At 41.7% G+C, this 66,167-nt stretch overlaps 2 protein-coding genes across 4 annotated transcripts; both read right to left on the reverse strand.

The window, feature by feature from the left end:
* Positions 1-15,153: 15,153 nt before the first annotated feature.
* cspg4ba (chondroitin sulfate proteoglycan 4ba) lies at positions 15,154-49,662 on the reverse strand. Its single transcript, XM_080765015.1, has 10 exons — positions 49,469-49,662; positions 45,240-45,403; positions 32,835-36,407; positions 32,270-32,743; positions 31,347-31,523; positions 26,851-27,049; positions 25,210-25,341; positions 21,005-21,177; positions 19,840-20,023; positions 15,154-19,502 (listed from the first exon to the last, which is right to left on the reverse strand). The coding sequence occupies exons 1-10, from the start codon at positions 49,548-49,550 to the stop codon at positions 17,437-17,439; spliced, it is 7,224 nt and encodes a 2,407-aa protein (XP_080621141.1). The 5' UTR covers positions 49,551-49,662; the 3' UTR covers positions 15,154-17,436.
* Positions 49,663-51,800: 2,138 nt separating this feature from the next.
* Positions 51,801-57,650, reverse strand: LOC308317746 (uncharacterized protein). Of its 3 annotated transcripts, none has more exons than XM_080767025.1 (10): positions 57,478-57,650; positions 57,179-57,261; positions 56,769-56,811; positions 56,500-56,649; positions 56,032-56,152; positions 55,619-55,831; positions 55,237-55,320; positions 53,124-53,265; positions 52,738-52,900; positions 51,801-52,595 (listed from the first exon to the last, which is right to left on the reverse strand). In XM_080767025.1, coding segments are annotated over exons 3-10 (1,110 nt in total). In that variant the 5' UTR covers positions 56,771-56,811; positions 57,179-57,261; positions 57,478-57,650; the 3' UTR covers positions 51,801-52,360. The 3 variants fall into 3 exon arrangements, with proteins under 3 accessions (XP_080623151.1, XP_080623150.1, XP_080623152.1); XM_080767024.1 differs by having other exon boundaries at positions 57,179-57,270; XM_080767026.1 differs by having other exon boundaries at positions 57,179-57,285.
* Between the last annotated feature and the right edge of the window lie 8,517 nt (positions 57,651-66,167).

The raw sequence follows: 66,167 nt of genomic DNA on the forward strand, positions 1-66,167 counted from the left end.
GCCTCAGGAAATGGGTGCCCCTGTTCTTACACTGTTGCACTTCCAGGCCTCACAGCTTGGTCCTTTTAAATGAATAAAATGGATACATGTGGCGCAACGGCTTGACATCCGGTGCCATTGGTGGAGAATTCTTGTGCACACACATACACACCGGGAACTCCAGGTCATTTACATGTAGTCTTATAATGCAGTGGTTCTCAAACTTTGTATGTCAAGGACCCCCAAATTAATATAGCTCTGCTGTCGGGAAGAACAGAACCTCTAGTGTTGTGGCTGTGAGAGTTGCTCACCTTTGTGAGGTAATCGGTTAAGTAAATGGGGACTGAGGGCACAGAGGGCAGGGCTGAATTTACAATTTTGAAAGTCAGCCCCATTTTTAACTGCTTGACTCTGTCTTCTACCCGGAGCCATCCTATGCCATCAAAATGTGTTGCATAAAGGTGGGTCATGGGCTCTAGGCCTAGGAGGAGTCGAATTAGTTTGTTCTGGGAGGTTTGAAGCTTAATTTTTTGTGACCTTGACATGACCTTGAGGCAGACAGGAAACACTAGGAACAATACTATATATTTTTTGTTATAGTTCTTCTAGTCTATTCATAGGAATAGACTATGTGACAACCTGAACCAGGTATAGTTTGGTGACCACCAGAGAGACGGGTGACAGCCGGAATGTAGACGGCACCCGTGTGAGCAGTATGGCGCCCCAGCTTGTGTCCTCCGTGAGTAGGAAGCCCACAAACCCTCAGTGAGGCCTTTAGGAGGGCCATTCAAGCAGCAAGCGGAGCCCGCAGCACCACCTTCTCGCTCGGGTGTAGTCTGTGGATCTCCTGAATGAAGTGTCTGGTGCTGGGAGTCTGGTGCAATGCACAGGTCCTGGGCCTGGTGAGAGCAGGAGTGGACCTGGTGAGACGTAGGAGGGCCCCGGACAGGAGTCAACCCACAGAGCCTAGTCCTTCCATGCGCCAGAAGCGTACCTCTCAGACCTGGCAGAGTAGTTCCAACGGATTGTCTGGCCCTGGTTTTGCCCTAGTGGGACTGATTGAGGGTAGCTACTGGGACGCCTGAGTGAGGGGTATAATGTTCGAGAGACCCGAAACCCCGATGACCTTGGGATACATCACTGAGGATACGTCCCAGGTGCATCCATGTGATGTTTTTGTTATAAGATAAAATAAAAAAAAAGAGGCAACAACAGAGTAACAGAAAACCAAACAGAACAGGAACACATGACAAATACAGAACATGAAATGAGAGAAACATATCTTAATACGTCCAAAACCACCTGGAACTGCCCCAAGGGCCCCTGGGGGACAGTGGGGACACCGTACCATACCGCATTTTAATGTATGTAAACATGCAAGCAAGATCACGGTACTCATAATGGAGTGACACATGGGAAATCATTTCTATTGATCCGGGCTTGAATATTTTGGAGTGATAGGGAAGAAACACTCCAAAGGGATAGATGTCAAGTCTGTCAGACGGAAGACCTACTGTACGAGTGCGTTATGAGTCTGACAGTAATTCTTTCCCGATGTGGCCAGTGAGCAAGATGACAGCAAGGGGCAGGAGAGAGAACCGCCTCTGTATTTTAGGCATTACAGACTCTAGGGTAGGCCCTGCACCGTAGGCCCTGCACCGTAGGCCCTGCACCGTAGGCCTGGTCCTCCTTGTGCCAAAAATACAACCCTCCTCCCTCCTCAACAGCTGTTACTTTCATTAACTGATCTGGCAGTTTGCGGGGTCACCATGCCAAATCTGACAAAAGCACATTTCTTTTCACTCCATGGGCTGTATTTTGCGTGTCTTAAGGACCAGGTCTTAAGACCTGGTACTTAAGACACGCAAAATACAGCCCCATGTCTTTGCCCTTCCGGTGCGTTTTCTCTTGTAGTTCTTCTTTTCCATTATCAAAGCTTATCTGTTCATCACTGTCATTTATTGCTGATGGCTCAGGCAAAATGTTGTGGTTGTTGTTGTGAGAATGATTTGCTTTGCAACCTGGCTTAAGCCTGAATACTTAGTCATACGATTAGGTTGCGTGCCCAAAATTGCCGATCTACAGGCTCACAACGCGTTGCATCCACAACACATTGTGAGCTTGTAGATCAGCTACAGTATTCCCTGAGCATGAGACCACCGTATGACAGAGCATAAATGAGGCATTACATTGACACTGAGAATTCATTGTACTCCATAACTTCCATAATGGCTGAATCAATGTCTCGAGATCCTTCTAGATTAAGCAAAAATCTGCTCCACCCTCCAACATCCCACAGTGGTTCCTCTGTGAATAACATTCGAGGGGGGAAAAACTACATGTGGGACTCTGACTGACTCCTCTTCGCGTACGTAAATGTGACTTTTTGTATCTCACTGTGTTAGGAGGTCATTATTCATCTTGATAACTCCTGCCTGACACACAAGGCGCAAGCTTGTCGCTCACAGCAGGAACGCTCGAAGTAACCTGTTTTTCTCCATTTACAATCTCTCAACCTTTTGTTGTGTTTACTGCGTGACATCTGTATACGTGTAAATATATAAGTGCTGCTGCAATCATTTTGCCCACAAAATAAACCAGTAACCATAAATCAGTATCATTTCCCTGTCAAGAGGTCTTGCACTTGCATGACTTTGCACAGAACTGCCATTGTGATAGCTCGACCCCGTTTCCTGTTATTGACCTCCAGTCGATTAAGGCCTCCCAAATCTCACGTTATAATGGCAGGAAATGTCCTCGGGGAGCACACAAAAGATTTCATCCCTCATATTTCTTCATGTATTATTCCTATATTGAAAAGGGAAGTGTAAAGCCAAACACAGGATTTCTGTTGAAAGGAAGTGGTTTGTTTTAAATGGCAATACCCTATAGCAGACTGAGGTGTTAAACCAAGTGCAGTCAACCACATGGCATGTCAGTGCTGTAACATGTCCGTTCCCACATCTTGAGAAGCAAGATGTGCCAAATAATTATGGTACTGGTACAATATAAAATATGAAATTTAAGCTGATAAATGGGTTCTCCTCATTGGATGAAATTATTTTCTGTTTAGGCCTACTAAAGAGCTGGCGAGACAATATCAGAATATAGAGATTTAACCTTTTAACAAGAAAACGTGTTTGAAATAAGAAAATCAAACCCATGTGAAGTGAGGGCCGGGTGCTCTTATCAGCCAATCCGAATTTCTGTCCTCACCTTCATCTTCAATGTTTGTGTCACGCAATGTTTGTGTTTACACAAAAACAAAATCTCATTTATACTACCTTTAAGGGAGGGGGATCAAACTGTCTCACAAGTTCATGCTCATGGAATGCAAGGTGTTTGCCTATACTCAGCATATTGATCCCAGAGAGGAATTTCAGTTAGATCAGCTGTTACCAATTACAGCCGGGCCACTGCTGGCCTTTGATCGTGGACATTAACAAAGTACATTTACTTGAGCACTGTATTTGAGTAAGCTATCTGACTGTACTTCCACTCTGCTCCATTTCAAAGACAAATTTGTACTTTTGACACCCCTACTTTTAGGAAGGGACCCAAAATGACAAAAAATACACTATGAATTAATAAACCACAGCCTATTTCAAGAATAGTCCAAATAGCCAATCTTGAAATTCACAATGTGTGAGCTTGTAGATTTTCTATTTTCACTATTTTAGAGAATGTGTGAACATTTCTGGGGTTTTGGTGGAAAATGTCAATTGAGCAAAACTACACAGCTACTGTAGAGCTACACAGGTACAGCTAAAGAGCTACGTATAGAGGTATAGAGCTACACAGGTATACAGAGCTACACAGCTAAAGAGCTACGATATGTATGAGCTACAGAGGTAGAGCTACAGAGAGCTGGTTACACAGGTGCAAAGCTACACAGCTAAAGAGCTACATATAGGTATAGAGCTACAGAGGTAGAGCTACAGAGAGCTGGTTACACAGGTACAGCTACACAGCTAAAGAGCTGATACAGAGGTACATAGAGCTACATAGAGCTATGAGCTACAGAGGCTTCCGGGTGAATGAACTTTCATTCTTTGGGGGAAAATCCCAGAACCACACCCCCGGGATTCACATTACAGTTCAAGTGGCACGAGGGTATACAAATCCCTTTGTTTGTTTGTGTGTGTGTGTGTGTGTGTGTGTGTGTGTGTGTGTGTGTGTGTTGTGCTGTGTTGTGTTGTGGGTGTCTGTGTGACATGTCTGTCTGTCTGTCTGTCTGTCTATGTGTATGTATACATTTCCTGTTTTTTCAGTAGCTAACTACTAGCTATGTGATTTTTCTTTTTTTAGGTTGATTTCATTTTTATATCGCAATGTTGACTCTCAAACTGAAAATACCTTGCTGTTCTTTGTTCATCCTGCACAAGGCCGCAGACAGCCCCCACCCTCCATCCTCAATTCCGGCATTTAAATCCATGTACTGTGTAATGGGAACCACCCTCCTCACCCTTGCCACAAAGGACTCTTCCCATTACTGCTACCACTGTTCCACTTGTTAGCAATGTGGAACTGTCTGTGCCACTGCCTATCAGGCCCCTTTTCCACCAAAATAACTGGTTCCGTTCTTCTCTTTGGTTCCCACTTCAGGGCAAGAAGAAGTATTTTTTTAGTTCCAGTTTCCAAATCAACTTTTTAGGGATTTTGGGATTCATTTGGTTCAAAATTAGGCTGGGTTTTTTCCCAGCCTAATTTTGAACCAAAAACAGAACAGGTTCAAGCCCGGTGGAAAAGTGGCCTCAACGACTTTGCCATGAGGCTTGACAAAATTAAACAGAAACCTCATTAAAATAAAGCAATAAAGAGACAGTGGATATCCTGGCACAAGCTCCCATCCGATTCACTGAGGAAATTTACACCAAGGTGTAAATAAAGTGACTAATCATGACGTGAGCTTGCAGACCGCCTATTCTCTGCATTTGACTCCGTTGTATAACAAAGTTGTATCAATCACAGCAGCCAGAACCAGTGCTCGTGGAACAGGTAGATGATGTGATAACGTGTCACCTAACCACCAGATTGCCTTACCAACCCAGCCCAGTGTTTAACTGGCCTAAACACTATTCCGCCAGCCTCTTCCCTCACATTTAATGTACGTCCAATCCTTGTTCCATTGTATGAATTTGTTCTCCCAAACCTACTGTTCTCACAAACAGTTCTTGGAAGCTTGACAAGTGCCACGGTCCACAAGCCAAAACAAGTGGGTCGGCGGCAGCTCCCATGAGGTCATCTGTTGACCCAAGCAGAGTGGTTCGAAATGATGGAAGCGGCAGTATTGCCCACCGCCCATTCCCAGAGTGCCACCACCCAGAACAAGACGCGGAAGAGTTTAACGCCACACCCCAGGTTATAAAACAAGTGCTTGGTATAATCACCAAGTGAGTCTATTAGCTAACACACATTTGACTTGGGTTTAATTGAAGAAATTACGTGGGAGTTTGTTAGTTTATTAGTAAGAGTTGAAATAGCAGAGTTGCATGCTGCGAGGATATTGTCATTGGGTTTGAACGGTATGGGTGGGTTGAGAGCAACATCCTGCTACACCCCAGAGTCAGTGTTTTTGGAATCATAATAGAATGATCTACCCTGTTCGTCCCGCTACGCTTACTTATAAATGTTTTATTTTTTAAATATCAACTGGATTGGGGGAACAACCTATTGATGATTTTACCCCTAATGTAACTAATGCGTCATCCTGTGAGAGGGTTATCTAATAGTCCAATAAACAGGCTGTACACTTAAAATCATGGATTCACACGATCTGGCATTTATTGATTGCCCATAATTATCTCAAATTGAATGGTAATGTGATATACATATGAACAGCAAATACACATATGAAAGCAGATACGACCTGTATACATCACGAATCAGATTCGATCATATCAGTCCGCAGATCGAAGGGCCCCTCGAAGCACAGTGCCGACGCGTGTCGTTCCTGGAGAATTCTGACGTGTCACACTTTTTCCCAACACTATATAGAAAATCTTTCTTGTCACCCTGTGACCTTGCTTGGGCACAGCTCAGCTGCACACTCTCTTAAAGTAATAGTAACTGCTTAAGGGTCTACTTTCTCCCATCATAACTAATGGATTAACGTTTGTGTGTGGTGCTGTCAAAAGGACAAATAAAGATGATGCACTCTTCCTGGAAGCACCTCACTCAAAAGCCAATTTCTGTTCTCTTTCTTGATTATACGGTACATACATTAAAGGTCCAGATCCAGATCATTGATTATGAACAGACCAATGGTCATGTTCTTCTAATCCCTTTGTACACAATCATCGGTTTGTAAAGTTAGATTGTTTTGTTAGTCTTTTATTTACAAAAAGTAAACCTTCCAGACTTCCAGTGATGCTGTGGTTTTTATTCAACCAGTTAATTCTATAGGGACTTGTGTGTATTCTCCCTCTCTGGTAGTGTGGGGCGGTGGGTATAGGGGGGTCAGCGTCTGTGGCTGTACCTGGCAGCAGGTTCTGCTTCTGGAATGTGGGAGCAACATGTACGAAGCATTCTGTAGCCTGGGTTTTTGTTTTTATAGCCCTCACACAGGAAACTCTCTCTGGCAGGGCCTCATTCATGTTGCCTGAAAAATGCTGACTGCCCCCCTCCCCTCCGCGTCCACTGGCTGCTTTCCAAGACACACATACCCACACACAAACACACGTTTTTTTTTGTCTTTGTATTCGGGAGCGTGTGTGGGTTCTCCCATCCCCCCTACCAGCTTTGGGACAGTTTTGTGTACAGCTCTGATTACAATAAACAACCAGGAACAACCAGGGAAGAAGAGGCCACTTCCATCTTTGTAACATAATGATATTCTCAGAGTGGGGTTCTACCTCATGACATTCCCTTAATGACATTAGTCATAATAGTTATGTCCATTTGGTGACCGTTTCTTGTTTTAGAAATAAACTTTGTGTGGTCAGAAGGTAAAGAACGGCTAAACTATCAAACTCATCTAAACTGGCAAGTTGTATTTTCTAGCCACTTTGAAAGATATTTCACAATATGTGGAGATTATGGACTGGATAAAATCTCTTCAAGAGAGTCAGGTGCATACTTGTCATTAACTTGAAATGAACATTCATGATACATGTCTACTTAGGATTTAGGGCTTAAACTCATAAAACAGAAATGAAACGGGTCAAAACAACATAACTGTCTTGCATATGAAATGTGTTTGTTTGTCATTTCTTTATAGAAATACTGTGGCCAGATACAGGAGCCTAAACATCTGCTTCACCGACTCAGTCACATGACTTGCAGATCTCTGGAGTTTTTTTTTTAACATTGCAAAGAGCTGACTGTAAACTCATGTGAACCTGCTGTCATTTCCTCAGCAGTGAGTCAAGCGCTCATGGACTGGGCACTTGTCCAGGCCTTGTTGGTCGCCGTGGCTCAGGTGCTGCTGTATAGCCCATTACTGTATGTTTGTGCACTTGTGTAAAGCTCACATAAGACCCTAGCTCTGGTCAATGGGTCATTGAGACCACCCTGAGCAAACCCAACGCACGCACGCACGCACAGAAAAGTCAGACTTGCTTGTATTGGGGGTCTGGGGGTTTGTCCCGTCTCTGGGTAGAAGACTGCTGGCTACACTACACAATACCATCATAAACATCTTCACGTGTATGTCAGTTTTGCTGTACCAGCAATGCATGGCAGGCTTTATTTTGCTGTTGCATATAGTCTTTGTGGCAGAGAATGCACTTTGAATGACCTGAATGATTCAAAACGGGTAACACTTTACTTGAGAGGGCCTTAACCAATAATATATTATAAATAAAAGGACATTCACAGTTCTTCTATGCCTAGGATGAGTGCTCATAGCAGGTAGCAAGGAGGGTTGATCTCTGGTGGTCGTTTTGAAGCTGGCCCAATTAGCAGCTGGAAAACAATATAGGCATGGTATGGTACAACAACCAAAAGGTGTGTTTATTCACCAAAGCACCATAGAAGACAGGGAAGGACCATAGAACAACCCAGTCTGATATTCACTGGAAGACTTTTATACTAGATGGAGGCAATTAGTCTTCTGGACCCCATCATGTGATTTGGTATATCAAAAACATGCAAATACATAACACCCATGAACTTCACAGGTAAGTAATGGTTCCTTCTTTACAATGATTCCTTATCCACTCTACACCATAAATAAATATCCTCCCAAAAGCACATCAAAACCCCGCTCTGCCATTCTATACTATGGTCCAGTCCAATCACACAAATTACAACAACAGATGAATGTTAACTTAAGCATTCAATCAATCAAACATAACATTATATATATTGCACTTTACCTCTAGCTATTCACCAATCATGTGTTGGGCTGAGAGACCAATTCAGCTAGACATGAAACAAATTGAAATGTTCTGTAAAGTCTCAATAAATACTTATATTTGTTAGAGCTTATTTGTTATTATTATGTTGTGCAAAAGTGCAAATATGCGGTGCAAATATCAATCAATTGAGGGTACAATATAGATGTGGTACCGGAGGACTGACCCTCCTCGCTACTCATATGATATGAACACTCATCAGGGGCAGAGAAGTTGTAATTATGTTATTGTAAGCCTTTGAGATATTTCTGTACGTTATGCTAAATACAGCAGGAATGTCTCAAAAGGAGAAAGAAGATGGCTTGGCACTGATGTTATATCTACTGTAGTTCAGCTTTGCAATCACGCTGAAAAGGCCGTATGTGGGTCAAAACGCCCGTGTTTGAATGGCTGCTGGGAAGAAGAGCTCCCAAAAGGACCAGAGGGCAGGTCATCTTTTTAAAGATATTGTTCCTGCCGGAACCGTGCAGTGTGAACGCGATAAATGTGAACTGTCAACTGACGAGTGCTCGAATCTTTGTTTCAAGTTAAGCCTTGCAATATAACATCAATTTTACGTTTCTAAATGTTTTGCATGTAGAGTAGACAATCAATGTAGCCTACAACAAAGTACAACCTATAGTCACTGCACATAACATTGTCTAAAAGTCACTGTAAATGAAACCAACAAAAACATCAATCTACTGTAACTTAGAGTGTAACATGTGGAACCGAATCATACTGTATAGTATGTCCTGTTTACCCTGTCCGTTTGTGGCCAAAATCCTGCCTCTCTGTAATGTAATTAAAAATAAATGTTAATGTGAAGGGTTGTCATTGTTCATGCGCAACATTCCAGACTGCTAGTGTCATCAAGCAGTGTCAGAGTGTGTGACTATCTCCAGACAACCACATTTAGGAACTTTACAACCCTGATGTCAGCAGTTTCTCCCTTCCTCAGTTTCCTCTACAGGAGCTTTGTGTGTGTGTGTGTGTTAAGTATGTCAGTGGCTAGTTCAGGAAGTTCAATTCAATATAATATATGATGATTCAGCAGTTGTGATAATGATAAATCACAAGACAAAATGTGACTTCAAACCAAGCACAGTGATGGAGGCATACTATGTTTTTCTTTTTTTAGATTGCACCTAAATGATGAACCTTTAACTATTTAGTGACCCTGGGTTTTTGGGCCAGTAGACCACAGAGTCTTGGAAGGCCCAGATATGCTTTGCATTCCCTACATTCAGTTCCACTCCAGACTATCCAAGCCTATGGTTGCGAACGCAGCATTCCTGAATGAATGACGTCACATTTTGGCATTGTACTGAAAGACTTTACAGAAGCTTGTTTAAATTCTTTGACGTCAGTGACGTTCTGAGTAGCTTGAAAAACATTTTCAGCCATGGTGTGAGACGAGGGCATAATATGGCATTTGTTTTCAAGTTCACGTTAAAAACGACAGAAGATCAGAAACAGGGCCTAGGGGTGTCCTTTTTCAAAGGGGGCCATATTAGAGCCAACTACATCTCCTGACAATGTACCTTTGGACTATAACAAAGTCACATACATATGCATCACATTTAAACGAACAAGCGTAACGATTCTATTTAACTTTAATGTAAAAATGTCCCATAATGTTGGGCGAGCCGTTCCTAATACAATTCAGGTATGAAGCTGCGGGCCGTATACAATTCGTCCCAGGGCTGCATTTGGCCCATGGGCCGCACTTTGGACACCCCTGGGGCCACAATCAGCCTACCCTATCAGTATAGGGTTTCATGTCCCCAGTACTCTGTTGGTTGGTAGGGGACATTTGAACTACACTGTGACATTGAACACCTGTAAATGTAAGTATATGTTGATGGGATCTAATCCTTTTTTACACTACACAAAGACAGTAAATCTCGCATTGTGCCAAACAGGTCAAACAGGCCATGTGCCCCAGGCAACATTGTTTTCAGACATTTCCTAGAATGTGAAGTGGCTTGTTGGAATTGGTGCACGTCATCATAATCCAGTTTCACTGTACTGTGATTTACAGTTCAGCCTTCATAAATAAGAACTCATAGACAATCTGCCATTTCATATTTACAACATGCTGTGTGCCATGGTGTTAACACTAAAAAACAACATGTACAGTATGTGTTCCTACTCTTGTATCTTTGTCTAAGGACCTTCAGTTTAGTATGACAAAGTGTAATTTGTATTGTGATGTATGACAGTGTCATTTGCTCAAAATAACTACATAACATCAGATCGGTTATTATTTTCATGAATTGTATGAGAGAGCTAGTCTCTTTGATCCCCTAAAAACAGATTATCTTCAGACCATCTCCCACAGGCCCCTTTCCATGGACTATAGTTCAGAGTATTGTACGCCATCAGTGAAATTCCAGCGCTGCCTCAACCCGATACCACTATCATTATCATTTAATCTTTCTAGTAGAGCTGCTGAAAGGGTCTGCTGAACTGAACAGACGTCAGGAGAAAAATGCAGGTTATTATAGAGAGAAGTTCATCTCACTGTGCCTTAGGACAGATATCCAACGTGTCGATTGTGGAGGCCAATTGGTGTAATTACTCTTATTATACCAGGTCACATGCTGGCTTCTGGCACTGGTATCAGCAAATTAAGTGCTACAGCAAATGTAAAGCACTTTGAGTTGCATTCTTCTATCGTATGAACGGTGCTATAAAGACCGTAGGCTACGAAATAGAAGTAACATCCTCACAAAATATGGCACAGCAACTCGCATGACATCGGGTAGAGTAAAAATAATGTGAAATACACGTTCAAATCCATGTAGCTAAAACTCAGAAGTCAGGATAATTGTGGAAATTGATAATGTACTTATGTTGTCCAGCTGTTTCCTCTTTATACTGAAAGAATGTTGATAAGATGAACTTGTGTAACCCCATGAAGCTCTTCTGGTCCCTGTGGCTTAACACCAGTGTGCTTGGTTTGCAGTTCAGCTGTGACACAATTACGTACTATTCCAATTAGCCCAATATTTACTGTGAAGGGGAGCATTCAGCTCACCATGTGTGGCTGTTTGTGCTCTCGAAAGATGCTTTTCTATTTTAGTTAAAGTGGGGGCTTGTGGTGATGTTGGGGGGGGGGGGGGGGGGTCTATAAATCTGCTATAGTTCACCTTGCATCACATACCAGATACTTTAGCAAATGCTCCACAACAACACAAGTACCAACAACAAAACATCGGTTCAACTGCTCCAGTGCAGCTTATTCAGATTCTTCTTACTATCTTGATTATTGGTTGGTGGTGTCAATACTAATACATGGAGTCCGGATTCATGTTGCGGATCTCACACAAGATTAAGAATAGCATGGACTTTATATACAAAATAAGACCAAAACACACACACACACACACACACACACACACACACACACACACAGCCTCCTTCTCTCACACACACGCGCGCGCACACACAGAGTCTGTCGGTCTGTCTCTCTCACACACACACACACACACACACACAAAGTCAGAAAACTATAGCCCCATTAGCCCATAACTAGCTCTGGTCCATATAGCTCTAATGCAGACATTAGGACCAGAGCTAGTCCATAACCAGCCACCCCTGGTAGTCTTCTATATTTTAATCGATTTAATATTTATTTATAAATTTACCCTGGCATCCAAATTGTCAAAATCTTTTCCATTTCCGATTCCCTTTTCTAAAATAGCACTGCGACACATTTAATAATAATAAAAAAAAGCTTATAGATCAGCAAGTTTATGTCACTCATACAATGAATGAAGTACATATGTAGGGCTTTAAGAAACAGCATGTGTACAAAATGCCGACACATGCCGTCTACTGGTGTGTCAGATTCCAGTAACTGTGATAGGCTTGATTTTGTCCATCATAGTCATGAGACTCATGATTCATCAGTGATGACTCATCACTCATCTCTTTAAGAAGAAGAAAAAGATAATTCAGTTTTTTCCCCCTAATAAAATGACTTGTTTATCTGATTTTTACTTCAACGGCTGTGAGATGTTCAAAGATTGTTTTGTGCAAAGACAAAGATAAAGAAATCATTGTATTGAGGGAAACCAAAAGAATGTGATAATGGTAATTATTTCTTTGCCAATTGGACCCATCCTCCACTGCTTCTTTTGTTGCCGTAAGAACAGGCTACAATTACAACAGCGCATCTTCCCAGTGCATTGCAAAGATTTTTGGTTTCTAAGCCAACTACTGTACTGTAACAATGTACAATGTGTATCTTACTTTTAATAATTTTCGGACAGAAAAACAATAAAGTTGGCAGGAGTGGAAAGAATACTGTTATGTGGTCCACAAATAATAAAACACAGTTAAGTGATTTATTACAAATCTATGGTATTAATAAATATGACACTTCAGTGACATAGGAGGTTACATCATATTGACAAAATATGCAGGATGTACACTGTAGACTGATTTAAGCAGTTACACCTGGCCTGAAGCAAAATAATTAGACTTGAACTGGGTGTGACTACAGTACATACAGGTTGTGCAGGTTGGTTTCAGTGAAAAGTGAAACCAAGGTGTACTAAAATGCTTACAAGTAAACGATGGAACATGCTAGAAACATAATTTTAGCTTTAAAATGAGACATTTCGTGACATTGTGGTCATATCGCACATCTTTCTATTGTCATTCAAAAAGTCGCCAAATCTGGCCCAATGCACAATAAGATGTTATTAAATATAGCCATAAGAGGGTTAACCGCCTCCCACGACACAACAGCATTATAAACATGCTGCATGTACGCGGTCGGCCAATCAGAGGCAGTAACTAGGACGTGCAGCTAGCCAGTCGCCGCTCTGGAGGCGGTACAATGGGAAGTCAACAAGGAAGTCAAGGAAGTTAGGAAGAGAGAATTTCGGAGAAGCCAAAACTACTATAAACTACTAAAAAGACTTAACGGCATCGGTGGTTAATGCGATTTCGCCTACGTTTCCGTTGTCTCCTATAGCCGCGTTATGCATCTTTGAAACATCTCACCAACACTCAAGTGCCGCGCTCGCTCTCCGTGAACGGAGGGTATGTACATCTGCATCCCATGGAGAGTGGAATAACCGATTAGGGACCCTAGGGTTACCTTCGTCCAAACTTCAGAAAAGGTAAACTATAGGGTTCCGAAAGGGGCTAGCCATCAGGCTGAGGCTCTGAGCCAGTCTGCTATACACTCACACCCCTTTTGACCTCCTCCCACGGGGAAACCCGACCTGGTGGGATCACAGCACCAACGTAACACCCAGGTTTCGAACTCAGGACTCCCATGTGAAAATCCCATATCTTAACCACTAGACCAAAGGGATATCCCTATGGACAGCACTGTGACGGCCCAAGGCCAGAGCCACCTTCCTGGACGGTTATCATAGAGCAGTTGAATCATGCCATCCTGATAGAGGCTGTGTGGGGATGGCATGCTTTGTCCCATGTTTATCAATTCATCAATTAGCTCGATGTACTGTTTAACAGGTGTTTAGTTACAACCAACTTAGTCAAATTAGTTTGACTCAGTTGTGTGTGACTGTTTAAAATCAGCAATCACCAACCCTATACAGGTTGTAAAAAAGGGGGGGAAAAATAAAGAACGTATACATAACTCATTCAAGTAGTACCTTTGATTTACAGCATAGAGATTGTGTCAGAACCTGCAAACAGTATAGTAAAAGCTACTCCTGTACCATACAGGGACAACAGGAGACCATGGCAAACACCTGAGGATGCAGGCCAGACTTGTCAATTACAAAAAGAATAAAGGTTGTGGCAACACTTTTGTCAGGAATATGTGTGTGCTAGCAGAGCCATCAGTGAAATTGAACATAAACAAAATGTCTGAAATAGAAAACAGGAGGAAATATGTTGTTATTTCTCCGAGATGGAACCGCTTGGAACAGTACAATCTGTAGTTGAACAAGCCCCTGAAAATGATACCCTGTACTGTCGTACAGTAGGGCAGGCTATTTACTGTTATTTGTTTGACTGTGACTGCGTATGCATGCACAACATTGAGTATTATATTTCTCAGCTAGTACAGTAAACGATATATTAAGCTGACGTTAATAACCAGATATTCAGGTTGTATTTAGTCATGAACATGTTCATATTGTTGACTGGCAGATGAATGCACATTGCCTATTCCTTACAATAGCCTGTCCTTATAGGCCTATACGTAAATATCACAGATATCAATATACACTACTATAATCTGTACAGTCCTCAAGAAGGGCAGTTTAAAGTTATAACATGTCGCGTGTTCGAGTCCCGTTTATGACGACCGTGTCTCTCCCCTTCTCTCTCTCCCTTTTTCCAGTCAGTCTTCACTGTAACTATCAATAAAGGCACAAAAGCCAAAAATAAATCTTAAAGAAGAAAAAAGAATGCGTTGGCTTGGCTGATTGGCTGAGCATCGCATAACGTATATGTGCCACATGAGCCAATATAAGTGGCAGTGAGAAAGAGAGGGGGGAGAGTACTGCGAGGCATACAGCCGCCTCACGTGCCTGCATTTGGCTGTTCTTAAGCGGGTATGACTAGTATAATATCATATAAAGAAAACATGCTTCTCGATTATTCAAAATACCGGTAATAAAAAAAGGTAATCAATAGAATAATCGCTAAGAAGAAAAGCAATAGTTGCAGCCATAGTTTTGTGATTTCAAAATACTTCTATGGTGGTATTTACTGGCATGGAATATTATCTGCATAAGTCATCTGTGGGACTATTACATGACAAACTACTATCTCTGTTCGTAGAAATTATATAAATGAACGAACAAAAATAAAGGCTAATTTAAGCCTGAGATATACCAGGTCAGAATATCGTTTATTGCTATTAACAGATTTACCCTCAATGGTTTGAATTTTCGTATACACTTTTCAGAATAAAATACTGTGCGTAATAAAATGATAATAAAAAAGTGGTAATGATAAAAAAAATAACATATTAAAAATAGGTTGATTTTGAGTAGATACAGAAAAAATATATATACAACAGGTTAATACTGGTACAAAACCAGCTACAGTAGTTAAATTAATTTGAAGGGACTTCAAAGACCCTTAAGAACAGTGATCATGACTCCAAAAGAGGTACCGATGCTTAAAGACCTCAATATGTTACAGCTTGTGCAATCAATTACAGTAACATGAGGGCAATACAATTAACAAAATACCTGAGTTTACAAAATGAGCTGCTAGAATATAAGTGTAATACATAACAAAAATACAAAATGTGCACAATCAATTGAAATTCTTAAAAATAAATCTATGCACCAGTCTTAAGCATTCACAGTTTCAAGTTGGTCTTGACCTCTTCTTTTATACTCAGGCAAACTGACTATCATCGCCCGCAAGATTTTCAATGTGCATGAGGAACAAGTAACAAGGTTAGCAACTCGATTAAACTTGAGTATCAAGCTCTTTCTAGGTTTGAGTCATATAGTAACAAGTTACTGTCAAAGTTAACGGTTTTCAAAGGGCTGTCAACAGTTGGCAAAAATAAAAACATGCTTAATGGCTTATGGTTAATTTGCATACTTTTTCATGATAAATGTTCCACATTTTGTGGACAATGTTATTTGGTTAAATAATGGAGATTATTAGATTATTGTACAATTGAGCAGGCACAAGAATAGTGGTTTCACACTCACAGCTGGTTGTCCTGAAGGTCTAATGCTGCACAAAGAATGGCTTGACTAAAAAGTTAGCGCACAGAAAAATGAACCTGTAGCTTGGTTTGGGGCTTGAGTGTCAATTCTGCAAAAAATATGCTCAAATACAGCATAGCACACCGAACATGTTAAATCGCCTCAATTTCTTTTTCTGATTTGATGACCTGTACAGATGACACAATTTAGGCTATTATTATTATCAGGCCTACAACCATGTTGAATGTTGCATTTTGAAATGAGCCTTGCCCATTATAAATACCATTCTGATAGGTAGGTAGGTCGGGAGTGTCTTATTGTCAGTATCAGCCGGTAACACGTGAGAGCCAGTCCCGGTTACAATGCGCCTGGGAGATGGATTGCTGAGGTGGAGCGCCTCACCTACCATCAGCAACCAGTACTTCTCGCATGGCTTGCCGCACCCAAGCCGTGCTAATCATATGCTGAGTTGGCGGTGCCCGGGATCGAACCCATGACCCAGTGGTTCAAAGGCGAGAGCTCTACCGACTGAGCTACCTGGACATTCTGATTTTTCAGAAATTTTTCATTTATAGAGGGTATGCGCATGCATAAACTGAATGGCAGATCGAGTGGCAAAAATATGGGCTCATATGGGGTCAAGGCCAGAAAGTCGTTTTTTTGCAACGCAGTAGGCATTCCCGCATAACTTCCGGGTACGACGATGATGTCACACGCATACCCTCTAATGTGGGTCATAACGGTGTCAGCCTTAATAACCACTAATCCACTATATAACTGGAAAATGATGTCGGCTAACCGGTTGCAAAACTATCCCTTATTCCCATCCCTATTCCAAGCCTGCAGTGGATGACTAGACTATGTTAAAGTATTAACATACATTACATGTTCAATGTTGGGCAAGTTTACTTTCAAAAATGTTATATAACTTTTGTGTTACAAAAGTATATATAATAGGGCATAATATTGAATGAAAGAGGGTAGATTAAATGAAATAGAGAAGAATGCCACAATAATTACTTACTGATATTAAAATGATATTTTAGCAGGCTAAATATCAATATCATATTGAAACTCAAATGATTCAAGCTGCAGCATCATCTATTTGAAAAGGGTACCGGCAATGTCCGGTATTTTTTATATTTTTAAATAAGTCCAAATAGAAAGTACCATTCACTATTTAGACATTGTCATTACATTATGCATGACTTCATTAGAAGCTTAGGATATAAGTAGCAGTTCTTGAAAGTGATATTATTACAGTTACTCATGAAAGTAATATTACATAATGCATTACATTACGCCAACACTGCCGATTGTTCTATTGCACTTTAAGGGCATCATAAACGTAATAATTTATCCATCTGTAATATACAAACACTTTTTGATGTGTAGTCAATTGATCAGCAGAATTCCCCAACTCATACATTTAACAAATGTTTGCTCAAAGATCATACCCAATACTGATTCTTCTGAAGAGGTGGAGTGGTGGTTCTAATGAGTTGCGAAGAAGCCACTGAGTCGGCATTGCTCCACGACAATGTGGGAATGGATGATTCGAGGGTGCTGAAAACCATGCCCTGATTCGGTGTCAATAATAGCCTTGCCAGGAGCGGGCTGCTTGGGCAACTTGGGCTCAGTGGGGTGACGGTCACTGTAGGAACCGTTGTGCTCCTCTGTGGTTGGCCCTGGTAGGGCTGACTGCTCGGTACGACTGGTGACAGCGGGGGCTTCGGGGTGACCGGCGGTTTCTGCTTCCTCTGCCTGTGGCGTCGAAGCAGGACGACCAGGACGACAAAGATGATCACGAGCAGCAGCAGCGCCAACAGAGGTAGGATGACCAGGAGGGGGTTGGAACTTTTCTGCGGGTATGACTCCACCCGAACCGGCGTGATCCTGTAGGGAATGTCCACCGTCCCGATAGTCGGTCTACCGAGAGTTGTACTGAAAGTGCCCGTCCGGTTAGCGTTACCCCAGCGGCTGCGTCCTTTAAGCTTCTGCTGGCTTTTGTTCGGCCTCTGTGTGACGACGAAGGTTGATGACAAGGCGGGTGAAGCTGTTCCGATTGTGCCCGTCTGGTTCAATGTTTGAAGGAAAGGTGTGGTGGGTGGGATTGGACTCTTTGTGGTGGGGAAAAGTATCGGGTCATACGGCACAACAGTGAAATGGAACACCGCTTTTGCGGGTTGCACATTCTCAGCTTTCAGGACAAACACCAGTGAATCATTGAGCTCTTGAATTCCTGTCATGTTGGCATTGACTTCTAAGGTGACTTTTCCCTGCCTCACGTCCTGAAACGAGAATGATTCAACTGGTACAGGATGCATGGACGTTTTCGATATGGTCCAAACCACTTTCCCATACTTTGGCTGGATAAGTATATCAAAAACAGGATTACTGCCACTTATGTTGGCAAGTTTGGCGGCATTGAAGAAATCAGTGTTTACTTTGACTGGAATCCCATTGGGAATCCTCAAATCTTTGCCAAACTGTATCAAAGGTTTAACAGTAATGTTGAGCACTTGGCCAGATAGGTTGGCTTCTGAAGTGAGTGCAATGAACTCAAAGCTGTCCACGGCAGAGGAAAGGGTCACCATATGGTAGGTCAACCTTCCAGTTTGGAGATCGTCCTGTTCAAACTGTGTGACCTCTTTGTCGTCCCTTAACATTTTGCCAAAATCTGGAGGCTTTGTAATCTGGTAGTGAATGGTAGTGTTTCTCCCATTGGAAACCGCGGCCAAGTTGTTTTGGTTTAGTGAAACTGACGTCTCACCTTGCTCAATTATCAAGCCAGTGTTGTTAACCAATGAAATAATGATCTCAGTCACCTCTAGATTAAAGAGTTTGTAAACTGGCTTGTGATGTCCATCAGTAACACTAAAATAAAAAACACCAGAGGCAGGACTTCCATCATGTACGAAGTGCACACTTCCGTTATTAATTTGGGCTTGCGTGAAGGTCACTACAGGTTCAATCATATTCCCTTCCAGGGCCAAGTACCCATTGCTGGGCTTGCTGATCACGGAAAACGCGATGTCATCAGGAGGGTTGTCCAAATCTTCGACCTTGAGGTTCTCAGGCCCGAGGACCGCCGTATCTCCCTGAACGACGCGCAAGCTCGGGGATTTGGTCTTCAGGACGGGCGGCTGGTCATTCACGGGAGTGACGGTGATATTGAACCGCTCCTCTACGACGTCGCCGTCCTCACTGGGGCGCTGGGCCGGTTTCCCCTTGGAATTCACCCACGTGTCGAAGACAAAGAAGTCCAGAGTGGTCTCCGAGTTGTCGTGCTTGTAGGTGATGCCGTACTTGTCGACGATGAACTGGGAGAAGTTAGGCTTCTCTCTGGTGAGGTCTCTCTCACCGACCACGATGGCGCCGTGCAGTGGCAGAGACTTGACCTGGAACCAGACCTCGTGGGAGCTCCGCTGAGGCGTCGGCAGCTTGGACATGAGGTTGGAGGCGTCCAGCATCGTTTCATCGATCACGACGCTCTCCCCTTCCGTTACCACGGCACCTGACGGGACATTTTCAAAACATCAAGAAAAAAAAAGGGGGGGGGGGGGAATAATTATCACCATGGACAACACCAGCCAATTTTTCCTTTAACCTGTTTTGGGCGGGAATCCCTTTTGGTGTTAGCATTATGCTATGCTTTAGCTATTGAAAAATAGCAGATCTACAAGCTCATAGCGTAACACTGAGTGGCGCCCTACAATGCTTGTAGGTCTGCTATTTTTGAAAAATCGAAACACAGCTTTTTCAGAAAACTTGTCAGGATGTAGAAGACATTTTCAGAATCTCAGGTAAAAATGGGTTAAATATGAGGGAAAACATTCAGTGGTTATCCACACCTGTGTTTGCTATTAGCAGTGTCTTGCAGTCAGGACCAGCATTCTCATAGGAAATGTCTATTTTAAAGGTTTGAGTGTCCAGAGATGCAGGAGGTGATGCCACAGAGAACGTCATAGAGTCCATGGATGCCCATCCCACTGACTCTATGGGACTTTGAATGTACATCACCTCTTTCTTGTCCACCTGAGGTACACACACAGCAAAAAGAAATGACACAGTCATAAATCATTTCAACTAGCAGCGCATTCCTGCCACGCTATCACCACAAATAATTCTTATGAAAGTTTCACATGAGACCTTTAGTTAGAAAAGCTCCATTTTAATTATGTGTGTGTATGTCTGTGAACTGCTAATCAGAGTGAACCCCCCCCCATGCCATGTGAACAGAGTTGATTGGAATTTGTTTCTAAAAACAGACATACAAATAGACACAAACGTCATATGAGAGGGACCAATAAATAAGAATGCAGAACGTTACAATTAATTTCAAATAAATAGCAATTCATCAAGGCTATAACTCTTGAACATACTATAAAAGTATTTCCCCCTGGATTCCTTGGATCATGATGCAACTTTTCTTCATTTGATCCCTTTTTGGGTCCAGCACTGTATTTAAAAACTGGGAAGTGCATATCGTTTTTCTCCTATAATATATATTTGTGCCTTTCTGGACTTTTCGTCATTTAGCATTTTCTAGACACACCTTTAGCTAATAACCTCATGTACAGTATGTCCAAAACACACAATTCGGTACACATTATCTCTGGAGTCATGTGATTAAGAACCCTGGGTTGGCAACTCAGCCTGGCAGAGATCTGCGCTAGAGAAGTGCACTTTCTAGATTAAATTCATTTCAAATCAAACCCAATTAATGCAAATTCTTGAAGATTTTTATAGCTGACTTCATGTAATCATTTATTTCATTACTTTTCAGTTATGGAAGGAGATAGATAGATCAAGATCGAAACGTTGTCGTTTTTTTAATTCAATAAAGTAATTCTTTAGCAAAGGAATTGTGTGCGAGCCCTACCTCCCTACATAATTGCCTTATTGGCCCTGCACCCACTGTCGAGGTGCGTGTAAATACGTATGCTCTGAAATTACTTCTCAGTTACTCAAGAAATTCTAACCGTTCTAACGTGATGCGTCCATGACATGCCTTACCATCGACTGTGTAAAGGTGGAGATGTCCAGAGTGGAATTATCAGGCTGTATGGTCACCAGCCTCCCCAGTTTAGGACGACGAATCACACTGAACGTTATCGTGCGGTTGGAGGTACCGCTGTTGTCATTGCTCACAGCTTGCAAATTCTCCCTTGTGATTGGCGTTGACGAGCCTGCGCATGACGAAGGGGAAGGAGTTGATGGTGGAGAAATTAATGGCATGGTAAAGTAACATCCATGTCATTTCACATTAGCACTAGCAGTGGGGATCATTTGGCACAAAATATCTGTTAGCAATTTTCTGTAGAAAATATTCCTCCTCTACTAGGAAAGCAATGGCATTACACACAATAGTGTAGTAAAATATATAAAACAGTCATTAGAGGTCAGTCTCACACGTATAATTTCACATTAACAACAACATAGCTGCATGTCTGCCATTGTGCTTATGTATGGCCACATTTGTGTGTGGCTGCTTTGAATTGAGCACTTCACATCTTCCAGCAGCACATTACGCTAAACAATGTCTGGAATAGGCAAGCAAAACCCCTTTGATGTGTGAAAATAAAGTTATACTGCAGACATTTTTATAACAAAACCCAACTACATTTGAGTGTGTTGCATAAAAACCAAACACATTAAAATGGATGAGCTCCCTGCGAGCACTGGTCTCACAATGCATTGACAGAGGGGGGGGGGGGGGAACACCTCCATGTATTAATGAAGACAAACTGAATGAGGTGCTTCTTATTCTGAAGATGAATTTGGGTGTGTTGATAAACGATGGAAACTGGGGATAGGGAGGGATTTATTTATCACTTCACACGTTCAAAATATGTTTTACATTGCCAATGCATACATGAAACAAGTCACAGGTAATACAGTAATAATGAAAACAAGTGAATAACACAATGAAATGTGATAACAATCATATGCAGTAGTGAGTGTGACACACACACACACACACACACACACACACACACACACACACACACACACACACACACACACACACACACACACACACACACACACACACACACACACACACACACACACACACACACACACACACACACACACACACACACACACACACACACACACACACACACACACACACACACACACACACACACACACACACACACACACACACACACACACACACACACACACACACACACACACACACACACACACACACACACACACACACACACACACACACACACACACACACACACACACACACACACCAAAGAGCATAAACTCAATTACTTAAAATTCAAAGTTCTGGCTACCTGCGCTCTGTCTGTCACAGCTTGCCCTTTTTATCAAAATAAAGGTTTACAGAAAACACAAATTATGACGAATTTAGTGATGAAGGTTGAATTGTAGAACATTGTATGTGTGGATTTGTAAAATATGTAGTAAACTTTGCATTATAGTTAGTAATAATGGCTAATAATAGTACCCATACTGAAAAGGCAAGCTCTGCCCCTGTGCTTGACTTGACTAAACCTACACAAGCTTACTTAAATTGTATAGTGAACTGTCTAGCCATCTGTGGAACTGTTCAACGCTGTCTTGAAATACAGTGGAATGGAAAACTTCATGTAAATGCTTACAAGAACACCATGGTAAAGTGCCCAAGCACTTGCCCAAAGTAAGCAACTGGTATAAGATCACAAACGTTTCTCCTATAAGTCTGAATGAGCTCTGAAGAAAATGTCTGTGGCGAATAGATGCGATACTTCAAACAAAAGATAATCTGTAAAAGCTGTCAAATTGATGGATTTGTCTCCCTAAATGATTACGAATGTACTTGTTTCGCTTTATCAGTAACTAGACTGGTGCCCGGCTGTAGAGCACAGTCAGTAACGATAAAAGTTAGAGATCCATGTGTCCCTTTTATGCCCATATATGAAGATTTCTGTATCTGTCTCTCTGTGTCCCTTTATTCCTATATGGAGTTCTGTGTCAGGCATGTCCAAATATGGAATGTTGTGATGTCAGAACAGGCCAGCTCCATATGGACATTGGGCAGGGGCCCTGTCCAGAGTCCGGGCAGAGGCCTTTTGTGGCGGTTCTGGACAACCGTGGGTCAGACGGATTGACACCGGGCTACCTGTGGGGGTGTGGAACGTGTGTGTTGAATTTGAAGTCGGTGGGGCGAACGGTTCTCGAGTTACGTGCATTACAGACGTACACACGTACGTACAGTACATGGTGCATTTATAGATAGAGCACCAAAGTCTGATGTCAATATCGCTAGAGGGCGCTAAGTCCACGGGTTTGTGTATTTATTTATTTGTATTATATTCCCCACACAGTTCATAATTATAAGAACTGTGTTTGAAAAATAAACAAATCTTCCCGGAGGTTTCACTCATATGGATATGAAGAATCAACTGTCTGAGAGAAAACGCTAATGTTACTGCTGTTAGTTGGAGAGCGTGCATGCCAGTAGGCCAGTAAGGAGGGAGTTACAATAGTCAAGTTTTGACATGACTGTTGTCTGGATAAGGAGCTAGGCTGACTCCTGCGTGAGGAACAGTCTAATTCGTTGTATGTTATAGAGTGTAAACCAACAGGATCGAGTGAAAGCTGTAATGTGTGCTTTGAACGAGAGCTGACCAAGGTTTTTTTGCTGTTGGGGCCGAAGTTATCAAAGTGTTGTCTACGGAGATAGTTAGCTCCCACATGGGGCAGGACTTAGCTAAATCTGTATCTTAAAACGATACAGAGACACCTCCCCGACAATATCGCAGAGACAGCTTGTTTATTTTAAGTAAGTATATGCTATCAGAATTTTTATTGGAATAAACAAGCTTCCTCATTTGTGCTTCCTCGTTTGTGCTAACGTTTGTTTTTCTCCACAAGGCCCCTAAAATCTGTGGTAAATAGCAAATGCTTCTATCCCAGTGAAAATGTGAAGGCATTCCCCCTTCCCTTCTTCACCCTTCTCCTCTCTAGCATCAAAGCCACTCATTGTCAAAAGCCTCCCGTGCCACCAACCTCTGTTCCCTGCCAGGCACACTGGTGCAGAGGGAAAAGAAAGCTGCCACTCAGTTGCAAGTCTTCAAGCACCCACTCACCCAGTGACTGGAAACAGTGGATCGTGCCAGTTGGCTGTTTGCAGGCCTCGCTATCTAACTCACAAACCAGTCGACTTAGCCAACATGAAGACTGACCAAAAAAGATGTTAAGGTTATTTTTAGACCAAGTATTTTCAAAGGGGAAATTATTAAGTTCCCTAAATAAAGCAATGACTGCAGCTTGTGATGCACTAGTCTGGGAGTTGGGTGAAGTCATATTTTGGAACTACGGTAAGTGTTCCAGTTAAAAGTTCCAAATGATTTTTCAAGCCTTAATAGACAGTCAGGTTATGTTTCCTTGCAGCATGCAGCAAATGCATTTGTCAGACTAGCACAGGGAAAGAAAAAGCTAGACATAGTTTAGTTTATTTCAGACCTTTCTTAACAAGCATGTATAACAATACATTATACAAGACACTTGAGTGGCCCGAAAAGGTATAGGCTGAAGCTAAAAGCTTATAATTGCCTAGCCCAGGCGCGGACTGGCACAGAAAATCAGCCCTGGCATTTGTGGTATTCACCGGCCCAAAGACGCTAAGATGTCCTTTTTATTACTTTTTCTTTTGGCTCAGCCCTGGCCCCATGACTACCCAGCCCCGCATGGCCTACCCTATAAATGCTTCTGATGAAGAGTAAGAAGCAGGAATTTGGGTATTTCTTTAGCTTCTGTAGGTCCCCCACAGTGTGGACTGGACACCAGAGAGCAAGCACATACAGCGAGGTGTGGTATATGCACACGCGCACGGACAAAGCAGTTGTCCTCAAAACCCCACACACACACACACACACACACACACACACACTTCTCTGACCTGAAAAGGAAGAGAATGGATTAAAGAGGAACTTTTACGTTCCTCTATGTGGTGTAATATTGGAGAGAACTAAAACCACAGTGATAAAAAAAAAAGAAAGAAGAGGTTTTACCTGGAAACACACACACACACACACACACACACACACACACACACACATACACACACACACTTCTCTGACCTGAAAAGGAAGCGAATGGATTAAAGAGGGACTTTTACGTTCCTCTATGTGGTGTAATCTTGGAGAGAAATAAAACCACAGTGATAAAAAAAAAGAAAGAAGAGGTTTTACCTGGAAACACTTTGAGAGGATGATTGCTCTCCAGGCTGAGGACCAATGCACTGGCAGTGATGCTGAAGATCTGCCTGGGGGTAAAGTTGATCCCATCGTTAACCTGGAAGTTGAACCCTCCAGACATGGCTCCTTTGTGAGGAAAAAAAAACAAACAAAAAAGGGTGGGTAGCCTTCCCTTGTAAGCATATTAAAACTGTAGGTTAATGCTACCTGCCTGCTATACTAGTTACTTCATAGCCGCAATTTGCAATACTATATTTTGGGTTGAATCTAGAGTTGCATTAGACGCCTTATCAGACAACGTCACACTGATAAGCATGCGCACAGGCCGGGCACAACATGAACCCCACCTCTCGTAAGATGCAATGGAAAAATTCTAACTGCACAACTGTAAAAATGCACCATCAAACTTTCAGATGCTGTTTTTCTCCCAGTGTGGAGAGGAAGAATGCTTAGGATTTTTATTGTGATCTCTCGCCCTTGAAATATAATAATCCTTGATTTCTGTTGTGTGTGAACAATAATAGCAATTCAAAGCGGTTGTCCTCAAAACCACACCTGCAGTCGCTGTCATAAGAACGCAGGGAGCGCTCACGATCACGGCAGCAGAGCCTGCTGGTGCACGCACAGCTGCAGCCCATCAAGTATAATTTATGTTCCGTCCATAGAGTTATAATATAGCTAGAGACCGGATGAGGAGCGACAGCCACGCAGATTGCAGATTGAAAGAGGATCATTCAAACTTGAGTTTAACATTGTTTAATACAAGCAGATCAGAAATTTCAATGTGGCTGTCAAGGTTATTGCAACTCTAGATTCAATCCATTATAAGAAAATCTAGTGTTGCAAATTGCGGCTAGTTACTTCATATAACATACTTTTTTCTTTGCATTATAAATTAAACAAGCCGTTGTAAGTCACTGTGGATAAATTGTAAATATACAAGTTTCTAACCGCTACTGTTGTATGATTGTTGCAATGCTATTTTTGTGAGGTATTCTATTTGCATCTTACTTGGGTGAAAAAAACAGCGGTGTGTGCTTTCTGCAAACTACAGATACAATAAAGTGTGATATCTGCCGATCTGCCTTCACATCTAGATTTTAGAACAATCAATGTGCGTGGCTTGGGTGTGTGTAATGGCAGAAAGCAATGTGTGAAAGACATATCCTTTTCCGTAAGGGAACCTTTGATGATGGTACATGTTGAGGCAAAGCTGAAGCAGATTAACATCAGTAAGCAGAAGTCTATTTAAGGCTAACACCATCAAATGTTTGCAGAGCCTATCTGGCATAATAACTCAACAGCGCCAGGCTATTAAACACCTCAACCTAACATTTATTCCTACTGGGATCAACAAGTAATTTAGGCACATTGCTAGACGACATAGTTATTCAATACATCATAGTCTATCAAGTTCAGAAATGGACTGCAAGGCCAACACTTCTTTGCAAATCTAAACAGCACGCTCTAGTGGAGTCAAGAGGAATAACAACTAATCACAACAGATGTACAATATTTTCCCCGACATGTGTGTGTGTGTGTGTGTGTGTGTGTGTGTGTGTGTGTGTGTGTGAGAGAGACATGTGTGTGCGACTGTGCGTGCGTGCAAACCAGCAACGGGGAGACAGTCGTTACCTTTGTGAACAAACAGCAGCTGTCCCAGGTCTATATGAGCCTGTGTGAAGTTGAGCAGTGGCTTCATCGGGGCACTCTTCAGGGCCAGGTGGCCATTACTGGGTGGAGTCACCATGAAGTACAGCTCCTCTGGTGGAGTGTCCAAGTCCTGAACACTCAGATCCTCAGGTCTGATCTCCGTCACAGAAGCCACCCATACCTGAACACAAAAAGGGACAATTCATAATCCATAATCCACCATATAAAGTGGTGGATTATGGATTATAAATTATATTGTAAACAAACTAAAAGCCTCCTGGTCTGGAGGGTTTATGTATGGCCCGTTATTGATAGTAGCCTAGTATGTATTTTAAGTGTTTAAGCCTGACAAAGGAAGGTGTCTGAGTTTATCACTCACTAAATTGCAATTTAGCAGGAATTTAATCATACACTTGTTGGCTGGCACCTCATGAAGTCGGTTGTGCCCTTCCCTTATTGTCACATTTGTATTCGACAGTTTCACACATATTTCGAAACTGTGAATCACTGTTTTTATCTGGTTTGTATGGATGGAACAGAGTAGTGACAGAGACAGATGCCCCTCAATAATCCTTCCCATAGACACCCGCACGCACAGCACGCACACAGTGAATTATCTTTCTTGATGGAAATACATACTATTAAATGCAAAGCGTAATGGGACAGCCTGGCCTCAACAAAATAAATACCACAAAAATAACTAGGAAAGATGCAGATAAATGCTCACTCATCTGCATCAAAAGGTTAACCTGAAGGAAATGCATCTGGCTCCATCTCTCTTTAGGCATCATACTCAAACACGTGGAAACATCGCACTGCACATGACATGACGTGACTAAATATAGCCGTGCATTTGCAAACGAGACGCGGACACACCACACTGTACATGACAAGATGCTGTGCACTGTAAACGACAAGATGCGGACGCAGCAACGCCGAGACAATTATGGCTTCCTCCCAAGTATGTCCAAAAGCCTCGAGGCGAGCGCGTCTGTCTAGCTTGTCCAGTGGAATCGACACAAAGAACACAGGGAGCACTGAATCGTAAAGTGGTAGACATCAAATGACACGCTCCTGTAGTCGGTCACAGGACGGTCACATAGACACATTCTCATATTAACCCCTTGGAACACTAGCGTCACTATTCTGGGCATGGCATACGTAATAGGCAATCATTCTGCACAAATACCAGATCTACAAGTTCACAATGCCTCGCGATGCAATGTGTTGTGAGCTGGTAGATAGGTAGTATTTTCCGCAAAGACATGTGTTGTAGAGGGGGGGGAAAAAAAGAGGATTCCAAGAACAGGCCCTTGGGAGACGCCAGTCAGTAAAGTATTATGGTCTAAGACAAGTGATTAATGAATGATGAAGTTATCTGCTGTGCCTGTATCTCCATTTCCTTTACAAAAAAAACCTGAATCCGCTTACATCACAATTACATCAAACCTCAAGCAACACGCTTTCTTCCGAATGCATCACAAGTCAAACTAATTAGCATTGACTTCCTATGACTTCACTGCATGGCGTCCTTCATCCATTAGCACCCGGCCAGTCGGCCACCCACAATCCTCCACCGTGCACATGGGAGAACAAACATCTTTAAGTGCTTGTGTGGTTGTGTGTACAACAAATGCAGGCATCGCACGATGGTCAAAGCTCTGCGTCAGCTGTGTCTGTGTGTCAGCATACACAGTAAAACCACTCGGTGTCAAAAAAACCACTTGTAACGCACACATGGACCAATTGAGGGTCCATTGGCTTACATTCTTACTCAACCAGAGTTAGAGTAACACTGTGGATTTTACTGTGTGTGTGTGTGTGTGTGTGTGTGTGTGTGTGTGTGTGTGTGTGTGTGTGTGTGTGTGTGTGTGTGTGTGTGTGTGTTCTGTCTGGGTTCCTATACGACTACACCTCTGGTAATCAGTCTCTTCACGGGACATCCCAGCGGTATAACTCAGACAAACAACAGGGTGACTCATCCATTTCAAAGTAAAAAAACCCCACATAAGATCCATTTCCACAGCTCATTAAGACTCCCTTTCAATTCTCATAACACTGCAGGGCCCTATACTGGTCATCCGGTACAGGGTGATATATATGTGCACAGAAATGAAGAGCACAGCGCAGTCAGCATGTCAATATGATAGCACATACACAGTGAAATCCTCAGTCTTGATTAAACTCGAGTGTACCATTGTAACCAAGTGGACGGGTCCATTTGGTTACATTTGTACATACACACACAAAAATATGTTGACTTGACTACAATATATTGTATGTATTTCCTGCTCAGTGTATTCTATTGCGTGGTGTGCGCCGGAGAGGAAGCACCCTGTGACCACAAATCACAGAGAAGCCATTATGTCCATCTGGTCTATATTTCATAATTTATCATAAGAACAGCAAAGGATATGTGTCTCTCAATTAACACTTGAGAATATCAATGTAATTGTACGAAAACAATTTTATGTAATCAAACAGTAAATTAAGATGTGATTTGTTGCAACTGAGAATGAAAAGAACGTAAAGAAAAAACAAAGAAGAAAGGATGCAATACAAAAGGTGTGGTGGTAGAGAGCCACCTTGTGGACAGTTTCCTAGGGACAAGTCAACTTGTGTCCCTAGTCAAAACAATAAGAGCTTAAACATTAACTACCTCACTGGTCTGTCATCTTTCCTTATGAGAAGACTTATTGAGGATGCTTACAGATAATTCAATTTAGAAAATGGAGTTGGTTTTCTTATCAGAGTATAAATTGTTCGCTGAGCACCCGTGGCCAAATAAGGCAAGCAGAGGAAGCGCACCTGCTCCACTTCTAGATGTATCAAACCAAGTTAGGATTTAGTACATTACAGTCAAGTTAACCCATTCTGACCTGAGATCAGATTCATACGAGGTTTCCACTGGACACACACTGGTCTGATTAACCCATTCTGACCTGAGATCAGATTCTAAAAATGTCAGTCGTTCTTCGAAATTTTCAAAAATAGCAGACCTACAAGCTCGTATCGCGCCACTCGGTGGCGCGATATGAGCTTGTAGATCTGCTATTTTTCAATAGCTAAAGCATAACATGATGCCAACACCAAAATGGGTGCCCGGTCAGAATGGGTTAAGTGTACACGGCTCTGCTCTTCAGAACAGCCCTATGGTATGTGGGTGCCCAAAGGCCTTTGGTAAAACATGCTTCAAAGTAGTGCTCTGTACTTCAGCCTAATAGTTTAGGCCTTCCATATCTCTCTCTCTCTCTCTCTCTCTCTCTCTCTCTCTAGCAGACATTTGGATATGCATTGTGCTAACCAAAAGTGAACAACTACAACATCTTATATATGGATCAAATCTTGAGAATTGGCTGTATGAAAACTCTCCTCCAGCTAAATTAAATATATGCGGCTGCATATTTATAGACATGACAATAACTATTCCTTAGTCAATGCTAAGGACAATGTAAATTGTAAGCAAATGCAATAGTATTCTGTTAATGACGTGGAATGCATTGGTGGTAAATTAACCCTTTCACCACAAATGTCATTCAATCATTGTTATTTATAGACCACCATTCCTGTAATGGTGCTCATAATTTTAATCCCTCCAGTGTTTCAGACACGGTCCCATATACTGTTCTAGGTTTTGACTATGTTTTGTAAATAATAGTGAGGAGAGACAGAAAATAGAGATCAGACAACTGCAAAGGAGGCCACAAGGTCATGAGTGTGCTATTTCCAAGATATATCAGCAGGTCACTCAACCACAGGACATCTATGAGTATATGGAATTCAAGCAAATGGGTCTATATTTTCAGTAGTATCAACTTAAGTGTCCATATATAGAAATGTATTTGAACCCTTTTTTGTTCCATAAGAAGCATGACACTGTAACTATAAGTAACTTCCAGACAACTCCAGTCCAAACAAACCAGTATACATTAAATGCGCCATTTAACAGACCGCCCAAAAGTGATAAATTAACCCATTCTGACCTGAGATCAGATTCATACGAGGTTTCCACTGGACACACACTGGTCTGATGAACCCATTCTGACCTGAGATCAGATTCTAAAAATGTCAGTCGTTCTTCGAATTTTTCAATTTTTTTCAAAATAGCAGACCTACAAGCTCGTATCGCGCCACTCGGTGGCGCGATATGAGCTTGTAGATCTGCTATTTTTCAATAGGTAAAGCATAACATGATGCTAACACCAAAATGGGTGCCCGGTCAGAATGGGTTAACCATTAATGCTTTGTCTCCTCCCTGTGATTATGTGAAGCAGGCTGGGGCCTCACAATTATTTTCATGTCTGTTCTGCATTGCCAGACCCACTGAATCCTCCTCCGCATAGCTAACATACTTTACCCCAGCTAGTCAGCCGTGGCAATTTAGAGATCTACCCACATGAAGCTAGTCTGACACGAAGCCATGGGGCCAGAAGCAAAATAGCCTGTGGTTTAAATATAGGCCAGCATCGCATACTCACCCTGAGGACCCTGTTGGCAATAATAACAGGAGGTTCATCATTGACGGCTGTAACTTGGATGAACAATGTCCTCGCCATGCTCTGCTTTCTCAGGCCGGTGTCATTGGCCACAACAGTGAAGTTGTCATCCAAGGTCTCACTGCTGTCGTGGACATAGTAAATAAACTCATGCTCCACCTGTGATTGTGAAATGAGGTGAAAATGATTAGGACCTGACAGAGAAGTAATGCATTGCAGATCAGAAATCCCCCCCATACAGGGTTCCCACACATTTTTACCAATGTATTTCTAAAACTTTTCCAAAACCTTTCCAGAATATTTAAACCAATTTCCAGACCTATATAACAATAATTCAGAGAAATGCTGACTCTCTTACTTCTATGTGCAATGCGCCCAAAGACAGGCAGTGTAGCAAGAATAAAGCATAGAATATATAATGGTATAATAAAATTACATGCCAAATTTCGTGCCAAATCTTTGACACGCCTATCCTAGGGCGGATCACGCTGCAGCATGTTGTGAGCTTGTAGATCCGTTATTTTTGTCATGTCCGGTACACAATAGGCTGCAATCACGTAAGCCGTTTGGCGAAAAACTACTTTTTATTATTTTTCAGAATTTTTTGATTAATTCCAGGATTCTTGATTAATTCCAAACCTTTTCCAGCTGGAAAACGTATTTTGTAATACTGTATACATTTCCAGGAATTTCAATGACTGTGGGAACCCTGCCTATTGTACTGTATGATTTCAAAAAGTCATATTTAAAGACCAAAATTAAACTTTTAATTTAATTTTTTAATTTAATGAATTAAAAGCCTAAATATTTTTTTAATATATTATAATAATTTAAAAAGAAAGGAGGAAGAAACATCAATGAAAATGTTGCCATGATAGATCTCTGATGCGTTACAAATATCTTACCTGCCTCCTGGAGAAAGAGGTTATGCCCACACCTGGGTAACGAGAGTGCTCAATGTGACCATGCTGAGGGAGCCCGGTCAAACTATACAGGAAATTGACTCCACCAAAGTGTCGGTTGGTGACCTTTAGCACTTCCTGTGTTAATGCTTTGGAGGCACCCTCGTTTACTGTGAAATTGGACACCTGTAGTGGTATGAGGCGTGGGATGATATCAACTGAAATCTTGATGCTGTTGACATTTGTCACCCCGTTGGTGGCGTCCAGGGTAAAGGTGTCGTTGACCTCGTTGGGATCCAGCTGCATGTACTGAATGCTTCCAGCATTTATGTCGGCTTGCGAAAATGTCCGAATGGGAGACCGTTTGCTTCCTGCGTATCGCTCTTCCGCCTCGACAAACCTCGTGAGAAAGCCGTGAGAAGGGGCTGCCTTAACTGTGAATACGATCTCAGATGGCAGGTTGTCCTCATGAGTGACCTGGAACAGTAACAACAAAAAAAAATTACTTGCCAATAACCTTATTTGTACTGTATATAAATATTTTTCAGTGTCTTTGACAAACACTTACCTCCAGTTTAGTTTCATCAATCTTAACTGGTTTCCCTTCCTCTACCAATAGACTGTTGCTGTGCTGCACAATGGGTGGTCTCTGGTGACTTTCCAAGTAAACCTTCACACTGACTCTTGCAGAAAGGTCAACGCCTTTGGCTGTCACTGTCAAATTGAAGGAGTCTGACAAGTATTTGCTGTCATCGTGCTGATAGGAAATCAAACTCTTCTTTAAGTCAGACCGTGTGAATGATTCCACATGTGTGTCTTGGAGATACAGTCCCCCATGCTTAGGGGCTTCATACACTTTGAAGACCACCTCGTGATCATCTCTGATGTCCAAGTTTGAAATGACACTGAAGTTACTGGTGGAAAGGTTGAACGATCTGCCCTTCTGAACCAACAAGCCGGTGTTGTTGCCAACTTTCAAGAACGGGTCGTGAGCGCTGACGTCCAAGAGACTCGAGACGAAATGTTTCCCGTCCGAGACAAAGAGCACAAACCTTCCAGTGCTCGCGCCATTGTGGACAAACAACACTCGTTTCTCATCCAAGTCCCTCTGGTGAAACTGGAACAGCCGTTGAGAAGTGTCATTAACCAGAACCAGGTCTCCCATCGGGATTCCGCGACGGGTGTAAATTAATTGGCCATCATCAAAATCAGTGTCTGCGTCATGGTAACACAGGTCATCTCTTGTAAGTAATCTCTGTCCATCTCTTACTACATGGAAAACTTTGTCAATAACACGTACTGGCTTTTGGTCATTGACTAGCTGGATGGATATGTTGAACATTCCTTCTTTGGACCCAATTTCATCCTCAGCAATTGACGTTTTGAACTCTTGACTGGTGGAGGCTATGAACGTGAATTCATCTTGGGTCGATTCACTGTCATCATGAATGTACATGATACGTTCATCTAATATGTCCTTGTTATTGAATGTGAGGATGTTGCTATAACTAGCATTAGAGTTTGATTGACTAATTCGGGCTAGTTTTCCATGTTTCGGACTGCTTATGACAGTGTAAAACATATCCTTTGTACTCAAAGTCTCTGCAAATAATTCATCCTTTGTAATCAACTTACTTTCCCCCTCCAGAATTGAGAGTCCGTTACTTGTCATGAAAGCGCTATTGATGTCAGCTTTTATGGAGATTTGGAAGTCATAGTTTTGTGACTGAACATGTTTGGAAAACACGTGAAATTTGAACTTGTCACTCGTGTCTTCATGAGGTCGGTCCACTAGCACATAGTGTACCTGTCGATCTGTTACATTTCTTTGGCTGAAGGTAGAGTTCTTCGATAATACTTTAGTATCAAGCAGGAGTTTTCCTTTCTTTGGTATAGTGAGAACCCTGAAGAAGAGCTCATCCTCTGAGAGAGCTGCCCCTTCAGCTGTGACATGAAGATGCTCGGAGTCCAGTGTCATTTCCCTCTCTTTGTCCATATCTGCCATTACATTCCGCTCTAGGCTGTACTTCACCCACTTCACAGTGATTAGGAAAAACAGTTCAGTGGTTGCTCTGTTAGCCACAGTAACCTTGCACTTAAAGTAATCGGTTGTATTGGATGTCTGGATTTCTTGGAAAGTGCTAATATACCTCAGACGCTCTTTGTCAAGAAGCCTTTGAGAAAATGAGTCTGTGGTCCTCCATTCACCACTTGAGTGAAGCCTCTGAAGTTCTCCATACTGAGGGGGTTCGGTTACATCATAACGGACATCTATGACCTGTTTCACTGCATTTGCTTGCACAGCCAATTGCTTTGAACCAATAACAGTATACTCTCCTTGAGTGACCTCAATGCCTGTATTGTTGGAGATCTTATATTCCAAAGCTATGGCCATGACCCGAAGTACCACAGTATTGCTAACCCTTTCCCCATCACTAACCCTTAGCACAATCCTTGAGTTTCTCACACCAGTGTGAACATAGTATACCTTAATTTCCTCTAACTCTGAATAAGAGAACATTGACACTGCAGAGCCAGGGCTTTTTTCAACCTCCAGATATCCTGCATCCGCATTCAAGTTCCCCAGCACAGAGAAGATGAGTTTGGTCTGGTTGCTGTCAATGTCTGTGGCCTTCAGAACGTCTGTGGTTAGGTGTTTCCTTGAGTTCTCCAACAGGACAAAGAGATTCCCTTCGGGGAGACTCAACTCTGGCGCATCGTTGGTGGGGGTTACAGTAATGTTGAAGCAGTACAATGCATTCCCCTTTAAGTAATCCGGAACTTGCTTCCTACTACTTGAATATATTGAAAACATGAAGGCATCATCTGGGTCTTCCGAGCCTCCATGGATATACATGACCCGGCCATGCCAGAGGTCCAACATGCTGAAGGTGTTCTCCTCCTGATCCTGGTCAACATCAAGTCTAATCTGACCATGCACTGGCTGTTCATTAATTCTGAACATAATTTGAGACTGTCGAATGCCAAGTTTCTTGAAATCTAAGAGAACCTTGATATGTTTAGACTCAAGGGATGCTCGACCACCTTCTGGGACAACAAGATTCCTAAGATGCACAAAGTTAGACCCATACCTCTTGTCCAAGCCCCTTGCCAGTGTGGAAGTGTAAAGTGCTGGTGTTGGGGTCACTGGATGGAACTGGAAACCCGGAAGAGCGGTTGGACTCATGGTGGTTGATGGCTCTGGATCTTTCTCTGGTTCACAGCCAACTGAGATATCCTTGGTGACTACTGTAGCGGGGAGACCCATCATAACACCATTGACTCTGATGTTCCTTAAACACCCCTTCAGTGACCCTCCTCGCACACGCTTTCCAGACACAGAGAGTAGCCCCATCTTTCTGACCTCTGACCTTGTGCTATCATCAATGCCTCCAATAAAAAGAGGACCTCTAAGCTGAATGCCCTTGGAGCGAGAGCCAATATTTGTTTTCACCATCTCTTCATCCACAGTCAGCTGGAGGCTTTTTGAATTGAAGTACAATTTGACAGTGTGCCATTTCTTATCATTGATGAATGTAAGTGACCGAAGCTCTGTTTTGGTTCCGCCTTTCCCCACCAATGCCACCGGCAAACCTTCCTGGATCTCCACGGCCACAAAATCCCCTTCTCTGGCAGAGTTGTACAGGATAATCCCCTCTTTTGCTGAAGTGTGCACGACACACTCAAACACTCCCTCTTGCTGCGCTCTCCAAGGTGGTAGAGAAACATAGGCCTTAGAACTGAAGAAGCTAATGGGGTCCTCCTCACTGGCAAAGAACTGTGGACTACAGCCCAGAGAGACTTCATGGATGCTCTTGAATCCTGTGTAAGGCCTCAGAGATGACAAGACGTCGTGATCGTTGAAGGTCACTTCGTCCATGCAGCCACGGAAGCCGGTCAGGTCACTCGGCAGGTAGAGTTTGTCCAGACCACCTGAGCCCCCGACATAGAGACCATCTGCTATGTCGAGATCAAAATGGTGCCCTGGCACCTTCAGACTCGTTTGGGAGTTCTTGTCCACGGTCAGAGTGACATTGTATTCGTCATGGTGGACCTCCACAACGTGCCAGGCCAGGTCATTGAGCTGGGTGCTTCTCTCGGAATGCAATAGTTGCTCCCCTGATCCAAGTTCCAATTTCACCTGAGGGTTAGAAAGAAAACCAATAGATTACAAGTTGCACGTGAATAGGGGTACAATGCAAGGCAACAACTACATGTAATTACAACCTTGTGTATTTGTCATAGCCTGGGAAATGGTGTCACTAACTGTACACATGTAACTGTACACATGTAACTGTACTACATGTAACTGTACTACATGTAATTACAACCTTGTGTATTTGTTATAGGGAAATGGTGTCACTAACTGTACACATGTAACTGTACACATGTAACTGTACTACATGCAACTGTAGTGTACACATGTAACTGTACTACATGTAACTGTACACATGTAACTGTACTACATGTAATTACAACCTTGTGTATTTGTCATAGGGAAATGGTGTCACTAACTGAAAAATGTCCACTCACTAAAGACTAGAGAAAAGTTTTATACATATTCCTTGCTTTCAAAAAAGTGCAAAAGTGCAAATGCATTAATAGACCAGACCTTCATATAAAGTCTTGCCACATTTATTAATACAACAGAAAAACACGCAGTCCTCTTCCTGAGATTTATCTTCCTGATTGAGTAACAGCCCTGAGCTCACAACACTGTTATCCTGTCATACATCGCAATGTAGCCAAGTCTGTCACCTGTGTCTATTTAGATATGTGCTTTTGTTTTCCTAACAGTTTTTGCCATGTTTTAATGTTGAGTGATACCATAAATAACGCAAATAAGCAATTTAAAGTGCTGTCTTCATGAATTATAAAAGTAAACAAACTGCAAACATGAAAATAAAGATTTGTGTTATTGTTATATCAACATATTTTTGAAGTTTTTTTTGTTCTTTTTGCAATAATCAGAACTCAACTTGAAAAATACAAATAATCAAAGCTCTAAACTGCAATAATTCACTAGACATTAATTGTTTGACATAGTAAATTGCCCGCCGTCAGGCATTAACCTTGTAACTCCATATTTACCTTTTCATAAACGAATACCCTACTTTTAAATACTTTATGATAATGTTGTGCAAAAGTAGTGAAAATAACTCATCTACAAGTTGATACATTTTTAATCTTTTTTTAATTTCTTTATATATATATATATATATATATATATATAAATAACTTTGTTTATTGTTTTTTTTCCACAGAAGCATTATTTAAATACTGAGTTTGAAAAATAATAAATGGTGGCATTAACAGCTTCTCTTAAATAAATCCCACAAGTATGACATAAAAGAGTAAACACATTGAATTTTCTATTTTTAATCTTTTTGAAAACTTTCACCTACACTACACATGCTCAAAATACAGACAACAGGTTGGAAGTGGATGAGTCCGTCTGTGGGTTTTATAAATATTTAACCATTGAAGGTTTCCACCTGACAATGACGATATGATTATTTGCAAACTCCCAGAGTGCTATGCTTACATTCCACTATGTCACCTGATGTTTAGAACAGTGATCTTTGTGTGTGTCTCCCAGCAGGAAGACCGCTATTATGTATCTTTTAGCCTTTAGCTATATTCTTGGAGCCTCATGTCACCATCTCTGGGTAATCCGGCATTTAGACGACACGCTTGTCAAGGCTTGCTGTTGTGTCTCTGCATTTCAAGCAAGGCTTTCAGGGTAATAGTGCACATCTCTAACTCACTTGGAATGAGATCCAAAGCCTGAGGACAAACTTTAGTGGGGAAGTTTATATGGTGACCTACGGTATGCCAGTTTAGGGTGGGAGGGGGGGCTGGGCAATTACAAATAGAGTTACAATTTAGGCATTTGGCAGAAGCTCTTCTCCATAGCAACTTAGAAGTGTGAGATCGGAATAAGAAGAGTAAGCATGAATTCTAGCCAATAAACAACAAGGTAAAAAGTCACCTTTAGTTAGAATGCAGAGAGAACAATGTAGTGGCTCAAAGAAACTAGTATCCCAGGAATCCAGGCAAACACAATGAACCTAGAATCTGTCTAAAAGCAACATGCTATCTCAATAACATTGTTTGGTCAAGAAAAAACTAATCCAAGTAACAAAAACATGAGAACAAGTGAAGTGACCAACATCTGCAAAGTAAACTAGCATAACAATTAAATGTGTCGAATAGCGATACAAGGGATTCAATCATGCTCACTGAAGTAAAACAATGCAAAGCAAAGCAGTCATAATAGTGTGACTCACTTCAGGACTAACGGCAAATGTTTCTCCAGTGTGATGCTGAGTGTAACTGAACTAAAAGTATATACATATCTCAGGATGTTCTGAAATGTTTCTCCTCAATGTGTCATATGTGCATTACAACATTTGTCCATTTTTGTGTGCTTATTTAGCCTGACAAAGCTGCTTGCAGAAGTCTTTCGTAGCAGTCTTGAAGGAACCCTGTCAGCAAAGCTCCCCTGCTATGCCCTAAATAGTGCAGGCATCCTGCTTGGAACATAAACCCTTCCTAAACAAGGTCAGTCTTCCTATGTAGGTGAAGAAATTATAACATAACAGCCTTTGGATCTTAGGCCAGAATTAAGAATCATAAACGGAACCTTCTTTATTTATTGATGTGAATGTACATACAGTCAAAGGCATAATTCTTTGGAAAGACAGCTTATGTTCATGTTTTTAGTTGTCAATTTATATAGTTATGGACATTTAATCATCTAAATTAAAACCTATCTATGACGCGAAGCAAAAATACTCTCTGCATTTGATTATGACCCGGTATTGTGTGAAACCATGGTGAAATACCGGTACCTACTGTATGCTAGTCATTATCTACAAGTAGGCTACTGTACTATTTGGTTTGGGGCAAAAGTTTTGCATGTTTTGGAATAAGGGATACTGAAAAATGCATTAATATGTCAATTACGATATCATCCTGCTACCCTAATAGACAGGGGTGCATGAGCACCTGGCCGTTCATTCGTGCTCTATCTCCGACCAAGCCACACTTCCACCACACATCTCTCTATGCAAAATAAAACCTGCACACTCCCACAAAAGACATAGACTACATTGCATTCGCCAAAAATGTCTTATTTACTGTTTAAATATTACTTTTCTGAAACACGCTATTCTTGCTCAACCTCAACAGCCTACGTCAGAATCGTCATGTTGGCGTCTACTACGCCAACTACGTTCACTTAATGGGGCCAGTCCTTCACAGTGACACACGCGTTAGATCAACCACGCGCCCGGGATGGTTTCTACCCCTCAATGTCGTATTTGCTGCGCCCTTCTAATGCTGCGCCACGCCTACTCTACACTCACTGCTTGCAGCAGCAGCACTCGCTGGGAGCTGGGTCTGCAGGCGACCGTGTGTGTGCGTGCGTGCATGTGTGTGTGTGTGTGTGTGTGTGTGTGTGTGTGTGTGTGTGTGTGTGTGTGTGTGTGTGTGTGTGTGTGTGTGTGTGTGTGTGTGTGTGTGAATGAATAAGCGGGCCAGTCCTTCACAGTGACACACGCGTTAGATGAACCACACGACCGGGATGGTTTCTTGCTTTTCATTTATATGTGCGAGGTGGAAATGTAATGCACATACATTAATTATAGGTCCAGCAAGCAAATCATGATTGTCTGTTTGTGCTCAATAGGTCACCATCACATTCCGATTTTAGGTGCTGTGTTTTGTATGACATTTTGGCCAGTAGTTTCATATCTATCCTTTTTCCTTTCACCAACACAGAACATGCTAACGGTGTTAGCGCGTTAGCATCCATCTTGCTTTTCATTTATATGTGCGAGGTGCAAATGTAATGCACATAAATTAATTATAGGTCCAGCAAGCAAATCATGATTGTCTGTTTGTGCTCAATAGGTCACCATCACATTCCGATTTTAGGTGTTGTGTTTTGAATGACATTTTGGCCAGTAGTTTCATATCTATCCTTTTTCCTTTGACCAACACAGAACATGCTAACGGTGTTAGCGCGTTAGCATCACACAGCTTACAGCGTCAGTGTTGCATGAATACTTTCAACCATGACAATGCCGACTACTTTTGCTACACACACTTCCCAAGGATTATGGAGATGTCTTTATTATTTTTTTAAGGTTGAGAAATGAAATAATTATGGTCGTTTCTAATCTCAGCATTTCACAAGAGAAAGACGTGGATGCCTTTCGCTGCTGTTGCCATGTCTCATAGAAACAAGTAAATAGGTCTATAAAAATAATCCCAAAATAAGCACATATAACAGGGGTCTGTAACCTATTTTAAATGAAGTGCCATGTTTTTATTTTCTAGATAGTGAGTCAGCCACAAGCTCACATCACAACAATAATCCATGTAATAATCACAATAACAATACTAATAATAATAATCATAATAATAATAAATATTACTTTTCTGAAACACGCTATTCTTGCTCAACCTCAACAGCCTACGTCAAAATCGTCATGTTGGCGTCTACTACGCCAACCATGTTCACTTAATGGGGCCAGGCTTTCACAGTGACACACATGTTACATGAACCACGCGCCCGGGATGGTTTCTACCCCTCAATGTCGTATTTGCTGCGCCCTTCTAATTCTGCGCCACGCCTACTCTACACTCACTGCTTGCAGCAGCAGCACTCGCTGGGAGCCACACTTCCACCACACATCTCTCTATGCAAAATAAAACCTGCACACTCCCACAAAAGACATAGACTACATTGCATTCGCCAAAAATGTCTTATTTACTGTTTAAATATTACTTTTCTGAAACACGCTATTCTTGCTCAACCTCAACAGCCTACGTCAGAATCGTCATGTTGGCGTCTACTACGCCAACTACGTTCACTTAATGGGGCCAGTCCTTCACAGTGACACACGCGTTAGATCAACCACGCGCCCGGGATGGTTTCTACCCCTCAATGTCGTATTTGCTGCGCCCTTCTAATGCTGCGCCACGCCTACTCTACACTCACTGCTTGCAGCAGCAGCACTCGCTGGGAGCTGGGTCTGCAGGCGACCGTGTGTGTGCGTGCGTGCATGTGTGTGTGTGTGTGTGTGTGTGTGTGTGTGTGTGTGTGTGTGTGTGTGTGTGTGTGTGTGTGTGTGTGTGTGTGTGAATGAATAAGCGGGCCAGTCCTTCACAGTGACACACGCGTTAGATGAACCACACGACCGGGATGGTTTCTTGCTTTTCATTTATATGTGCGAGGTGGAAATGTAATGCACATACATTAATTATAGGTCCAGCAAGCAAATCATGATTGTCTGTTTGTGCTCAATAGGTCACCATCACATTCCGATTTTAGGTGCTGTGTTTTGTATGACATTTTGGCCAGTAGTTTCATATCTATCCTTTTTCCTTTCACCAACACAGAACATGCTAACGGTGTTAGCGCGTTAGCATCCATCTTGCTTTTCATTTATATGTGCGAGGTGCAAATGTAATGCACATAAATTAATTATAGGTCCAGCAAGCAAATCATGATTGTCTGTTTGTGCTCAATAGGTCACCATCACATTCCGATTTTAGGTGTTGTGTTTTGAATGACATTTTGGCCAGTAGTTTCATATCTATCCTTTTTCCTTTGACCAACACAGAACATGCTAACGGTGTTAGCGCGTTAGCATCACACAGCTTACAGCGTCAGTGTTGCATGAATACTTTCAACCATGACAATGCCGACTACTTTTGCTACACACACTTCCCAAGGATTATGGAGATGTCTTTATTATTTTTTTAAGGTTGAGAAATGAAATAATTATGGTCGTTTCTAATCTCAGCATTTCACAAGAGAAAGACGTGGATGCCTTTCGCTGCTGTTGCCATGTCTCATAGAAACAAGTAAATAGGTCTATAAAAATAATCCCAAAATAAGCACATATAACAGGGGTCTGTAACCTATTTTAAATGAAGTGCCATGTTTTTATTTTCTAGATAGTGAGTCAGCCACAAGCTCACATCACAACAATAATCCATGTAATAATCACAATAACAATACTAATAATAATAATCATAATAATAATAAATATTACTTTTCTGAAACACGCTATTCTTGCTCAACCTCAACAGCCTACGTCAAAATCGTCATGTTGGCGTCTACTACGCCAACCATGTTCACTTAATGGGGCCAGGCTTTCACAGTGACACACATGTTACATGAACCACGCGCCCGGGATGGTTTCTACCCCTCAATGTCGTATTTGCTGCGCCCTTCTAATTCTGCGCCACGCCTACTCTACACTCACTGCTTGCAGCAGCAGCACTCGCTGGGAGCTGGGTCTGAGGCGGCCGTGTGTGTGCGTGCGTGCATGTGTGTGTGTGTGAATGAATAAGGCGCTTATATCGCTTTTGCTCAGTGGATGGGACATTTACATTACAGCAATCGGATGGACGCGTGGATAACGGCATGGTTGTGTGCAATCGGAGGGAAAGGTTCCACAATCCATGCTAGCTGCTTCAGACACAGGGGAGGGGAGGGAGATGGCCCGGCTCACGGGACTCGAGTGCGAAATAGCGCTTATGCAACACTTACCCTAAAAACACAAGCACCTCAACTCAATGTCATTGTGAATAACAATTTCGAGCGAAAAAATAATTTTTGGAATGACACTTTCACCCAGTATGAAGCTAAATGTGGAAGCCGTGTGTGTCACGTGACATTCTTTGTGCTCTATCTCCGACCGAACCACACTTTCACCACACATCTCTATATGCAAAATAAATTCGGCACGCTCCCCGAACTGACATAGGCTATTTTTTAGCCCTTCAAGTGTCTTAATTACTCTGCAAATAATACTTTTATGAAACATTCCTACACGGAACACGGAATCACTGCTGCCCCAACACGGTCAGAAACAAGCCCAACCAGCCCACAAACAAGCCCTTTAAACCACGCTACTTACATACACTACAACTCGCTTACAATTCGCAAACCTGGCAACACTGCCTGCCTCTTACGTCACCAGCTCTGTTACACTCACTGCTTGCAGCAGCAGCACTCGCTGGGAGCTGGGTCTGCAGGCGACCGTGTGTGTGCGTGCGTGCATGTGTGTGTGTGTGTGTGTGTGTGAATGAATAAGGCGCTTATATCGCTTTTGCTCAGTGGATGGGACATTTACATTAAAAGCTATCGGATGGACGCGTGGATAACGGCATGGTTGTGTGCACTCGGAGGGAAAGGTTCCATATAGCTTCCATGCTAGCTGCTTCAGACACAGGGGAGGGGAGGGAGATTGCCCGCCTCACGGGACTCCTGTGAGAAATAGCGCTTATGCAACAATTACCCAAAAAACAACACCTCAACTCAATGTCATTGTGAATAAGAATTTCGAGCAAAAACATAATTTTTGGAAGGACACTTTCACCCAGTATGAAGCGAAATGTGGAAGCCGTGTGTGTCACGTGACCTACATAATCCTGTAACGCCGTGCATTATGTGCTTGCGTGCGCATTTCCCAAATCTCAGTCATTTATCCACACATCGCTCTGTGTGTGTGTGTGTGTGTGTGTGTGTGTGTGTGTGTGTGTGTATCACTACATTAGTTGCCTGTTCAAAACTAAACTACACTTTATGAAATCATTGTTGCAGCCTACACACATATCTTCTGGCCCATTCAGAACACATTTCCCAAATCTCTGATTTATCCACACATCGCTCTCTGTGTGTGTGTGTGTGTGTGTGTGTGTGTGTGTGTGTGTGTGTCGCGTCGCCCTCCAGCTGCAATTGCGAGTGTGCGCTGTGTGCAGGGCACACTACTGAGTTTAAAAACACAGCTGAAACATGAAGTGGACTCTGTCAACTCCTGAAAATTCCTTCTTCCCATATTGCGCTGCAACGACACTGGGATGAGCCCGGCGAAGCCGGGCGAAATTCTAGTAGACTTAATTCCTGAGCATAACTAGACTTTCTTCCTCTATGGTGAATTTCACCGCAAGGTGCCTGATCATCAAGTACCTGATCATTTGCCTGATAATGACTGAAGCCTAAAGTCAGCTTTGGCTCTATATTCTGATAGTAATCATTAGCGTTTATTCAGTTGTTTGTTCAGTAACAGGAGTCTCCCTGTCTCAACAGCTCTTTAATAAACATTTAAAAGATATGTTCAGGTCGGGATACCACTGTTATCCAATCAGGAGAGAGAACTCGTACAGGATAAGCATAAAACTTTTGAGCTGGAACACTGAACATTTGAAGCTGATAAAATGCACTCTCTCCTGATTGGAAGAAATGTGCAACCCACCTGAAAATATATTGTCTCTTTATTAAAGAGAAAATCAGAATACAGGGGGCGCGGTGGCAGTCGGTAGCACTGTCGCCTCACAACTAGGAGTGAAACCTACCGGGGGACCCTGGCGGCGTGTTCTCTGCTCTGCGTCATCAGCGCCCATACCCTAGGTGGGGATGGCGAAAGGGCCTCTCTGTGTGGAGACTAGTTTGAATTGGGCACCCTCACAAAACAAAATGGGGACCCAAAACTCTGGTATCGCTCATGTTCTATGCACGAGGCCACAGATGTGTTACAGTTGGATGATGATCTGTCTACTTGTCTATTTCCATTTAACTTCTTTTTAAAATGCCCTAGTGTGACAAAACACAGCTGTCCTGGAGTTCAATCACATCAAGTGAGCTGGTTCTGTCAGATGGTTCTGTTCTGTTGAGCGACAGCTGAGATACAGATATAGCTTAAGGTGCAATTATCACTGCACGTGTGTACACCATAGTATGTGCCTTTGGGTATGTAGTTTGTAGCTGTCTGTTATGTGTGGGTACATGCTACCAAACGTACACTCACGCACGCAGACTCACGCACGCAGACTCACGCACGCAGACTCACACACACACACACACACACACACACAGTCACACACACACAGTCACACACACACACACACACACACACACACACACACACACTGAGGCTACGGGTGTACCAACCTGCAGGCGACCTGCATGAAGTTCCACCATGAGGTGGTCGGTCTGACCAGCAGCGAGGAACAGCAGGCCATCATCGCTTGAGGTTCGGAAGCGAATGCGGAGCGAGTTACGGTCGGACGCCTCCGTTGCCTTGAGCTGTACGAAGCCATCACCGTAGAAGGAAGCTGGAGAGAGCGGGGGGTGGGGTGGGATCAGAAAATAGGGGAGAGAGAGATATAAGAGAAATGACGTACACATTTGGCATTTACTGTGTTTTGTGGACACATCGCAATTAATTTATGGCCCGTCATATGTAAATAGCCGGACCACAAGCTCACAAAGCGGTGTGATTGTGATGCACAGAGTGAGATTGTAGATCAAACATTTTCCGCACTCAATACCATCATATGGCGATGTATGAATCGGACATAAACCTTCGGTTCATTTCTGTTAAGGATAGGTAGGAACAGGGATATAAAAAGAATATGAACAAAAAATACAAATATATTTGCAGTTACATAGGCCTACAACGAAGCAATTCAATTCAATTTAAAGAGCTTTATTGGCATGAGAAAACATTTTTACATTGCCAAAGCAAAAGGCACAATACAACAATACAGTAATACAATCAAAACAAAATGTATAGTACATTTGAAAGTCAGTCTTCAACAAATCAATTGTACCAAGATCACTCGATGCCGATGGAATACACACAATATTTAGTCTTTAGGGTGGTTGTGTTCAATTTGATATCCTTCTCCTATCACAGCAGCTCACAAATCTTGTATTTTTGTACTGTACAGAGTACAGACACATCATAAGGCGGGTCTATCCCAGAACATTGGTGGGATTCATAATCACGCTGCGCTGGGTGAGCAACTCATTGTGGTCTTAATATAGCCATTAGCCAATAGCCAACATGTGACATTTACATCTAGAGGCTGAACTTATTATCAGCCTGGTTGCTCTTTACTACTGAAACAGGCTCCATTATATTGGTTGAGGCAGGGTGCCTATAGTTCTGTGAGGCAAGGTCAACATTTTGAAAGCCATACTGTACCACCTCCATATTTGAAAGGGTGCTCGCACACATCTTTATGTGTGCAGATATACTTGTATGCATAACAAATTAATTCATAATTATCAGCCAGAAAATAGCCACGTTTCTTGGCTATTATGTCCAACAGTATACCGTTTATTTTCAAAAAATGCTTCACCCTTCACATCTTGCTTATAGTTAGATGTATACATGTACTGTAAATAGGCAAACACGCTTGTGCTCACGTTGACTGTAGAAAACGAAACACCAGGTTTGAATTTTTAAATGGAGAGGTCCCTGTAATGGCACAATTGGAGCATACAAAGGTAGAGGATGAGAGGGTGACGAGAAGGAGTCAGACACGTTGGGACCTGCCCTGCCCTGACAGGAACCTTCAACCTGAACATGAAAGGCTCTGACATCCTCACATTGTCTGCAGCCGCGTGTTCCAGAAACACTGTGGTGGCTGGACCCAGCTGTTGCTTCCACCGCTAGTCCCTGCCATTTCACATTACCCTGTAATCTGGAATGTGGAGCCTAAAAACCTGGGCACCACCACCACTCCAATGTTTCTAATGAGATTTAGAGTAACATGCTTTCTTTTCTGAGAGAGACACAATCACTTCTTTCCTTACAAAGGGGCTACATACAGTATTTACTATGTACTAGTACAAACCCAACATTTTAATTAAACCCCCATACCATGTCATTTAAGTCTTCAACATCAATTGTATGGTCATCCATCAATACCTGACTGCAGAGTGATCAATACAGGTCAAACTTAAGCTGGCCATTTAGCAAAAGCGATTTTGTTTATGCATATCAATATTGGTAATATCGGAGTGAAATAATAGACTTTTTGGTTGATCAGTATGTACACCATTAGTAACTATCAAAGCAAGCTTATCGCAAAATTGTTTGCACACGGATATACAAATGTTTGTGGCACTGGCAACCAGCTGTATTTTTGGCATGACACCCACTGCCTTTCATATCAATTGCCGTCTCATGGCTGGCTTCAACCACAGTCTTCCTGTGTTGTGCATTTGCCTGTGACCGTGTTCTTCGAGAGCAGTTTAGAAATAGCAATCAATCAGGATGTTGAGGGATTTGCCCTACGGTAATGTTACGTGTTGGAAGAATAACATTTGTGTGAGACAGATAGAGTTATAAGAATATGGACGATTGTCATTTGTTTTTTCATAAAACAATCAAGGGTGCACCCTACTACCCAATATTAAAATTGGCCGATAATGTCCTATCACAGATATATCTGTATCGGCATATGTTGTCCGACATGTACTGATGTCATATGAAACCTTTTCTATAGAACATTATGCAGAAAACAATGGTTGAGACTTAGAAATTGTCCTATTGTATTTAAAATTGTACAGTGCACCGATGTCATTTTGGACAATAACGTTTATGCACGCGCACACACACACACACACACACACGCACGCACGCACGCACGCACGCACGCCATGAGGAACCGTGAGGTTCCCAGTTCGATCCTGTGATTCCCCAGAGTTAGTGTCGAAGTGTCCTTGAGCAAGACTCTGAACCCCAAATGCTCCCGATGTGCAGGTTGGTGCCTTGCATTGGTTTCCTCTGCCATCTGTGTATGAATCGGTGAACGTAATGCACAACCTACGTAAAGCGCTGTGGATAAAAGCACTAGTATATAAACGCACCATTTACCACACACATGCAAATAACAGCATGCTAATCACTGTGTGTGTGCGTGCGTGGCTGCGTGCGTGCATGCTTGCGTGCGTCTGTTAGGCAGATTACTCCCCGATTAATCCTTAGTCCCTAATATCAGTATCAGACCAAAGATCCAGAATAGGTCAGGCTCTAAAAATAGTATGCAATGGACTGCACTGTACAGAGTTTAAAAGTCAGCCATCACACCCATGACCACAATTCCATTATAAAACAAAATGCCAGATGCCAGAGGATTAAACAACAACCGATTAAACAATTCTAAGGACTGTGGTTTATTTTTACTTAAGGTTTAAGTGGTACAAGTCGAATATCTCTCTCAACTTGTTTCTCAGGTCTGTGACTCCACAATTCTGTGGCAGTAATATACATAAAAGAACACCCTCACCTAAGTATACCCATACACCTGTGACCTGTGTTCTGACACAGAAACAGGGTGGTATTTGAACCTGGGCCCTGCATTTACATGTTGGACGGTACAAAGTAAACAGTGTCTCTGTGATAAAGACCTTGCTAGAGAGATTCCACAAACTCTGTCAAAGAACAAAGCTTGTGACCTTTTAGTAAACTGACAGTTACAGGGTTAATTTGAGGGGGAAAATGGGTGGTTGGTACAACAAATGACAGAACCGTTCAAGCCATAGGCAGCCAGACAGGTACATCAAATTAACAGCCATGTAAAAACTAATTCTAATACTGCAGTTACTTGGAATGAAAGAACATGCTATAGATGAGACCATATGAAATATTTGTATGTGCTTTCAATTATCCACAACCCCCAGAAACAGCGAACAATAAATTCAGCCTAAATCCCAGTATAAAAACCAGGAGACAACTTTATAAATGTTTACTTACAAGTAAATTACAACATAAGGTTTTATGTCACTTTAAAAATACATCTTATTTACTCAATGTTGTTGAATAAAAAATGTCCTGCTGTTGACCATAGTTTTTACAGTGCACTGAGCATCATAGAATGTTTGCAGATGGCTAGCCGAGTAGATTACATCTTCTACCTGTGTACACTAGTACAGGATAACTGACAAACTTTTTTGCATAGTTAAGTGACTTTAACATTAGCTTTTTTCAATCATTGAAACATGACATGCTTTTAAAACACATTAAGCTGGTGTTATTATTTAATACAGTAATTCAGTAATAAATGTAGCGGTAATACAAACTAATCTTTTTAATATAATTATTTAAACAGATGCATTTATTTTAATCAGTAATAAAACAGCCACACAGCCTAACTAACCTAAAATAGCATGGTTCTTCTAGCCGCGTATTAAGATACATTGTAGCCGTAGCCTGGGGGGATACAGGGCACTAATACAGTGGTAGAAGGAGCTTATTTAAAGCTGTGCAGACTACTCAAAGAACAGACAAGAAACGTCGTAGCATTATCAATTCTCTACGATGTTTTTGCTATCGGCATAATCGTCACTGGCAGATAACTTTTCAGATAAACAAAAAGTATTCTTACCTGCTAATGCCAGTTCGCTTAGCGACCACCAAAGCAGACCGTACAAAAACAACTTCTTTCTGCTTTTCAGAAGCGATTCCATATTTTACGTGTCAAAATCTGTAGTCTGTAGTCCAGTAGTTACATATTTACAGATGTGTTTGACTTTAGATTCCGGTCATTAATCGTCTATTTATTTCAGGTAGAAATTGCCCTCCTCCTCTCCTACTTGAGTGTGCTCAGCTATGCACTCACTCACTGCAGCGAGAGGAGACCCACACACACAGCTGCAAATCCATCGTAACTCCGCCTCGTGTGTGTGCGCGTGTGCATGTGTGTGCGTGCGCGTGCGTGTGTGCGTGCGTGTAGCAAGGGCCAATCATTGTGTTGATGGTTTACCTATTTGTTTTTATTTGTAATGAGGGTTTTACTTTTATCATCATCAAATTCGAACCCTGAAACTTCATACAACATTACCAGTCAATTTCAATTTGTTCATTAAATTGGTCAAGGTCAAGAAGGTATATCCTAGGTGAATAATAATAATAATAATAATAATAATAATAATAATAATAATAATAATAATAATAATAAATATAATTTATAGTACCTTTCATGACATGAGTGCAGCGCAAAGTGCTTTACAAAAAGAAAATCCTAAAAACATCAAACAACATCAAAATAGTGAGGGCAACAGGGCCAGCGTTCAGGGGACAACGTTTTCAGTGGACCAGTCTATGATGTAAGAAAATATTTTTAGTTTTATCCTAAACATATCCAAAATGGTCTATTTTGTCACATTTATTTTGATTATTGGTACCGGTCATTGTATGTATATATATTTTTTATATATTTCAGTAATAATAAATGTAAGTTACATTGGCTATGCATGCAGCACAATAGTTACACGGCGCTCTGCCAATCAGTTAAGCCGATGGGTCAGCGTCATGAGACACATGCACCAAGTTCGAGGCCTCTCTCAGACACTTTCCGAGTTACACCCAGGACAGAGTCAGACACAGACAGCTGTCATTTACATTCCCACCCTGATTTGTTTCCCCAGTTTGTCCCTGTACAAACATAATTGACATGGGATATTAACGATCGATCAGCATCCTTTTTCATAGCCCCCCTTGCCTTTTCATACACGCACAGTCACACACAATGCCAAGACATTGTCATGCACCACACAGACAATAATGGATCTTGGCAGGGTCATGCCTCCTGGTGGAGTTATGCGCTCCACTGAGCATCCCTTTCAAAATTAGTAACTGGAGACAAAACCTGTCTTGCACTCCATGTAGATCACAAGACTTGTAGATCACAAAACTACTCAATGAAATCATTTGAGAAAAGTAAATATATAGTAGTTTCCCTGCATTTGTCTACAGGCCAACTCTGCCCTGTCCAATATATGGAGAACATGTTCGCGTCGCTGCAACAGAAGAGGTGAGGGGGTATCACTGTACTCACTGTACTCTACTGTACTAGAATTAAACATGAAAAGCACTAACATAATGCTTTAATTGTCTAGCAAACTTCCAAAAGCCTTAAACTTAATGCAGTGTGACACTTAGATACTCAAGTTGTCACAAACTTCTACTACTAAAGTGACTACTATACATTCGTTAAATAAATCACATCACATCATCAGACATCAATACCTGTCTCATTGCCATTCGTTCCAGGATGTGAAGGTCTATTGTGCTGCAGAATGCACATATCTTACATAGTGTATGCACCTACAGATTTATATGGCCCATTTTGGTTGAATGAATCCAAAGTCCAAACTGATTTTATTTGAATGGAAAAGAGAATGGCAGATAAATCCTCCAGGTCAGAACAGAACCGCAGTGATGTACCATTGATGTTGCTAGCTATAGTGCCAGCGCAAATTAGTTTGACATAAAACCATAGCATCCTTAGTGTCCTGAGATACAGAGACAGAGGTAGAGAGCTGCGATTAAGAGATAACAGAGTGAAGTGAGAGAGCAAATTATGTAATGTAAAATGTCTTTGGTAAATCTTTCAAACCCAACAATCCCTCCATCCCCATCAGTCCATGTACAGCAGCAGCATTGACTGTAAGCCTCCACTCCCGGACTAATGTCTCCTGTTCTCAGTGTACAACTACCTCTACCTGCCGACATCCCATCTAACCAGCCAGAAACAAGGAGACAGACAAAACCAAGATCTTAACAGTTGTCAAGCATAGTAACCAAATTGAAAGATGTAAAGGCAAATGAAAAGTGATTAGTAATTAATTAAAATGACATTTAGAGTTTAGATGTACATAGCCTACAGTACTTATGTTTCACACAGCTAATGAAATGAGACCATACAAGTCAATCAATCCAGAACATTATAGTGGATTTAATATTTGAAACAATAAATAGATACTAAGAACAAGATGTTAGTATAAATCAACATAAACATTTTCATTGCATGTAGATAACGTCAAAGTCTCAAAATGCACCTGTAACTGTACCTACAACTTAACTTAATGTAAAAAGACAATAGCTGGTAACATTTGTTGCTAACATCTTGAGTCCAATGTTATACAGTACTTTTGAAAAAATAACAATCAGTTAGTAATTCATTTAATTTACAAAGGCTTATGATCATGCCCCATCTTTAAGATTATTTAGAAGTTATTTCAGTTAAATCAACTGATTAAATTAAATGAAACAGAAGCAACATTTAGCTCTACTCGCAATCCAGAGGAATTGGACCGGAGAATCTTTAAAACCATGGAATGATCATCATGGAAGTGATGGAACCGGAGTTTAAATCCATAAATATGATTCTGTTTCAGGTAACAGATAAGAGAACTACTGTATACAGTACATAATGGAGGCATAATGGAGGCATGAAACCACACACAGTGAGTGATAATGTGCTGGTGGTGAGATGTCAACATGTAACAATTAGTTTTATATACTCTTGTTTGATACAGCTGTAGATCGAATGGTAAAAGTGCCTTTCTGGCATCATGAGGTCAGTGACCATCTCAGTGTGGTCAACTTTGGGGAGCAGGTACAGAGACACTTTCACAGATAGTGACTTGAGGAGCTCTGAGAACTTTGTTGAAGATTCCACAGGAACAATTATGTCAGTGGTTCCATGGAGCAAGACGAATGGTGGCACTCTGGCAGAATCAGGGACAATAGAAGAACAGGAGAGAGAAATAATTATATTTTGTACGACCAAAAACCATAGTGAGTGAGTGAGTGAGTGAGTGAGTGAGTGAGTGAGTGCGTGCGTGCGTAGTCGACAGGTAAATATTTCACCTTTTTAGCTTGTCCTCGCTGAATGTTTTCAGTAGATGTGTGGGTGAATAGTAAGGGAAGTTCTCCACTCCGTTCATGGCTTTGTGCATGGTGGAGACATACTCAACAGCTCGCATCTGTTCATGCTCGTAATGGTCCATGATGTTGTACACACCACTCAAACCTTTTCAGAAAAGGAAGCATGAAAAATAAATGGGATTGAAAACATGCAATGCAATGAGTCAAAGTGTTCTACATTGATGATTTTAACTCTGTTCTGGTGGTGTAATGGGAGACAACTAGGAGTGTAACAGTTAATCCAAAATTCAATTAAATGTAGTTTTTTTGTATCTATAGTATAGATAGACTAGACTAGAGTGTTTGTGGGGGGGAAAGAGCCGGCTTACCAATAATTCCTCTTACTGCCCTTGCAGTCTCCTGCTGCTTGGTTGCCTCTATGAAGAGCTCATCTCTACCTTCAATAAGAAAAAGGGTGGCCAGCGCGGACAGATGTGCACCTGCTGAGTGGCCTATCAGCACTATGTTATTCTGTGGAGAAATGCAGACACAATCATAAATGCATATCGAAGTGTTGTGCTGTGTGATGATGCATTTGTGACATTCATTTCTCCTTTGAATTTGTCATCGGACACTCAGCGATCTGTGCTACAGACAGTATGTGATTGGTCTGGCGTTATAGCTTGCAGTTGTGGTCAGATTAGGCACCATTACTTTGGTTACATTAAAGTCTAGACATGAACCATATTGGATTGGATGTTCAACTTTCTTTTCATAATTATGTTATGTGGTGAGCAGCTGTATCATTGACTGTAAATGAATGTCACCACCCATGAGAACCTGTGTGCATTGTGGTACAGTATGTGGTACAGTATGTACCACAATGGTAACATATGTTTTATGTAACACTATGAACAGGATAACTTCTAGTTCTGGTCCATAGCTCTAATGCCTAAGCATTTAGAGCTATGTTACGGTCGACTTCCGGGGCTCGCATAAATGCAGACCAGCCTCTCCTCTGTAGCGAAAATAAAGATAATGTTTTACCTACTCACCAATACAAAGACGGGTTGTGTAATTAGAAAGCCTACTTTCCTTAGTGGACACACTTTGAGCCCGGCCCACACCACACGTATAAATGCACTTTTTGGCCAGAAAGGGATTTTTTTAAAGTAACTAAAGTAACAAAACAAAAAAAAATCTCTGGTGAAAACAAAATCCCTTTCTGGCCAAAAATTGCATTTATATGCGTGGTGGGGGGCTCAGAGTGCGTCCACTAAGGAAAGTAGGCTTTCTAATTACACAAACCGCCTTTGCATTGGTGAGCCTTTGCCAACTTGTAGACTTTTATACTGTTCTTTATGAACTTTTAATCTGTTTAAACCAATGACCTCTTCCTACAGGAAAGGATTCCAAATAAGCCAGCTGGCTTCTTCCCTTCCTTGCATTGTATTTTTGTTCTTTGATATGTTATTGTCTATTTTTTGTACTACATGCTAAATAAATAAACCTAAACCTAAACCTAGTAGGTAAAACATTTTGAAATGGTGCAACCACTTCATTAAGGACTGGAGCTATGTGTGTCTGTCCCTGGCTGGGTCCCTAGGTCCCTGGCTGGGTCTGTCTGAGCATGAAAATAGCGATTTTGGGTGGGACCCCCACACGGTAACTGTCATTTTTCGACCGTTTCGGGCGTGGGGCGGCTCGCCGGAACCAGGCCGGAACCCTGGGCACGTTCCTGGGGGTCTGGATCATAGATATATATAAGAAGGCTAGATGGCTCACCCGCGCTCTGGCCAATGGAGAGTGACGTCGCTACACGGGACATGTACTTTTAAATAACCAGAACTTGCTCAATTTTCAACCGATTTTCAAACGGTTTGGTTTGTTATAAAGGTCAGAGACGTACGCATACTTATATGCTTTTATACGACGTTCATATAAAAAAAGAAAAAAGAAAAGCGTTCTGAATCATAGCCACATTGACAACGTTTGTAATAAATTGAACATACTGTACTGTAGCCCCGAAGTAAGATGGCCGTCGGGTGAACTATGTCAGATTCCGCCTTGAGCAATCTAGACTTTATATATAATAATTATTATTATTATTATATCTATGGTCTGGATGTACCGGGGACCCCCACACGGTAACTCTTGTCATTTTTCGACCGATTCGGGCGTGGGACGGCTCGCCGGAACCGGGCCGGAACCCTGGGCACGTTCCTGTGGGTCTAGAAGTTTCCGCTACAGAGGAGAGGCTAGTCTGCATTTCATGCGAGGGCTAGAAGCAAAGAGCCTTAATGCAACAGCAGCAAGAGCAGTAAGGCTATGGACCAGAGCCAGATAACTTCCACTTCTGCATCAGAATAGAATGCATACCGGTATTGTATTGCTGGTGCTTTGTATCAAATTATGTTGTATGTGGTGTATACGACAAATGAAATAATAATAGTAATAGGCCTGCACTTTATTTGTACAATGCTGTACAGAAAAATCACTTACTTTGTCAAGGTTGAACTTTTCTCCATTCTCTCGTGCCCAGACCAGACAATCCACAATATCTTGGACCATACCTAAAACATTTGACTAGAAATATAAATGAAATGTGAGTTAAAAAAAAACAATGTGCTAATTTTATCCAATAATGCTGGGTAGAGAATTATTAGTGCGAATTATTAGTGAAAGTCTGTCTCTGTGTCTGTGGGTTTTATAAATATTGAACCAATTAAAAGTATTAACAAGAGCTTGCGACTAAATAATAACTATTTTGAATACATTGGAAGACATGCAGTTCCTGAAAAGTACGGTACCAGGTTTTCACCGACAGCTACGATATTTAGTCAGGAACAATGAACTGTACTGTATGTTGCGGAGAACATCTTACCTGTGGATAGTGGCAGTAGTCAGGACAAATGACCGCTGCATTCAGCTCTTCAGCCATCTGCCTGGCCAACAGACAGTATATGGACCTGTCTCCTGAGCCCCATGCACCTCCATAGATAAACACCACCACAGGCACAGGCCCATTTCCACACTTGTCCAGTGTGGGAGAGTAGTACAAATCTAGGTTGTTACTTCGACGCCCAAACGTGATGCCCTTTTGAAGAGTTCAACAAAATTGTTAGTTTTTATACACGGGTGCACTGGGCAACATAGATGGTCTAGGTCCTAGGATGTATCAGTGTTTGTCTTCACTTGGCCAAAGATGCAAACAAAATAAGTCTGTAGTGTATACATTTGAATACATACAGTAGTTTGTATACTTAATCTGTTGTAGCGTTACTGCAAGTGACACACCTTTGTATAATGCTTACGGTTTTCAGCATCCTTATACCATGACTTCCATTGGAAGTACAACTTGCCATACTGTAGGTATTTCAATGTTTCCAGCACAGCTCTGGTCAAACAATATATTCGCCTGACGGAGAATTCAACGAAAGATTAAGAGGTCATGTAATATATTCATTTGAAAGAGGAACACTGTAAAAACCTAAATGTATCATTTAACTCTGAGTATACAAATTGTCCCATGATGGGTCCATTTGGTTAGGGTAGTTACAAAAGGATAAATTAACAGAGGCATTTATTGTGAATGCATGATATTAAAAAGATCTCTAATCAGAAAGAATGCCTTCATCACCTTTTCTGTAACTAAAAGCAGTATTATATACCCTTTGCTACACATGTATTTGTGTGGACCGTCCTTTAGTATTTTATTGCAAAAACAAAAAGAAAGAAAGAAAGCAGTGCCTCTAATATAGTTACCTTGGTTTCAGGGCTTCAATGTACTTTTTATAGCCAGGCTTATTGGGCCAACCGTATATCCACTGGGCAACTAGTGAAATGGAATATGGGAGGCCCACCAGTAGTGCACCTGCTGCCATGGGGAGTGAAACGTGACTTTTCAGGCCACTCCTTAAAGAGTTTAAAGGAGAAGTCGTAAGCTCAAAATGTAAAAAAGTGTCTAAAGTCATGATTATTTTTGAAAGGCAGGAAATAGCCTGTTACATTATTGCACAAATACATATGCTTACATGTTTTAATTCTGTTGCAGTGCTTTCTCTTTGGGATTTGGTTCTGTAAAACAATAGACAACATGTGAGTCAGTCTGTGATCTGTAACCTTTGTGTACACTGCAGACTACAGTACATGAGGATTGCGTGAACAAATTCCCTGGAAAATGAGTCTGGTTCACAACTGTGTTAAGGCGAGCGCCCTCTTCTGGGACCCAATGTTATTGCTGTAGTGACTGCACGCAATGTTGCATTGCCCTGGCTGAAACGACTGCTCGTGAAGGACAAGCGTCATGCATGGAAGTTATGTATCTGTGATTCTGTGCGGCTTTGTTGATCTTTTCAGAATCACAATGTTATTAACAATAATTATAAGCTAAGTGATACGAGTTAAATACGTCTTAAGTTGTTTCCTTTCAGCTTCCTTTCACCTGTTTTCATGTACGCGTTGGTGGTCGATTCCAATTCCATCAATTATGACAGCATTTCCATCCATCCATTCGTTTCCTGAATCCTGAATAATCTGCAGTTAGGAAGACTGGTCAAGGTAAACAATATAGCATGCAATACATAAGAGGTTTGTGTTTTGTATTACTATTATTTCAAATTCAAACGACACATTAATACACTGTTGACATTTTGATCATCATGGCTAATGGACCATACTGACCCAGGCAGAAAGGATGCGGATGCGGATGCAAGAGAAAATGTGTCATTCGTCTTTGCTTACCCAATGCGGATCACTCACTCGACATCTATCACTTGTGTTTAGACGTCTGTAATTCTACAGTCGACCAAGGCAATGCGTTGAAGGCGAGTCTTTATTTATTCGACAGGTTGGTTGGATTTTGTTGTCGCCAGATCTGGTGTCGTGCAGTATCCTATCCTACTGTAGTACACTATACCCGGACTGTACGGCGCATGAGCGAGCGGCCGGCGGAAATCAGCCGATCTACAAGCTCAAAGCGGATGGCTTTACACTGTGACCGTTTCCGGTTAGTTAGTAGTACAATGCGCAGTGACGTTTTTCCGGCTTGACCAAAGTGCTGTACATAGTAAAAATCAAAGCGTCAACATTATGCATGTGCAGTGTGCACCCACACTGTGCATCAAAGGGAGAGTTCATACATACATTATAATTCCCCTGGCTGTCTGGGACATACAGTATTTTCTGCTGCTACCATGTAATTCCACCAGAGGGAGGTAGCATTCTGTGATGGATGCTTTAAAGATGGTCCATGAGTTTCTCTCCTTTTTAACTCTCTCTCTCTCTCTCTCTCTCTCTCTCTCTCTCTCTCTCTCTCTCTCTCTATCTTAGGAGACGATCATAATTATATTAACTAAATGTTAAATGAAGATGTCAACATAAAGTCATATTAATATAATTTCATTTAATCAGAAACTATATTGTAAGACAAAAGGACTAGGTTTTAAGTTGTATAGGTGTCTGCATAGAAATATCTATGTCTATGCATATAGGCTATTTATTTACGTTTCTCAGTCTTTCTGCAAAAATATGGAATGTCGTAAAGATGCTACACGAACACTAAAATCCTCTAAAATCTATCCATTCAGTTACATTTGTACTCTCAGAGTTAAATGAACAGTGTGGAAAAGCTTGGATTCAACAATAATGCAGAATTGCACATTCATGTAAGGGGGAGCAGCATGTGAGCTCTGGTCAGTTGTACAGTTCTTGTTATGGTTGGCCCCTCAGAGCAAGGTTCCAGCTCTGGGTGGGAGTGTGGTTGTTCACCCATCTGCTGCGATGTGGGGAGTCCCAGGTGCTTTTTCTACAAGCCACAATGGAAACGCTACTTTTCGAGGAGTGCAAAGTCAGGCTTTCTGTTGGCAGTTTGAGCAGTGTCAGCCCGTTTTGGCTAGAGTGGTAAAGGTTCCCTGTGTTTCTCAGAGTTCACCTTTAAGAATGAAACTATCCTTCAGTGAATTAGTGTATGCATAGTGGTATTAAGATAATAACGATTGACGTGTGTAGTTCTGCATTCTAGAAAGAAGTGAAAATGACTGGAAAACTCACTTTCCACTGAGACAAAAAAATAAAGAAAAGATCAAAATCCCTTTGCTTTATGAAGTGAATCAAGATGTTTAATATATTATTATTATTATTATTATTGCTATGAGAGAGAGAGGCTAAATGCTAACGTTCAGCACTTGCACATGTTCATGTTTTAAACAAGTCACTGTCAAGCATGCATTTTAAATGAATGAATTAATGTTGATTGAAATCTTTCTGCTCAATCATGCTCAAGTTGTTTGTGAGTGTTAACTCTTCGAGAGTTTGTTGAAATTGTTCAGGATTTAGGGACGCCTGTCATAGGTAAAAAATGTCAAGTTATTACGGCCACAATGATTTACATTTGCAATGCATCATTACTTAATATATCCCTTCAATATCAAAAGAATTTCGGACTATTCTTTTTCCTATTCCTTTTACTTTTACTCCATTGTAAATGTTGGAGAAACTGCAACAAGACCAAAACCAGAAAGTGTAAACGTTTCTATTTTAAAGAAAAGGTCAGAAATAATACAAAGAAAGGGTTTGAAAAGAGAAATATTTGTAAGTTTATTTTGCATAGATGTCTGTGTTACGTACTTAGAAACCCCATATGGCCACTTAGGGCTACCTGAGACCAATGTCATACTTCTACTGTATGTAGGCTAGCTGTCAGTTTTAAAGGGCAGATGGTTAAGAGATGTTCCAATGGAGAGAGATCCTGCTCTTTACTGTACATTCAATCCTAGGACATAAATCATATAGAGCGGGGTAAGCAACCTTAGGCCCACGTGCAGGTGCCAACATTGGCACAGCTCTGGGAGGGTGATCACGTGGTGATCAGTGTGAGAGAGAGGAATTTTCTTTTAGAATAAAATTAAGTCCTCTCATATAAGTGTGCAAATTAGATCCTGCATTAATTCTACATTAATTCAAACTCTGACTTTGGAGGGAGTCTGGGAGATAGGTGGGTTATTGCCATCAGTAGGCCTACAATGGCCTATTGTTAAAGAAAATATAAAATAAAATAAAAATAAGGTTTGTCATGAATATGCTTTCAAGACACTGTTGTAGGTGTTCCGAAAGTTAGAATGTAAACACTACCCACACTGGGTATTGTACCTCCTATCTTCATATTATATCTGTCTGTCTTAGAAGGGCTTTCCCTGTTTTGCTTCCGGTGAGTCACTCTGTAGGCTGGGCCCAGGTGTTCTAACTTGTTTGAAGTCAGTCCCTGTGTGTGTGTGTGTGTGTGTGTGTGTGTGTGTGTGTGTGTGTGTGTGTGTGTGTGTGTGTGTGTGTGTGTGTGTGTGTGTGTGTGTGTGTGTGTGATGCATGTGTGCGTGTGTGATGCATGTGTGCGTGTGTGTGTGTGTGTGTGTGTGTGTGTGTGTGTGTGTGTGAGGGCGTGTGCAGGTGGGTGTGGCAACTGCAAGTCTGTTTGACTACTGACCAAGCCTATGTGCATGTGTGTGTGCATGCAAACACGCACACATGCACGCACGAACGCACACACGCACGCACGCACGCACGCACACACACACACACACACACACACACACACACACACACACACACACACACGCACACACGCACGTCTGCATTTGCGCACCTGAAAGTGTGTTTGCTGGTGCAAAAAAGCGAAATGAACATTCGCTGGCCTGTTTACTTCCCTCCTAAGAGCCCCCAGTCCCCGGAGCCTCTAACTGATCCATGGCAGTGTGCCAGGACCCAAACATGCAGCTTCTGTGCATTTTTACCCCCTCCCCTCCATCCACTACTCTGCACAAACCCATCTTAGCCAGAGTCACAGTGGAATTCTGCCCCCGGTGGGCTCTGGTCCTCAAGACACAGAGCCATCTTTTCACGGGGACTTTGCAAACATATACGGTCCAGAAAGAACCCTCTTTTGCTCTTTTGACAGGCGGGAGTCATGGAAACTGGCAATGACCACAAGGCTCAGTTTCTAGGTATCCCGGTGCCCGGAATTGCATCTGGAGTCGCAGGGACGCCAGAGGAGACGCAAAGATAGAGATGTCGGCGTTCAGAGGGCGAAGTGGTTTTTCAGGGGGGCCCTTTGATTGATTGCCATGGGGAACAGAGTGGCCATTATTGTCAGACACACCGTGGGGAATGCTAAGAGCCCAGTGAAGATGCTCCCAAGCACGCTGTATAGAGAAAGAAATAAGTAGAAGGGTTTCTTGAGGTAAGATAGTCGAGGGGGATATAGAGACGATAAGGTGATTAGTGGAAGTGACAAGTGTGTGTGTGTGTGTGTGTGTGTGTGTGTGTGTGTGTGTGTGTGTGTGTGTGTGTGTGCGCGTGCGTGCGTGCGTGCGTGCGTGCGTGTGTGTGTGTGTGTGTGTGTGCGTGAAATCATGCATGTGTGCGTGCCTGCATCTGTGTTGCTGCGGGTGCGTGCACAGGTTCAGAGGGTTCAGAGGTGTCTGTCGCAGCAACAGTTTCTTCTTTATTTAGTCCCAGCTTTTCCAGGGGGCTAAAGGAGTGCGAGGAGTCTCGTTTCAGTGCGTCATACCTTTTTGCGGCTCTCACCTCTTGTGCACTTGTCTTAACAACCCAAGCACGCGATGTAGCACTGTGTACCAGGCAGGAATGTTATTATTATGAGCATGCAGCCACTGTTTAAATAATACTCCATTAGAGGGCTTTTTTAAAAAAAAATAGCAACAGCACTAAAGATAGTGTACCGGTATATATGTGCAAAATGTCAACTGCAATATTTGTCTTATATTTTGTCTTTTGTATACTTATCCATATTTTCACAATCAGGGATTTCCAAATCCTTTGAGGATAAAGGTGAACACACACTCAAGCCCGGCATCATTCAAAAAGTTTCTAATACATGTTTCAAATAAAAACAAATTTTGCTGTAACAATTCCATTCCTGAGACCATCCATCCAGTCTTATCCGTTTTTTTTTCTTCTTTTCTTTTCACATAATTAAAATTAAACATTAAAAAACCATTCATGTGCATTTTCAAATTCTGTTCGAAAAGGTGTTGCTACAGTCAACAAATAACCAGATATACATCCCTCAAACGAAACCCTTTTGTGCTTCAGACAGACTCTGGACCCGAGTGTCTGGCTGACCGGTCCAGTTCCAGGATTCCCAATGCAACCCCATGGGAACAGACATCTTGTCAGGGGATAACAAGGCGGACAACTAATGACTCCAGCATTTCTCTCTTTGATCTACATCACTGTGGAATGCTTGCTGTTAACGGCTAACCCGGGGAGACAGCAAAGACACTGCAGAGCCGGATCTCATTCCTCACGATGGTGGCCTTTTACGCAGATGAAATCCCCCCAACATGAGGTATAGAAAAGAAACTGTCCACAATGCATAATAGAGGGTATGCGCATGCTTAAAGTGAATGGCACATCGAGTGGCAAAGCAACATGCAAAGTGAGTTTATCATTTTTAACGTTGTTTAATGCAATCAGACTTTTCTGTTTGGATGTATGGGTTGTGAAGGCCAGAAAGTTTTTTCTTTGCCACTCAGTAGGCATTCCTGCATAACTTCCAGGTTTGATGATGATGTCACGCGCATACCCTACCCTCTATACTGTCCATAATACTACACACACAGGATACAACACTGACTGCATGCCAGTTAAGTTGTGAACATTTCTTTCTTTAAGTGAGACCACTTTAAAAAAAAAAAAAGACTTAAAGGACGACTACACCCATTTTAAACTTCTTCATATAATTGGTCCTCACAAATGTTAATCGTAAAATGGCACCGTTTTTTAACAAGATTTAACATTTTAGTTTTTTCATCTTTTTTGTATTAACGCGAGAGCAATATAGCTTCCAGGAATAGAAAGTCTAATAGAAAGCACTTTCTATTAGCTTGGATTCCCCAGCGATGATGTCACTGGTACGGCGGGTTTCTGAACTGCCCACCACCCTCCTCTGAGACACAGACCGAGTAGACAGATTCCCCAGCGATGATGTCACTGGTAGATGGGTTTCTGAACCGTCCATCAAGCTCCTCTGAGACAGACTGACTAGACAAAAATGGTGCCAAATTATAATTAGCATCAGTGAGGACCAATTATATGAAGATGGGTGAAGGCGTCCTTTAAGTGGTTAATCCATCCTGCTTACAACCTTTAGCCGATGATCCCTTGGACTTGGTACCATCTATACTATCATTACATCATTACATCAACCTTTAGCCGATGATCCCTTGGACTTGGTACCATCTATACTATCATTACATCATTACATCAACCTTTAGCCGATGATCCCTTGGACTTGGTACCATCTATTCTATCATTACATCATTACATCATTACATCAACCTTTAGCCGATGATCCCTTGGACTTGGTACCATCTATACTATCATTACATCATTACATCAACCTTTAGCCGATGATCCCTTGGACTTGGTACCATCTACTATCATTACCAAATCTCTCTGTGTCCCAGCCGTAACTCGGAAAGCGAGGTGTGCAGTGTCAAATGCCAAATCGGGACGGACCAATTACAGAGAAGACCACAAATATCACAAATATCGAATCTGTCAGCCTGTGGGTCTGAGGAGAAGAATGCACAAATTCTCTGTGTTTGAGAGATTGTATGCATCGGCTTCCCTGATTGGCCAACCCAAACCGTTGTCTTCTTGGTTTGAACTGTATCTTAATATGTGATTACATTTCATCAGTTATTTTAGCTATATTTATGGAAAGGAACAGAGCCTGGTCAAGTTCCTATCTGGACTTGATCACTAGCTCTTACTGAGATCCTATTAAATTGTAAAAGCCAAAACTCAAGCTCTACATCCTTGCCTATACACGTCAAATTAAATGATTGTGTTCTATCTGAGCGGAAAGAGATTTGTCTGTTCTTTAATACAGTGGTTCTCAAACTTTTCAGACCGCGACCCCCTAAATAATATTTGAACTGGGCCCCCCCACCCTGAGAAGCACTGGGAATTGTAGAGGTTCAGGCATTACATTTCTTTACCTGATTCCACAGATAAATATTGTGGAAATAGCCAATCTACAAGCTCACAACTTTCTTTCTTTTTTAGGTATTAAACAGGTCTTAAAAGTCCTTAAATTGCCACCTCACTGTCATCTGGGGACCCCCCAAAACCTCCTACTAATCATGAGCAGGTGAATTATGTGAAGCATACAACTCAGTTTATAATATTACAGCCTTTTTCTCCAGGTGCCGTTTATGAGATTTTGAAGGCCATTGATGTCAGAAAATCTACTGGAGAGGATAAGCTGGACCCCTTTTTTTCTCAGGTTAGCTGCTCATCTAATTAAGTAAACTAGAAAAGTGTGCTAGCCTAGGTCTCCGCCAAGCCATGTTGCTTATCGTGGGACCGCAAAATTTGGAAGGCATACTGTAGTGTACATAACCAATTGGAATGTAATCTGAAATATTTGTTGTGATACCTTAGACAAAATTGTAGGAATAGTAGCAGAAAGTGCACGGTCAGCACTACAGGGGCATTTGTAAGCAACTCTGTGGGGACTGTGTGCACTGTGCGCTGTTAAATAAAAATATGTTATTCAGAAATATTATAATATACATTTCCTAATTAGTTCATAGGTTAAAAATACAGGTCTACAATTAGTGCAACATCAGATTTGTTTTGATGCCATTCTGGGAGAGACAGAGGTTGTTGCTTCAGCATGCATAATGTGCCAAAATGAACTGAACGATAGGAAGTTTCATAGAGGCCACAATTGCCACCTTCACCTCTACTAATGATGAGTGAAATAAAATAAATAAACGTAGGTCTGTATTTTAGTCGTTTATTAGGCAATTAGGTGTGAGGAACTGTCCGTTGTCCTGCAATCACATGCACTGACTTATATTGTATAAGAGAATATATATAGGGATGTTTAAAAATAAAGTGCTTGCAAAGATCGGTCCAACGGTACCGGAGATTAAAATGCAATAGCCTACTACAATAACATTGTGTCACATGCAGTAGTGTTGTGGCCTCATTGCATTGTTGCTTTGACAAGCTGTCCTTTATTAACCTGTGGCTGTTTGTCTGGACTGTAGAAAAACAGTCTGGACTTCCATGTAGTTCAAAACATGCACTTCCAAACATTTTGAAGTACATTTGCCTCCATGACATCTCAGAGGCAAATGTTGTACTTTTGACTCCACACAAATATTTGAAAACTTTAGTTACAAGTTACTTTTAGATTTAGATCATTATTACACAATTGTAGCGGTACTATGTAACCTTTTTTAATGAATATAATGTAATATTGTACAAACTGTATAGGGTGGTTGTATGTTGTCTCCCTGCTCTTCTTAGGTTGTGTTAAAGGTCATGTCTCACCTAGACACAGGATCTTAAATTAATCCCCTGAGCAAGCAAGCAGGCTCTATTAGCTCAATGGTAAAAATGTCAGCACTTGTGCAGGAAAACCGGAGTAGATGGGGAAAGCTACATAATGCAGGCACAGCTTTAACCATTTAAATCCTTTTTGATCTACAAGAAACTCTATAATGTGCTGCGATGTGACACGTTGAGCTTGTAGATCTGTTATTGTTCAAAGGTTTACTAATATAATGAGAATCATACTTTTGTAATTTTACTCAAATAACATTTTCAATGCAGTCCTTAAACAGTGAAAGGAGTATTTTTATGTGGTATTTTTACTACTTACTACTTTGAATTAACTGAGTACTTCTTCTACCACGATACCATCAATTTTAAACAAGAGGGTGTAATTGCACTGTCATTATTGACACAAGAGGGTGTAATTCTACCATCATCATTGACACAACTGTGGCGTCACTCTCATGAGGAAGACACTTCAGCGAGTTCTGTAAACATGAATTAATCAATAATGATGACGATAAATCAAGCAAGATACAAACAGTCCAGTTTGTACTTTTGTCTCTAAAGCATCAACAACACACTGTTGATCATTCGCTTCTTCTGCGAAGGCTATACATAATATTGGTTTTAGCTTAGCTTGCAGCTGGTTTCAGTACTATTTGTCTGATAGATTTCAGTGTGTGTGGAAGTGGGTAACGATAGGTCACAGAGTTGAACGAAGCAGATGCTGGCAATATGTAAAAACTAAAAAACAAACAAACAGAAACAGAAACAGAGAAAGAATGGAATACTTGCACATACATTATATCGGTATATGCACTGCAGAAACATGCATACTCTGAGGCATATACATAGGCCTACATACTGTACAGACTGTTTATGCATATATGTATGTATGTATGTATTTGGTTAAAATGGGTGGGGTTTAAAAAAAGGCAAAAGCTTGCTCTGGTGCACTGGCCTAAAAGTGGGTCCTTAAAAACTGCTAAAACGTCTGAAATGTATGTATGTAGGTGGGTATGTATGTATGTGTGTAGTATTTTAAAAGGGGGGGCTTTTTA

The sequence above is a fragment of the Protomyctophum bolini genome (genome assembly GCF_963924005.1).
Source record: "Protomyctophum bolini genome assembly, chromosome: 6".
Lineage (NCBI taxonomy): Eukaryota > Metazoa > Chordata > Actinopteri > Myctophiformes > Myctophidae > Protomyctophum > Protomyctophum bolini.

Excerpts from the sequence above, each read along its gene's own strand:
- LOC308317746 (XM_080767025.1), bottom strand. Across the intron at positions 55,832-56,031 it reads ACCGTAAGCATTATACAAAG|GGCATCACGTTTGGGCGTCG; the intron begins GTGTGTCACTTG and ends ACTCTTCAAAAG. Across the intron at positions 55,321-55,618 it reads ACTACTGCCACTATCCACAG|TCAAATGTTTTAGGTATGGT; the intron begins GTAAGATGTTCT and ends TTATATTTCTAG.
- cspg4ba (XM_080765015.1), bottom strand. The coding sequence starts at position 49,550 with ATGGAATCGCTTCTGAAAAGCAGAAAGAAGTTGTTTTTGTACGGTCTG. Across the intron at positions 25,342-26,850 it reads GCTGCTGTTTGTTCACAAAG|GAGCCATGTCTGGAGGGTTC; the intron begins GTAACGACTGTC and ends TTCCTCACAAAG. Across the intron at positions 19,503-19,839 it reads ACTGCTAATAGCAAACACAG|GTGCCGTGGTAACGGAAGGG; the intron begins GTGTGGATAACC and ends ATGTCCCGTCAG.